General features: G+C 32.5%; 3 protein-coding genes across 9 annotated transcripts; 2 read left to right on the top strand and 1 right to left on the bottom strand.

The window, feature by feature from the left end:
* Positions 1-17,262: 17,262 nt before the first annotated feature.
* On the top strand, positions 17,263-28,552 carry PAO4 (polyamine oxidase 4). 2 transcript variants are annotated; one of them, XM_028239001.2, is made up of 10 exons: positions 17,263-17,847; positions 21,355-21,470; positions 21,841-21,929; positions 23,520-23,633; positions 24,075-24,162; positions 24,251-24,336; positions 25,126-25,228; positions 25,799-25,896; positions 26,903-27,332; positions 27,923-28,552. In XM_028239001.2, exons 1-10 carry the CDS (start codon positions 17,808-17,810, stop codon positions 28,235-28,237), a joined length of 1,479 nt encoding a protein of 492 aa, XP_028094802.2. In that variant the 5' UTR covers positions 17,263-17,807; the 3' UTR covers positions 28,238-28,552. The 2 variants fall into 2 exon arrangements, with proteins under 2 accessions (XP_028094802.2, XP_028094803.2); XM_028239002.2 differs by having other exon boundaries at positions 17,282-17,847; positions 27,954-28,552.
* A 3,716-nt stretch (positions 28,553-32,268) lies between these two features.
* On the top strand, positions 32,269-52,824 carry LOC114294841 (ras-related protein RHN1). 6 transcript variants are annotated; one of them, XR_003640641.2, is made up of 9 exons: positions 32,300-32,550; positions 32,653-32,730; positions 32,877-33,044; positions 33,203-33,251; positions 33,334-33,407; positions 34,033-34,126; positions 40,486-40,591; positions 47,257-47,384; positions 52,625-52,824. XR_003640641.2 is itself a non-coding variant. In XM_028239003.2 (8 exons), exons 1-7 carry the CDS (start codon positions 32,512-32,514, stop codon positions 40,584-40,586), a joined length of 603 nt encoding a protein of 200 aa, XP_028094804.1. In that variant the 5' UTR covers positions 32,269-32,511; the 3' UTR covers positions 40,587-40,591; positions 52,625-52,824. The 6 variants fall into 6 exon arrangements, 4 of the variants coding, with proteins under 4 accessions (XP_028094804.1, XP_028094806.1, XP_082746797.1 ...); XR_014341523.1 differs by having other exon boundaries at positions 40,486-40,595; XM_028239003.2 differs by lacking the exon at positions 47,257-47,384 and having other exon boundaries at positions 32,269-32,550.
* A 10,016-nt stretch (positions 52,825-62,840) lies between these two features.
* LOC114294845 (trans-cinnamate:CoA ligase, peroxisomal) lies at positions 62,841-65,422 on the bottom strand. Its single transcript, XM_028239008.2, has 2 exons — positions 65,121-65,422; positions 62,841-64,584 (listed from the first exon to the last, which is right to left on the bottom strand). The coding sequence occupies exons 1-2, from the start codon at positions 65,316-65,318 to the stop codon at positions 63,028-63,030; spliced, it is 1,755 nt and encodes a 584-aa protein (XP_028094809.1). The 5' UTR covers positions 65,319-65,422; the 3' UTR covers positions 62,841-63,027.
* Between the last annotated feature and the right edge of the window lie 6,667 nt (positions 65,423-72,089).

Below are 72,089 nucleotides of genomic sequence, written 5' to 3'. Positions count from 1 at the left end.
TCAGTGAAGTAAGCAAAGAGTCAGAGTTGGAGCACCCAAAGGGGACCCCCTTGGTTCACATCAAGAGGTTTCTCACAAAATTGGGAACAGGTTCTATAAACATGGCCTAAGAGATAAGGAGTCAGGGCTATGCATTTTTTCAAAACAAGTGCCTTTGCAAGTGGAGCAAACTCAGGCATAATCCTCTAAAATGATGTACAAAAGAGAAATTTGCACAACCAGTACAAAATGAAGGAAAAAAGTTCTCTATCTCCCACGGGACCTACCCTTTTATTTTTGGCCTGTACAAAATCACTGTAAGAGGAGTTTAAGGGTGGAAGGGAGAACTTAATAGGAAGGTCTGGATAGCCGGGAGTGAAAGGAGAGCCAAAGGGCGGAAGCCCTAAAAGATAGCAAATATCAAGAACGGTGGGAACCATCATACCACACCAAAATTGGAAAAAATTGAAAGCCATGTTTCAAAAACAAAGAGCAGCGGGAATCAAGAAAGGGTCTTCAGGAATGATAAACCTAGAAAGACGGAGGGCATCGAGAATACAGAGCTCTTGCAGGTTGTCTTCTCGCGCAGGTACAACTCTGTCATACCATTCTTCCCATTCGGCTCTTAATGTCGGCCAGTAGCGATGAGGTCGGGTCACCTTCCAATTTCCCCAGTCGAGCCCTCCTTCATAGAGAAGAAAATGGTCCTCCAGACGAGGGTATAAAGCTGGAAGTTGAGCAGGAGCCTCTCGAAAGATGGGGCCCAAGATGTATTCTTATTTGTTGCTTTGACGAGGAACGAAGAGGCGGCCGTCTATGGCGCTTGACTCATCAGTTGTTAACTTGGCGATCTCTTCATCAAAACATCTTTTCAAAGCCATGGTTGGGCTTATACGATCACCAGCAAGCATTTTCAAAGAAGAAGAATCCATTGGTAGCAAGCAACAAGGAAGAGGCAAGGAAGAGGGGGTTAACAGAGGAAAAGGGTTTGTGTTTTGAGCGAGCAAGTGATTTCAGAGCACGAAATAAAAAGGGTTTTAAAAAACCTTTGTGTCCAGAAGATATATCGCGTAATTCGTTAAGTACTAAAAGTACAAATACGAAGAGCTTCCTTCAATATTGATACTTTTGGAGGGAAAAACACATCCCAGATGTTGAAGCCAGCTTCGAAGTATAGTATTTGGCTTCGAAACCAGATTTTGGCGCCAAAAGTCAAATAATAAACGGCTTCGAAACTAAGAAGCCAACTTCGAAGTACATTTCATACTTATGGATGTAAGAATGCTCAAGTATTCGTTTACTTCGAAGGGATTAAAGACCTGCTTTAGGTTTCTCAATGAAAGTAATGTCCTTCGAAGCAAAACTTGAGATCCCTTAAGGATGGGAATTGCTGTTCGAAACATCAAAACCAATAATTGGTTTATATATATTTAAGAAAGATTCTCTTTCTAGGCTAAAACAGTACAGTCCTAAAAAGGAGCTTTCATATTTTTGAAAGTATGGACTGTTATTCTAGGGAAAAAAATGGTCAATTTAAAACTGATTGATCATACTGACCATGACCATTTGTTGGTTATGATCGAAATAAACTTTAAGGGGTAGGACTGTCGAATTCGAAACATTGATTCTAAATGAAAATCAGCAAAAATTGTCAACTATTATTCCATAAATTGGAAAAGTTCATGTTGGTTTTTAGTGTTTCATTTTAAACAATTGAGTCCAGATTCGAAGGATAAGATTGTTCAGTTCGAAGCCCTGAATTTGCTTTTAAAGACAAATGGAGACAAGATCAAACAATGCCAAATAAAGAGAAAAGTCTTAGTTGTATTAAAGCAAAAGCAATTACATTGAATGGCCCTCTTTGGGTACAAATTCAAGTTCATAAAAATAAGGAATAGAATAAATAACAAGATCATGAAATTTGGTCCAACTATGATCAATGAATTTATGTTCTTTCTTTATTCTATCCTCTATTTCTTCTAGGATTGGCTGCATAAGTTGATGTGCTCTCACTTCGTAAAAAAGCTCTTCAGCCTTTATTTCGAACGCTGTTTCTCTCAATCCTTGTTCCAACTCGTCAATATCCAGGTCATCCCAGTACACAGAATCTTTATTCTTGAAGTTATCAAATTCTTCAATGAAGTTCTCTGCTTCGTACTGGGCATGAACTCGAAGGGATGAGAGTTGGTCCAAAGATTAAGTGGTGACCACAAAGATCCGATGCTAGTGAAGAAGCAAAGGGAGTTGGTCCAGAAACATGTGGAGCTCTGCTTGGGCGAGGGGGTTGAGGATGTGACCCCGGGTCAGAATGTCACAAGCCCATTGAAGGTTCTTAAGAGGAACCTCGTCCTCAAGAACATTGAAAGGCAAGTGAGAGAAGGCCGTAAGCAGAAGTTGGGCTTGCTTCCGCTCATCCGGAGTAGGGGAAGGTAGAAGCTTGTAAGAAGGAAAGACCTTATCCGCAGAGAGGGCAAGCCTCAGTCTCTTTGTCCAGCAAGGATTTGGTGGAGGGGGAGGTATAGAAGCCTCCACTTCAGGAGGGAGAGCAGGGGCAGAAGGAACAAGGGCATTAATATAATCGAGCCAATCAGAAGAACAAAGCTTCGCCTTCTGGGCTAAAAACGATAGATTGTACCCTTGTACCTCTTCAAGGCGTCGGGCAGCATGCACTGTCTTTGTAGGCATGGAGGATGTGTACCATGTTACAAGCAGATTTTCCTCCAAACTGCATCGACGGTCGATGGGCACATAAGGATAGACCACCGAGCTTCGCGTATAGGAAGGGAATTCTAAAGGGTCAGTAAACTCGACAAAGTGATGGTTGATTCGCTCCCTTAAATCACAGGCCTCAGGTTTTGACCAGCTTGTCCAGTCAGAAGCCCTAGAGAAAGAAAAAGTTGCGGCCTTATCCCATGCAGAGGTTTATGAAGAAGAACTTCCCATATCCATATTTGCAACTTTCTGAATTAAAGGATTGAGAGCAGTTTGTTCGTAGTCCAAGGGTGAGTTAGAAAAAGAATTTCCCATATCCATATTTGTAAGTTTTTGAATCAAAGGATTAAGGGCAATGTGTTCGTAGTCCAAGGGTTGATAATGTGCAAAGGCATCTATGACCTAAATATAGAAAGGTGGGTAAAGGTGGCTAATTAATGCATGGAGGTTCTTTCGAGGAAGAACAACATCATCAGATGACTCTTCGTGTGCTCGATCAATGGAGAAGAAAATTGATTCGGCCATAAAAAATGTATCAATCTATTCGAATACTAAGATGGTGGGAGTGTTCAAAGGATTGAAGGAGAGTTTAATGCAGATGATGAATGACAGTTGCATTTCTAGAAGAATGCATAGCCCATGCACGTTCTAAGACGTGGAGAAAAGGGCTTGATCCACTAATATCACCAAGTATTGGGTATATTAGTGCGGGGGATAATGTTGGCTACATATATTGTACAAGCCAATTACAATTTGATGCGTAGCAGAATAAGGGTAATACAGGAAGGTTAGTCAAGTCTTCGATTCTGATCGTACACGTGGCAGTTAGTATTGGTTATTACGAGATCTGAGTAGCAGTGGATCAACAAAGAGAGGTAAGGTGATGTGGCTTCAACGGTTACTCATATTTAAATTCAAATTTATGAGGGAAGTCTAACTGCAAGTGATGGCATAGTGGGCTAATTACAAGACAACATGATCAGCGATCATAAAGGAGCAGTTCGACGGTTGGAAACGCAGTTCGATGGTCATCCTTGAGAAGTATAAATAGCACAGAAGGCCCCAGAAAAAAGCCCCAGCCTTAGATCCAAAAAACCAGTCTTATTCTACTTATTTTACATTTTCAGTTTTACATTTCCAGTTCTTTACATTCCAGTACTTTAAATTCCTGTACTACACTTCGTTCATAGGAGTAGTTTCAAGTAGTAGATTGGTGCTGTAAACCTTTACGAGGCTGAGTTTTGGATCATTGTAAGTTTTTCATTTTTAATGAAATGCTTCAATTATTCTTCATTTAATTGTTATCTTGTTTAAATCTCCTAAATCAAGCCACCAGTAAAAGTCATCTTCATTAAGGCTGAAAGAATTAAAACATAATCGTCTGATAATTGGTTGGCAATTAATTTTCTGTAAGGACTGATTAATCCTTGCTGGTACGCTCGCAATTATAAAAATAACCTTTGAAAGTCAAAAAGCCAACAATATCATATCATATTTTTTATTTACTAAACCAAATATAAGAATGACTATTTTAAGAATTTCGATCAATCCATTAACAGACATTCTAACCAAGCATTACCTTATATTACTCCACGTGCTGCCCTCAATCTCATTTAGGCCCGATGGTTTGTTATGTAATTAAAGACATTCATAATAGAATCAACATTTAACATTAAAATTTTGAGCAATGTAAAATTCAATAAATATGATCAAATAATTTTTGATCCATTTACTTTCTTCTCTTTTCTATAAGTTATGACTTGTAATTGACAGTAATTATGAAAAATTAATTTCTATAGCGATCCCGGTTGTCCCTTTACTGTTCTGTTGTATTCCAGACTCAGTTCCGTGGAGTTGGTAGTTGTATCTATCTTGTTGTCATCCTTAAATTCCATTTGTTCAGGTTTTAGGATGTATTGGGCAGAGTTGTTACAGGTTGGTTCGGCTTTGGTTTCAATTCTTTGTTGCCTAGTTTTTAGGAGGTCCGCTCGAGCGGGTCTTCTTGCGCTCGAGCGGAGATTGCACGCGTCCAGTATTTTGGTGCTCTACAGAACTTCTGCAGGCATGTTTTTTACGCTCGAGTGGGTTTCTTTGCGCTCGAGCGGTGGCGCTCGAGCGGGTAGTACTTTTTGGTGTAAGTTCTGGGAGGGGGAAATCTACGCTCGAGCAGACTGGTTTTCGTGCTCGAGCGGAAGTACTTTATTCTTGTGTCTTGGTGCTCGAGTGGGCCTTATTGCGCTCGAGTGTACCTAGTTTTTTGTTCTTGACGCTCGAGCGTTGTGTTCTCCGCTCAAGCGGGAATGTCGTATATCAGTTGGCAGCTGGGCATTTTAAAATCACTTTTTACATTCTCTCTCTCTCTTACTTTCTAAAAAGACATTTTGAGAGTTCCGCTCTCTAGAAACTCCCTTCTCTCTAGGGTTTGATCTAGTTAGAGTGTTTCTTTTCCCTTCGGCCATTGTAAGAGTTGGGTTGATCGTCGAGGGCTACGTTTTGATCCGAGAATGTTGAGCTTTGGAGCACGTTGAGTTTCTTCACATTCTTTTCTTGAGCTCCGAATTTGAGGTAGAGATTCCTACTCACTCTTATGGTCTTTGACCTAAATTTTTGGTTGTTTTGATAAAGTGTTGAAGTTGGGTAAATTTTGGGATTTAGGGTTTCAAAATGTTGAAAGAGGATTTGTTATTTTGAGTCTAAAATGTGTATTGTGGGTTCAAAATAATGATATCGTTATTGGTTGTTGATATTTAGACCATTGGGTCAATATTTAGAAATTGGATGGAAAACCCTAATTTTGGAAAAATTGTGACTTTATGGAATTGAGTTGGAAATAATGCAATTGGTTCATTATATGGTTGAATAGTGGAGTTAGATTTATTAATCGCTCACTTTTGAAAATATTGATATTTTATCTGTTGGAGCTTTTATTATCTGTTTAGAAATAATTGCTTGGGCTACCGATGGAGGGTAGTTTTGATTGTTGTAGACAATGCATGATGATTAGGCAAACTAAAACTAATCAATTGGATATGTCATAAAGTATTACGGTTGATAGAATACATTAACGTTATGTATTGATTGATTGTGTATATGACCTTTGTGTATATACGTTGTGTGTGTGGGAGGAGATAGGGGATGTACTCCACGATTTAGGGGAAGATAGGGGATGGACCTCTAAACCGGATGTTGTTTGGGAGGAGATAGGGGATGGACTCCACTGATACAACTCATATGCTTGTCAGATAATGTGTTGATATAGCTCATATGCTTATCTTTGGAAGTGTTGATACAGCTCATATGCTTATCTGTGGAAGTGTTGATATAGCTAAGATGCATATTTGTTGAAATGTGGATACAACTTGTATGCTTATCTGTTGAGATGTTGATACAACTAGTATGTTTATCTATCGTAAAAATGAGAAATGTTTAATATGAGTCACTGTCTCATATAAGTGGTTGGCCAGGTTCTGAGCCGTTGATGTAAATTGTGAAATTGATAAGAAATGGAAATTGAAATGAAACATAAACATAGTGGTCATGAAATGGAAATGGGTTATGAATCGATTTATGGAAATTGAACATTTATCAATTGCTAATGTCTTAATCATTGCTCATACTGTGTTTAGCATATCTCTACTGGGCGTTGGCTCACCCTTTATGGGACATTATTTTCAGGTACAAGTAGTATGCCACCTCCAAGGACATAGCTTGGATGATAATGAGAGTTGAAAACTCTTCTTTTTTTTTATTTATTTTGTTTGTATTACATGTATATCAAGCCAAGGGTTTATTTTGTATAGAGTTAGTACTCATCTTTTGTGTAACCAGGTGTTGACTTGGAAAGCTGTAAGCCCATAGGGCATTTACTTTTGTTGTTAACATGTAATACAGTTGTAAGAACTACTCTGATGAATAGAAATAGTTGGTTTGCTTTTATATCAATGCATGTCTAAAGTGATGAGTTTTATGTATTATTTTGAGGGCATTATAATTTCCTTTGTTATATCTTGTTCAAATTTTTTAATTTTATATTTTGACCCATATTTAATTATTATTTGTTAAATATAGACTGCCAATCACTTAACTTTAAAAAAATTAAAAATTAAAGAGGACTAGCCTATATAATTTGAATATAATTAATAACTAATATTATAAAGAGACGACCGGCCTCTTAGAGGTTCATCCTTAATGTAAAAGGAATAAGGGGTTGATTTTATTGTATATCCAAATGCCCCATGTGTTTTTTTGTTGTCTTCTAGTCTCACGTTTGGTTGTTCTTTTTTTTTTTTTTGAACTGATGTTTGGTTGTTCAATTGGCACCACTGTATATGGGATCAACCATGATTTTCATCCAACTGTGACTACTTTTTTTTTTCGTCCATCTATATATTGGGTGATTATTGGATGTTTTCGGAGTACGGTACATAGTACTTTACGATATTATAATTGATAGAGGATGTAAAGTATTATAATTTTATATTAGATTATTGAGAAACATAAAAAGATATGATAAATAATGATTGGTAAAGAGTATGGATACGTGATATTTTGAGAATACCTAATAATTTTTCATATATTCTATTTTAACTAAACATAGTAAAATTGACCACATAATATATAAAATTCATCTCATATTTCTAATATTACGTATTCTTATATCCAATTTAGATAATCAAACAGAATCTTATACAATTAATGTAGCTAAGAACCACTGGGGGTGGTGGCCTAGTGGAGAAGGCATCATTCTCTACAGGTGTGGCCTAGGTTCGACTCATGGGAAGAGCGAAATATTGGGTAATTCTAGTGGCTCGCTACGGCAACCTTACTTTGTACTCCGATCGACTCTTAGACTCGTCTATAACGTATGGTTGAGCTCCATTAGTGCCTTGGTGGTGGGTCCCTTCCTATAGGTTGGATTAAATCAGGCTAGCAACTGGCTACCCCCGAGGCCTGGGCCTATGAATGCAGTAATGACACCTCAGAATATTCTTTTTTCTTAATCAAAATAAATAAATAAATAAATAGATAATGTAGCTAAGAAAGATGTAGGTTGGGCTACCTATTGTTGGTGTTGGATTTGGCCCAACCTTGAGACCATCGATTCAGAATAGGTTCAAAAAAATTGGGCTGGACTTAGTGCAAATTTTGTTCAGAAAATAAATTCGACTGTTTACCCAAATCCATTTACCCGTCTAATCAACCCAATACAAATGAGAAAAAAAAAAAAAAAACAATCTATCTATATCTTCTATATTTATATCTATCTATATCTTCTTCTTTCTATCTATCTATCTATCTATCTATTCTATTCATCTATGAAAAATGCTTGGGAGCAGTAATTAGTGCTCCCACTAATTAGGTGGCAGTGGGTCCCGCCATTAATGATGTGATGTTTTGGTCTTGGAGTTGTGTTTTTTTTTTTTTTTTTTACTTTTTTAATGCATTAGTGCTATTAGTGGTGGTGTTTTTAGTGGGATGAATCATTGTTGTTCATCTATATCTTCTTCTATAAAGCTATACTTAGCCTTCTTATCATGTCACATAACAATTTTTTCTAGCCTAAAATAAAAAGTTAAAGATTGAGGACGAGAAAGTTTAAACCCAAAACCTTTATTCTTATATCACTTGACCAATATATATATTATTATATTATTTATTTTTATTTTTATTTATTTAAATTATATATTTATCGCGTATGCCACCTGCTAATACTGTTATTACTTGAAAGTTAAATTTGATGTCCAAACCTCCACTTCATGCCACATGGTAGCTTTTTCTAAGTTAAAATAAAAAGTTATAGATAGATGTAAAGAGGGTTTGAACACAAGACATTGAGCTTTATTAAAAATATTCTTCTCACTTGGGCAATATACATATTATTATAATATTAATTTTTTTATTATTTATTTTTATCTTTACTTATTTAAATTGCACACACATTACATCTGGTAATTAATTAAAGGGCAAATTACATTAATGGTTCATATAGTTTGGAACTTGTGTTACTTTGGTCTCTAACTTTTCAATTGTGACACATTTTATCTTAAATTTTGAATTTTATTCCAAATAAAGACAATTGAAGATATCATTGCTTAATTTTAACGGCAAAATCGTCAATTTAATAAAATATAAACTAATTTAACAAAAATAAATGCCAAAAAAATATTTTTGAATTGTTAAAAAATATTTCTACCCACTAAAGATAAAATTATATAAAATTGGTAAATCTCTTAGACATTTATTTTTTTTTTTTTACCAAATTAATTTTTATTATGTGTTTGGATGATAATCATGTAATGGGTGGTTGTTTTTATTTTTATTAAATTAGTTTCTATTTTTTCAAAAGTCAAATATGATGACAATTTTGATATCATTATTAAACCAATCCTTTAAATAAAAAATTCCAACTAAAAATAATTTATATATTAAATATATTGATTGCACATTAAAATCCTAACAACTACCCATTATATGATCATCATCTAAACACATAATAAAAATTAGCTTGATAAAAATAAAAAATAAAATGGCTACAAGATTTATTAATTTTATATAATTTTATCTTTGGTTCGTAGAAATAATTTTTAAAATTATAAAAATATTTTTTTAATATTTATTTTTATCAAATTAGTTCATATTTTATTAAATTTATCCTTAAAATTAAGCAATGATATTGTTAATTGTCCTTGTTTAAAATAAAATTTAAAATTTATGATCAAATGTCTCATAATTAAAAAGTCAATAACTAAAATGATACGAGTCCTAAATTATAGCAACCGCTAATGTAATTCACCCTTAATTAAAATTGACAAGTTTGAAGCTATGAATAATTATTCATTGGATAAACCAATCAAAAAATAAATAAATATTTTTTGAACCAACCTATACACAAACATATCAACCGCCATTATTACTGTTGTTGTCACTATTTGCCGTAAGACCATCTCCAACGGTGAACTAAAGTTGGCATCAGATTTAAATTTTGATGAAAAAGGCTCTTTTTTATGCTCCAACCGTTGCACCAAATTGATATCAAAATGAGAATTCAGCAAAAAAAGCATCAAACTGAGAACAAAATATAGATTTTACCAAATCACTGTTACTGACCGTTGAAAGAGATACACTGGTCAACTAGCCGGTTGCCTGGCCGGTTGACCAACCGGTCGACCGATTTCCTTTAAAAAAAGTAGGTTCAAACCGGTAAAAAAAGGTTCAAACAGATTAAAAAAAAAAAAATTGTCTTACCAGTTGACCCGCCGGTCGACCAACCGGTCACCCACCAGCAAACACAATTGATGAATTGGGTACTGAAGAGTCTTTGATGAATTGATTTTAATTTCTTTAGGAATGCAAGTCGCATGCTACGTGCTGATGGTGAAATCCATGTAAACCACAAAATCACACCTCCGTTTAGCCACTAGAATCTTGAGGAACTCCCAGCACAAAATTCTTTGGCATTAATTGACCTTGTTGATTTTAAAAAGAAGTGATATTTACGCTTATGACACTTCCATCCAAAGACTCTTCAGAAATTATTCACATAGCGTTTAAAGCTGTAAAAATATATATATATATATATATATATATATTTTTATACTTACCGGTCGACCAACCGGTTGACTCACAAGATTTAATACGAGATTTGATGAACCGTTAGAGCATGAAGTATCAAATTAAGGAAATGGTCATTTTTTTACTCAAATTTGATGAAACATTAAGTTCACCGTTGGAGATGCTCTAACCGCACTATCTACTTGCCATCACCATTACACTACTATTACCTCACAATCACCACCACCGCTGACATCATCATCAATTTGAAATGAGCTCTGTTCTGCTCTCATTGAGCATCATCACAAAACACCATCCGCAAATGCAAATTAAAGGGGTATTTTGGAAGGATAATTAAAAGTTTTTTTTTAATTTTTTTAATTTTTTTTTGTAAGAGAGGGAAATGAATCAAAAGTAGGTAAGTTAGGCGTTTACCTAAGATTCTTATTTTTTAAGACTCAAAAATTTATTCGGTCAAAAAATAAATAATAAAAAAAATCTTAGTAAAATAAAAAATATTCTTATCCAAATGGTTCAACAAAAAAAAACCATTTTATTTGAAAGACTTATAAAAAAGAATAGTGATAGAGAACTCTAATAGTAGAATTGATGTGAAAAAGTCCAAAAAAAAAAAATGCAAGCCAAAATATCATATCACATGATGGGCCCACTATTAGGCCTTTTTATAGAGCTCTTTTCTGAAGCTATCAATATTTATTCTATAAAATAATTATTATCTAGAAATAGGAGTGTAAACATGACCCGAGACCCATGGTCGGCTAGAAAGCCCACCAGCAACCCGAGGTGGGCCTGGTTAGGTCCGGGTCTGAGCCTAGCCCAGGACCTTGGGCCTGGGCCTTCCATTTGAAGCCTGGACCGACTCGTTGGTCCGTTGGCCCAGCTCGACCCGACCCACCCATCACTCCTTCTACGAACGATCAAATTTAAAAATAAATAAAAAGGCAAGTCGCAAGTTGCAACCAACAATTAAATAATTTAAATAAAATAAAATAAAATAAAAGTTGATCTTGTTATGCAACAACCGTAAAAAAAAAAATAATAATAATAATTTTAAAAAAAATAGGGTTGGCCATTTCTTTGTAGGGAGGCAGAGTTGATACCTACCTACTGCCATGCAGGGATAGAACTGACTCAAAATCAATTACCACGATCATTTATCAAGTCAGGGGTAAGATTGACTCAAAATTGATTAGCAAGACATTTTTTTGCAGGCTACCAATCTGCCCCCCTTAAGTCTTGCCTTGTCATCATGTCATGCAGCATCATCACTCACATTATGATTCATTGCAATTTGCAATGAATAAAATAAATAAATAAATAATTTACACTTATTTTATTTATGATATAAATTTTTGTAATATTTTAGTTCATTTTGAAATAAAAACTATTCATTCAATAATGATATATAATTAATTTAATATTGTAATATTGACAGTTTCATTTTCATATATATAAAATTATTCATTTCAAAAGAAAAAAATTACATAATTCTATATTTTTTTAGTTATAAGTTCATAATTAAAAAAAATAAGTCATACATAATTAAATTTAAATATCACCATAAAATATAACCAAACAAAATATCTCATTAATCTTAACTAAAATAATATAGTATAATTTTTCTTTTATTTTTTTTATCCCTAATAAATAATCTACATAGATAATATATTTATTGTTCATTTTCCCCTCTCCCAAAAAAAAGGGCCCGCCTAGGCCTGGCCTACAGCCCTATTCTGAGTGGGTCTGGGCTTAAGCCGAGGCCCTATTTTTCGACACATGGCCCGGCTTGTCAAAAAAATAGAAACTCGTAAGGCCCGCTTGGGCCGGCCTAAACCCGACCTCGAATGGATCAGGCTAGACCGAATCATTATTGCATTCCTATATAGAAGTCCAACAAAGTGAAAATCTTCATTGCCTATGGTCCATCTAAAGGCCAATGAAATAAAAAGCAAAAACTCCTTGTCACAAGTTCCTGGTAATCCCTATCTCAAGTATAAGATATGATATGAAAGGAGATTAAATTTTAAACAAAAATTTATAATATAAAAGTTAATAAATATTATATATATACAAAGTCCTTAAGATTTGCTAATAATACACAACTCATTTTTCTGTTTGCCGCCTCACTCTTGGCCAACCTGTATAGAAAAATAATCAACTCATTCTCATGCATGCATTTGAGTCAATGGGTCAATTGGGTGAAGCGTGTAAATGTAAACCAGAGTCGTATCCTCACCACTTGCAATTGATCTTTTGTCTGGGAGCTGATTAAAAAAATAATTTATTAAATAAAAATATAATTATAAAAAAATTAAAATTCGTTTTTAATTAATTATTTATTTTAATGCTTTTCTAGAGCGGTTTAAAATGGATTTGTAGGTGGAAATAAATTTGTCAAGTTACGGTTTGTTTTTTAGCAAAATAAACTTTTCTAACCAATTAATAAATTAATTGTTTAACCACAGCCAAAAAAATTCTTAATCTATCTCAATTTTTTAAAAATTGCTCACAACACAATGAGATTGAAGTAAATAATATAACGGTGCCACTAAAATGTTAGTAGGGTATAATTTTAACAAATTAACTAAATTAATTGAAGAAAATAAAAAATATATATAAAATGTAGGCAATTCGAATCAAGCTTGGAGTTACGTCAATACACCCAAGTTGCTTACTAATAGTAGATTTAGATATATGCAATTGTTTTTATTTTTTTTTCTAAACTTATATAGTAAACTTTTTTCAATTAAGGGACTTACGAATGATAACTCTAAAGATAACAATTTCTCAATCCACTTGAATTGCACCCTAATAGTAGATTTAGATGTATGCAATTGTTTTGATTTTTTTTTTTCCTTCTAAAATTGTAGTAAACTCTATTAAATTAAGGACATTACTATTGACAACTCTAAAGACTGTCAATAAACACCACAAAATATCAAAATATTTGTAATCTTAATACGTATTTAACACATTTTAAAATATTTTTTATTCATTTCAATACATTTTACTTTTCATATATTTTTAATATTAACGACAGCCTTGGAGACCATTTTTAATATTTTTCTTAAATCCCTAAGAAAACATGAAAGGACATTTGACAATGGAAAGTTGAAGGAAAAAGCCAGTGTGTAAATGTGTCATTGAAATTTTGTACCATGAATATCTTTCTCGTTTGGGTGGCATTGCATGAGCCAGCTTAGGTGGACAGAAATCAGACAATTCATCAAATTCATTTTGCTGTCCACATGCATCACCTGCATTTGGAAGGATGAATTGTCCACATGTGGACACTTCACTTGAGAATAATATTATATACATTAATTAATATAACAATTGATCGTGTGATATAATTTAAAAGATTTTTGATATTTATGATTTGTATAATAAGTAGGGTTAATAATAATATCATAACATATTTGGTACAGTAATTAGTATATTAATTGATATATGTAACACCACCGTTTACTTAATTATAACTAGTTAGAGCATCTCTAACGATTCATCAATTTTTTCATTAAATTTGAATAAAAAAATGCAACTTTCTTAGTCTGATACCAGTCGTTCCAACGGTTACTGTAGTTGTCACCAAAAGACACAAGACGTTCGGCAGGACGACCGGCCGATCGACCGGACAAAACTACTGAATTTTTTTTTCCCCTCTATTTCTGTTTCCCAATTTGCTTCTTATTTCTTTTTTCCTCCATTAAATTATTTCCATAGATTACATGTACTTCAGAATGTGCCAACAATGGTGCTGCTTCTTTTGACAGTTCGCACAGAAATTTTTTTTGTGGACAGAAAAAACAATTATCATAGCAACATCAATGTCAATGGAGCAAATCTAATATTTCTTAAGAGATGTAGTTCACAGGTCATGTTTGAGTGATGAATAAGTGGGTCAAACACTGAGAGCATGTTGACATACAAATATAATATTTCTTAAGAGATGTAGTTCACAGGCCAAACAGTAAGAGCATTTTTTATATGTATCGGACGATCGGTTGGCCAACCAGCCAGACGTTCTGCCGGTTGACCGGTGGGATCATCTCCAACATAAACGCACAGTGAAATGGTGAAATTTCACGCAAGTCTTCAATTTAGTAAAACTTTTGTTTAATTTTCAATTTAATATCAATTTGGTAAAACTATTAGAAAGAAAAAAAGTAACTTTTTTTTATCAAATTCAAATTTGATGCTCAATTTGATGCAATGTTGGAGATGATCTTAGTGGCTAGAATTAAACGTATGGATTTGCTCAAGGGCTCCTCATTCCATCCTTGACTTATTTATGGGCTTTCTTATGATTCACACCAAATGTCAAAGTTGTACCATATGTCCACTAGGCTAGCTATGTTCATGCGTCCCTTCCCTCCTTGGTTTTGAATTTAAATTTTGAGAATAAATAATTCAGCCTTTTCGTATATCTTTCAAAAAGTGATTGATCCTTTAATTTTTTTGGAAAATAAGTGAGAGCACTAATTAGTGCTATCATTAATGATATGACAGTGGACTTTACTAAGAATGATTTGATATTTTGACTTTGGTGTTGTATTTTTTTTCTTTTTTTATTGAGTATCATGTCATTAGTGGTCTTTTTAGAGCTCTAAAATTAATGGTCTCTATCATTGTTAAATTTTTTTCTTTTGAATCATTTCGTGCATTGACACGTGACATTCATGTGATTAAGTCATAACTGGCACGTGTTATCTTATAATTAATTGATTTAAATAAAATAACTCTCAAACAAATTAGTAGCTTGACCACCAATACTCCTATCACCATCATATTAAAAGTGTACCTAATAATTTAAGAATGAATTTTGCTAATCAAGTCTTCTGTGAATAATTACATGTTCACCTATTGTAATAGACAATTTTTTTTTTATATTAAAAGATACCATATTTAAAAAAAAAAAAATCGTATGAATTTTTTTTTTTAAATTCAAAAAATAAGATATTTTAAAAAAGATTTTGTAAAAAAAAAAAAGTATCAAAATTGTATTTAATTTTTTATTTTAATAAAAATAAAAAGTTAGCCTCCGTTTGGGAAATGGGTTGACTTTTTTGACTATTTATTCTGGGGCTAAAAAGGCTGGTTTGGGAAGGATTTTTTAATTTTTTGGACTTTTTGGCTTTTTGGTGAGGTGTCTTTATGATAAATTACCAAACTGCCCTTGACACATGATTCTCATGGCAACTCACACTCAAATGGTCCTCCACGTCAGCGCCATGTACAGGACCGAAATTGTTTGAATTTTTTTGTTTTGTTTTTTTTTTTCAGTTTGGATTTGGCGTATTTTCCTTTAATTTTTTTTTATTATTTTGGGTTTGGATTTGGCGTATTTTGCTTAATTTATTTTTTTATTTTTTTATTTTGGATTTGGATTTCGCGTATTTTGCTTAAATTTTTAATATTTTTTTATTTTGGGTTTAGATTTGGCGTAATTTTTTATCTTTTTTATTTTTATTGGTATACAATAACTTTTTTTTTATTTTTCAAAAATGAGTTTTCATGTGTTTTATTTATTTTTAAATTACGTCGCGAATGGTAATTTACGTTTTTATGTTTTTTTTAAAAAATATTTTTTAATGAGGCGTATTTTTCTCGTTATTTTTTTTAATTTGCGTTTTTGTCATTTTTTAATTCGTACACATTAATTTGTTTTTATATTTCAAAAATGGGTTTTTATGTGTTTTATTTATTTGTAAATTACATGGCAAATGGTAATTTCTATTTTTTTTTCTTTTTGGATTAGGCGTATTTTTGTCGTTCTTTTTTTTTTGAATTTACGTTTTTGTAATTTTTTAAATATTTTTGAATGAGGCGTATTTTTTTAAAAATAATTTATGTATTTTTTTAGTTTTTTTTGCAAATGGTTTTTCCATGTGTTTTTTATTTTTATTTTTATTTTTTTTCATTTTCTGTGAAATGATAAAAAGTGAGGTTTTATTTTATTGTCCTGTGTATTTTAAATAATTTAATTTTAATTTTAATTTAATTTTAATTTAATTTTAATTTTAATTTTATTTTAAATGTTTAAATAATTTAAATAATCTAAATAATTTAATAAGCAAAAATTTAAAATAAATATTCAAAATATTTAAATCGTAAAAATTTAAATAATTTAAATATTCAAAAAATTATTTTAACAAAAAAAATTAAATAATTTAAATATTCAAAAAAATTTAATAATTTAAAATGTTAATATTTTAAATTTAAAAACAACTCTACACTCAAATCGTAACCAAACACATAAAATAAAACTCAATTAATAAATTATTTTTAAAACTCATAACCAAACACATAACTCGAAACTCCATACTACTTTCACAACTTTACACTCAAATCATAACCAAATACATAACAAAAAAATTAAAATATTTTAAAAATATTTTTATAAAATAGAGTTTGAATTTATTTTTATAAAATATTTAAACAAAAAACAAAAAAAATGTTTTTAATTTTTTTTTTCAACTTTCTTTGTTTTTTCTGGAAAAAGATGTTTTTCGGAAAAAAGTTTTTTTTTTTTTACTTTGAATATTTATGACGATGAGGCTAAAATAGCCCCTCTTTCATGTAGGGGTAGTTTCGTAAATTTATTTGTGAAATGGTTGTTGCCAAGCTCCTGTCATGCTTTTGTCTCCATGTGGCTGAATTAGTTACTTTTGTCAGTATGTGACTAATTTAGCCTCAAACTATCTTTTCAAACATAGAGTAGTCGATTTTGTTTATGGGCCGTGATTGCCGAGAAGCATGAAGAGGAGGGAAACTCAAAACTGGCACGACTCAAATCAAATTGTCAAATAAAAAGACACTTATATCCCTAAAAAAATATTTATTTAGAATAATATTATATGTACTAATTAATATATTAAGTAATATATCAATTAATAATGTGATATAATTTTAAAAAAATTTAATATTTATAATATGATTAATAATAATATTACAATTAATATTAATATATTAATTAATACATGTTCCACCGATCTATTTATCAGCGTAACGCATTATCATTTTAAAGGAGGCGTCGGGGTGTTATTTTAATCATCGTCGTCCCAACCATATTATTATAAAATTCGCATCGAGACAGTTGAGTTGTCGCAGTGGCGGGTTGATTTGGATCTCTGGTTCTCGGCTTTTTTTAGAGAGAGAAAAAAGGCGAAACAAAGGAGAGAGAAAGAGGAGATAGAGAGAGAGAGAGTATAGGGGGGTTCGATCTATCTATCTATGCAATCGACGCGAAGCTCATTGATTGTTCTCCGGAGTAGATTGATTGTTGTTGTTGAAGATCGCACACCACCGATTCGGCATAAGATCGAAATCGAATCGACTTTCATATTATGAGCTGGTTTGACAAGCTGCGTTGCTCTTCCAATCTCAGCCGCTTCATTGCCGGCCTTCTCATCTTCATTCTTTATCATTCCTTTCAATTAATCTCCAATTTCTTGATTCCTATACATCCCTAATTCTTCATCTTCTTCTTCTTGTTCTTCATCATCAAACCTTTGCTCTGCATTCCTTTTTTTCTTTTTTCCTTTATGGATCTCAAAGACTCAATCTCCAATAACTTTCTCGACGGTTAGTCTGCCTATATATATGGTTATTTGATAGTTTAATTTTAGAATTGCATGTCAATTTGATTGTTTTCTGAGTTGAATGTTTGTATGTGTGTTTTCTTATGCTTGATTAATTAGTCTATGATTTCTTTCTTAAATGCTCTTTTTCATGTGAAAATATTTTACATACTAGTGTATTAATGAGGATGCATTATGTTTATGCGTTGATTAACTTTGGTAGTGGGAAATTAAATAATTTTTTTACTTTTAATTTTAGATATTACAAGAAAAATGTTTATCTTGATAATCTGAAAAGCGGAAAATTTTGATGTCAAGAAATCTGTTGCAAAATCTATATAAAAAGAAGTGGCCAAAGCTTTATATCATTCTATAAATTGATATAACTTAACTTTATGTATACATGTATCATTGTATTGGTGGCTTATTTGTCTATGTTTAATTTTTAAGAAATTACATTATACATTTGCACTGAGAATGGATATGTGGACAATGGGAGCTTCTGATCTCAGGTCAAAACCTCCTATTACAGTTACATTATTATTATTATTTGGTAATGTGGAAAGATGATGAAGAACAATAGTTGCATGGTGTTATGATCCCACATTGCCTAACACTAGGCTTGGATTTGTGAATATAAGCATGGTGGTTAGAATTTTGCGATTCAAGATTTGATTCATATAATTCGATACGAGTGACATTAAAGCAATTCGATTCTACACCCCAGTGCAGTGCCAATCAAAAAAAAATAATAATAAAATAAATTTAAAGCAATTTGATTCCTCTTGTTGAATTTTAAATTTTAAATGAGTGAATTGTATAATTCAATTGTGATTTACTAAGATTCACTAAAATTTAGTTATGTTTGCATAATGCATGAAATGATGTCATTTTCACAAAATAGAAAAGGAGATCAGTTAATTATATTGATATATAAGATTTTATTCGTATATATACATACATATATATATAGTTGAGTTATATTGATATTTATTTCATTTTAAATACTACGTGTGTAATACAAAATTATATATTGTGCTAAATAAAGTGAACCTTATAATTACAATTCATGATTTGACAACTATTAGTTTAAGTATCTTGGTCACCCTCTCCTTACAACTTGGTTTTCAAGGGTGAGTTCTACCCAACGGTTTGTATAATTTGGCTTCAAAGTCAGCCATCGTGTTGAGTATGGGAACGGACCTCGGCTTGGTAGTTTGAAGCCGTGGAGGGGCTGGTGACCCCAAGGTATTGTATAACATGCTAAGTAGATTTCATTTTTCAATTTTCGTAATATTCAAGGTTGTTATCAATCACTACTAATGGTAAAAATCAAAACATTGGAGTTGCAATGGAATTCTTGATCCTTTCATTTAATACCAAGGAAGGACATGAATAGAGAAGGTTGCACAAAAAAAGATAAAAGGTGCTATCACTGTTGTCAACTCGCGAATCATTTTGCTAAAATAGTGAATCGTAAGATTCATTTTATTTAATATAATATATAATTTTATATACCTATATACATATAAAATTTCACTTAGGCTCCATTTGTTTCGACGTAAAATATTTTACACAAAAAATTATTTTTTTTGTAAATTGATTTTACACAAAAAAAATATTATTGTTTTTGTTTTCTGGCGTTTGGTTGACACTTGAAACAAAACTATTTTATTGCCTAAAAGATAAATTTTGATTAAATAAACTGTCATTTATGACTTTTTAGTAAGCTAAGATACTTATTTTAAAATGCTAAGTGTGTTGAAAAAGTAGTGAGTGAGAGTCAACTTTATAAAAATTGACTTACGGAATTTTTAAAGGTAATTCATTTTAGGAAAATGATGCAAAAATATTTTTTTTAAAAAAATATTTTACTTACTTTTTGTTCAACCAAACAATAAAAAATGAGTAAAACATTTTTGAAAAAAACATTTTATGTCAAAACAAATGGAGCCTTAGTGTATTTAAAATTATGTAAATATCAATATAACTAAATTTTATATATGTATATATAAATATAACATCATGAATATCAATATAACTAATTGAACTCTTCTATATATTTGGTTAGTTTAGCGAAAGTGATGTAGTTTCATGCATTATGTAAGTAAAAACAAAAATAGATCTAAATCGCAGTGAATCTCAACGAATCGCAAATTGAATCGCACAATTAACTCAATTTCCAATTCAACAGCACGATTCAAATTGTTTTTGTTGAAAATCGTATAAATCGAATCGTGAATCGTACAATTCTAACGACCATGGGTGTTATAGTATAAAGTAAAAGATGGTATTGTGGTGAAAGGTACAAGGATTTAAATGAAATGAAGTTCTTAGGTGTCGTTATTTTGGGTGAATGAGAGTGTAAAGGTGAAATAAATTAATAGGAAAATTGTTAGTAATTTATCATTGCATACTATGAGGGATGAAGAAGGAAACAAGACACAATGGCCTGTTTGATTACTTGGAGTATTAGTGATGGGATTAACAATCTCATGGGATAATTATGTGTATGATTGTTAATACCTACTCTCCTTTGGTATTAAATATACTACAATTTTGTAGGATTAAGAGTCTTATGCATTATTAAGCTGGATGCCATTTGTGTGATCCAAATGTAGGAATATGAATTTGATAGGATTAAAAGTCCAATCCTACGTCATTATCTTGGAATCAAACAGGCCCAATAGGTGTTATATAAAACATGAAACTTGAACTATGCAGAACATAATAGGTTTTATTTATCAACAAAAAAAAAAAAAAGGTTTCACACAATTAGTAGCGGGTGGGCAGAATTTAAACTTAGAGTACATGGAAGATGAGGTATTATGGGAACTTGGAGGGTAGAAGAATAGTATAATGGAGGTTGGATGGCATGGAAGGCAAAAAGGAGAACTTTCTTTGGAAGTGAAAAAATAGAAAGAAAAAAAAAAATCTAGTTAGCAATAGCATTAGTGTAGAAATATAAAGGAAAAAATTAGAAAAAAAAAATTATGAACATTAATGTGAAGGAAAAAAAGGGTAACTCTTGATGTTTTTTTTTTGTTTCATCATTTTACTCGTGCCATAATGCTGTGAAGATATCAAGCTCAACTTGCAGAATATCATACTGCATTTTCAGTGGTGATAAATGTTTTTCTTAGTGACAAAATGAAACATGGTGACACATGTCTTGGATAAGTTGTACAAGGGCACCACCTGATATTTTTGTTTTGATATGATTATTATGTGGATGTTGGGAAGTCCAGTAGAGACTCATTTTAGAAATTGTTGTCTCTCATTGGCAAAAGGCATTGACTATGATATTAATTCATTGATTCATATTGATGGCTATAGCTCTAGCCTAAGGATTCATCACTTAACATCCTGAACTCTTTTATGTGTGATTTACTCAATGTATGTGTTTTGGTCTCTATGTTGGGACTAGTTGTTTTGTGTTTGTTCTTATAATGTATTTACTTCTACAAGGATGTCAATTGCCCTTCCTGATTAGTATTTGTTTGATGACTAGGCACATTTGCCTCGCACATTGAGAGGAAACAAAGTTCACCTCCTTCAGTCATTGTGATTGGTGGTGGCATTTCGGGGATTTCTGCTGCACATATACTCCACAATGCTTCTTTTAAGGTGGTTATATTATTAACATTAGATGTATATGTCCAATTCCGAGTAATGAGCCACTACTTGTGTCGCAAAATAATCGTCCACATTTCTTTTTGGATGACGCAAAATTATTATTCATGGCCAAAAGTCAATATATCATTAAATGCCCTGCTAAGCCTCTGTTAAAATACAATAATTGCAATTTTCCTATCTTTTATACAGTCAACAATAAAGGGTGAATAAGCAAGCAAAGTGCAATGTAAAATAATGCACTATTGCCACTTCCTAAAACTATGCACATTTTCAAAGTGGACTTCTTGTTTTTGGGACAGAGCAAGTAAGCAAGTAAATTTATCTGCTAATGATTAGGACTTACTGCTATGATTTTTTTCAGGTAATCTTGTTGGAGTCACGGGATAGAATTGGTGGACGTATTCACACTAATTACTCATTTGGTTGCCCTGTGGATATGGGAGCCTCATGGTAATTTCATACTTGATATTTCTCTAGATTGCTGTCGAAATGAACATGATTTTCTATGCACTGAATGTTTTAATGTCATTTAGTGCCCTGTTTCGTTTGCTTCCCGATTTACTCTTCGTTTATTTTTCAAAAGCAAAATTGGTTGATTTGGATGTCTCAACTCTCTTTTCTTTGTGTTTTGAAGTGAAATATTTGTTAGACCGACTGAACTTCTATGATTTGGTTTCTTAAGATTTTTATACCTAAAATTCTAAGAGCAACTCCTAAGGTTTTTTATAAAAGGTCATACCCAGCTTCCGTCCCATTTGATGGGACTTAAGGCTTGGTTTGGTTTGGTTTCATACCCAGCTTCCGCTTACAGTACTAAGGCCTCTGTAAGAGGTAGTAGTATTTTATGAGCATTTCATAAAAATTAATTGGCCTTTCAACTCAGTTTGTTAAATTTTCTTCAATTAACGGTTTTGAAGCTCCCTTGTTTTGCTTTTTCTGATTTTTTTTGCATGTTTTCTTTTATTTTTATATTTCTCAATTAACCTTATTTCTATACCAATCAACCTGTTCATTTGATAAGATCTTGCCCAAGGTTTTAAAAAGCGGCCGCAACCGTTACGTAACGGCCGCTTTTGCAGTGTGATTAAGATTCACAGGTGTGTCGGTCGTAGCGGCTGCCGTAGCGGTCGTAACGGTACTGTAACAGCCTGTTACGCACCGTTACGTAACGGTTCCAAACTGTTTCTTTCGAAAAAACACAAAAAAAAAAGCTGAAAATAGGAGAAGAGGGATAGAGAGAAAAGCGAAGATAAAGAGAGAAAATAGAGGAGCAAGAGATAGAGAGAGAGAGGAGGGAAGATGAAGAATATGGTATTGATTTGTTGAAGTTGTAAGACCTATGCTATTCTATTCAGATGCTATCACTAAACCATTTTGTTTGTGTGTGTCTATCTATATATTGTTTGAAAATAATAATAATAATAATAAGCGTGGTCATTATTTATTTGGCTTGGTTAAAATATGTATATATATATATATATATATTTAAGCTCTTATTTATTCTCTTACTTTTGTCATTGTTTATCTTATATATATAGTTAGTGATTGATTTTTTGTATAATATAAAGTCATTAATTATTAAAATAAAATGTAAAAAACTCAATTTATAGTGATTTAAAAATATGAAATATATTGGATCATATTTAAAAATTTATAAAAATTGATCAATATTTATTTTTAATCCAATAAATATGATCATGGAAAAAAAATATGTGTATCGGTAAGTTTTTTTCAAATTGTGTGAAAAATAAAAAAATTCACGGTTCCGGTTACCGCAACCGTTACACTACGGCCTTTACACCCCGCAACCGCAACCGCGTCACCGCCACCGTTACGGCGACCGCAACCGCTTTTCAGAATCTTGATCTTGCCTAAAAATCATTCGTTCCTTAACTCTATAAATTGTATTTTAATGATATCTTTTTCTTACATGTTGATTTATGCATGGAGGGATGATTTTAAGCATGTTCAGCAAGTAACAATTACCTTTGTTTATACATTGATTGTTTACTTATCAATCTTCAATTGAACATTATTCAGGTTACATGGTGTTTGCAATGAGAATCCTTTGGCTCCGCTGATACGTGGTTTGGGGCTTACATTATATCGTACTAGTGGTGACAACTCTGTTTTGTATGATCATGACTTGGAAAGGTAATTACAGGTCCAATTTATATTTCGAATGTATTTGAGCTTAGATTGGCAGTAGGTTAGGCACTTTTTCTCAGAAAGGTAAAAGTCATGTTTTTAGTTTAACCATGAGGTCCCCCCTTCTTTTGCTCACTTGTCATTTGTATAGTCTATCCCTTGTTTGTATAAAGCATGCTGATGATAGCAGCTTCATATCTAGGTTAATTTCTTCTGTATAACTTTATAATTGAGGTGGTTTATAAATTTCAAAATAAAGAATTGGCCTGGACATTGTATCCTTTGGAATTTTGACTATCAGCCATATGTGAGGTGGCTGTGCTATTCAACAATGTATGTCAGTTCTCTTATGGATCACCACAGTTCCCATGTTTCCTTGTATAATACACTTCCTCATGTATTTAACTAGAACTGTGATCTTAAGGATCTGGATTTGGTTTTTTTCAGTTATGCACTTTTTGATATGGATGGCCGCCAAGTTCCTCAACAGATGGTAATTGAAGTTGGAGAGGCATTCAAGAGAATTTTAAAGGAGGTAAGCTTTTTTACTGTTGAAAAATCTGGGCAATTTCTGTTCTATGGCCACTTGGCAAATGACTGACTGGGTATATTGATATCTATAGACAGAGAAAGTGAGGGATGAACATAGTGATGACATGTCCGTTCTTCAAGCAATTTCAATTGTGTTGGACAGGCATCCAGAATTAAGGTATAAGAAACATAGTTGTCAAATCAGGATTCATATCGTGAATCGAAATAGCCTCTTACCGAATCGCAAATCGAATCGAATCGTGAATCGTAAAGATTCAGTTACTTTTTTTAAATTATTTAAAAGCATATATCTATATATTTAGATGTTAAATATATCTTATGAATATGAAATATTTAGATTTAAATCAATAAAAATGTTATTTTGAATGATAATCATATAGTTTAATAGGTAAGAAGTTAACAAAGGTTCCTATGTAAGATCACCATCATATCTTTTTTTCTTTTTTAGACTACCATTCTTAATAAAGATAATAACCAAATAAACAAATTATCTATTTCCCAAGTAACAATAATTAACAACAATATTAATCACTAAAAACTCCATGATCACTAAAATAACAATAAATCATGTATATATGTCGGTTATTTTAGTATTAAACGCTATTAGAAGTTGTATTACGTCATTTTCAATAAAAAGATGGAGAAAAAAGAGTTGAAAATATGTCGGACACAATAATTTCAAAAATTATATGAATCGTAAAAAGTGAATCGATTATGAATCGTGCGATTCACTAGATTCACTTCCAAAATAAATTCACCCATAGATATGTATCAATTTTGCAAAAATTACAAATTGAATCGTGAATCGAATCTTGAATCGTGAATCGAATCATGAATCATAAGATTCTGATAACGGAGATAAGAAATAAGACTTTAGGGTGTACACACATTTGTATTTAGTGCTGCAGTATTTATTAATCATCGACACAACTTTCATGTTTCATAGACAAGAAGGACTTGCCCATGAAGTTTTACAATGGTACATATGTAGAATGGAAGCTTGGTTTGCTGTAGATGCAGATATGATATCTCTGAAAAGCTGGGATCAGGCAAGTTAAACTTTTGATCTTTCAAAGTTTGGTCGTCTTTAATTTTGCTGCTCATCTGTTTGAAAAGAAATCAATCAATCAATCAATGATCTGGTGGTTCAAGTTGTTTATATAGCTTCCATAGGCTTTCATGTTTGATGGGGTGACAATATCTTTTATTTAAAATTTAAATTGCTGCTACTTAGAGAACCCAAGTGTGAACTATATAATTTCATTTATGAAATTTGTATACTGGATGAAATTTGACAGACAAGTTTCCTTACAAAATTTTATTTCTGGAAGATTTACATTAACCACATTTTAGTGGATATAAATCTGTCTCTTTTTTCCATATTCAGACATCCATACGTACTTGCACACATGCAATTGATTCATACAAATTACAATATAATTTTAATGTGTTGGAATTGGAGGGAAGGATTTATGAATGCATACAAACAAGTCAATTTGTTGGGATTTTCTGGGGTACACTGGGTTTTGATTAGATAGAAGTTAAATATTTGTGTTGTCATCTTGTTATATCATCACATGGACTGCTTACATGTTAGTGGATTTCTTGTTGATGTACAGGAGAATGTTCTTTCTGGTGGTCATGGACTAATGGTGCAAGGTTATCTCCCTGTAATTAAGGCTCTCACAAAAGATATTGACATACGTTTGAATCACCGGTATGCTTGCGCAATTTTTGAATGACAGACTGCATTCACATTTCATTGTTTGCACATGCTAAAAAGTAAATACTAAGAGAGAACATAGAATGTGCGAGATATTGTGAGCAATCAATATGTATGGCCTTATGTGATAGAAAATTTCTGAGCTAAATAACAGGAGATTAAAATAAAATGGAATTAGTTTACTAAAGAATAACAAAAAAGGTACATAGAACCGTAGGCAGAGGTTATTTTCTTTTGCTTGAAAGTTCCTTCAACATGTCTTACCTTCTTAATCCTTTCTGAAGGGGTTAGTCAACTCCAACATGTAGCTGCTGTTGTTTTACAAAAAGCTTACCCATAAATATGGAGCATACATTAGTCAGAGCTTGTCATTTCCCTTCCAAATCATAGCTAGATTAATTGAAGTATTTGTGCAAAAAAAAAAGTACTAATTTAAGATAAAATCTTCTTGAAGTGAGCATATGCTTAGAAGGATTTGAATTTATTTAATTTATTTGAGCATATAGCCATTGGTAGAGCAGAATGGTGGAATAGAATTCATGTAGCTGAACTGAATTGATTGGGACACAAGGCTTTATTTGGTTATTCTTGAATTGAACAAAGTTATTAGTTACTACAACATTATGTGGATAAGGGAATTAAATATTTCACGGATTTTTATTGCTTTGGTTATAAGTAAAATGTAATTGCTTTGGTTATTTTTACAGCTAGATTAATTGAAGTATTTGTGCAAAAAAAAAGTACTAATTTAAGATAAGTCTTCTTGAAGTGAGCATATGCTTATAAGGATATGAATTTATTTAATTTATTTGAGCATATAGCCATTGGCAGAGCAGAATGGTGGAATAGGATTCATGTAGCTGAATTGAATTGATTGGGACACAAGGCTTGATTTGGTTATTCTTTAATTGAACAAAGTTATTGGTTACTACAACATTATGTGGATAAGGGAATTAAATATTTCATGGATTTTTATTGCTTTGGTTATTTTTATTGTCAGGGTCATAAAAATATCCAATGGGCGTAGTAAGGTGATGGTCACGGTTGAGGATGGGAGGCAGTTTATTGCAGATGCTGCCATTATAACTGTACCCCTTGGAGTCCTCAAACGCAATCTAATTGATTTTGAGCCTAAGCTGCCTGATTGGAAGGTTTCTGCAATTTCAGATCTTGGTGTTGGCAATGAAAACAAGATTGCTTTGCACTTCAATAACGTGTTTTGGCCAAATCTGGAATTGTTAGGCGTTGTCGCACCCACTTCTTATTCCTGTGGCTATTTCCTCAATCTCCACAAAGCAACAGGCCATCCTGTCTTAGTTTATATGGCTGCTGGAAGATTTGCTTATGACCTTGAGAAGCTATCTGATGAGTCTGTTTTGAATTTTGTGATGTTGCAGCTAAGGAAAATGTTCCCCCATGCATCCGAGCCTGTAAGTTCACTTGGTTTCCACATTTCTGCTACTTGCAGTCATTCTAGTCAACAATTGTTAATCTAACTGTTGATTGATTTGGATATCCAAGTTGCATTAACCCATTATTATCATTAGGGTAAATTACACTGTAACCCCCTGAAGTACATGCAGTTTCCCACTTTGGTCCATAAAGAAAATATTCTCACTTTGGTTCCTAAATTATTTTTCATTTTCCACTTTTGTCCAATTATCAAAGAATTGGTTTTTTTCACTTTAGTCACTAAAAAAATTAAAAAATTCCACTTTGGTCCATAAACCCAAACTTAACTTAATCTCAAAACCATTGTAGTTGATGATATGACGCATTGTGATTGTTTTCTTCATTTGAGTGATAATTTTTTTGTGGGTTGTGGATCAAAGTGCGAAAGTCTTTTTCTTTCAAAGTCGGAAATGACCATACTTTATTTCTGTCATAGAAGTATGTATAACTGCTGTCAGAATTTGGACCAAAAGTGGGAAGAGTTTGATTATTCAGGGACCAAATTGATGTAACCATGATTGTATAAGTTGAAGTTCCTCACTAGCACTTGGTTTGTCCCTGCATGCAGGTTCAATATCTTGTATCACGTTGGGGAACAGATCCAAACTCATTTGGATGTTATTCATATGATGTGGTAGGAAAGCCCGAAGATGTGTATGATAGGCTACGAGCACCATTAGGAAATCTATTCTTTGCAGGTGAAGCGGTTAGCATGGAGCACCAGGGTTCAGTACACGGAGCCTACTCAGCCGGAGTTATGGCCGCAGGGAATTGTCGAAGGCATCTCATGGAGAGGCTTGGCAGCTTGGGAATGATCCAGCTCATCTCTGCAAGGGATGAAGTTCTTGAAGCCACAGTCCCTCTTCAGATCTCAAGGATTTGAAATCTCTGTCCACTTGCTATATAATTGAGAACAATTATTGCAAGTATTTTGCTGATCTTATTCAAATTTCTTATTTTTATTCCCCAAATGATTTAGTACTATTGTTTTCTAATAAATGATTTATTTTCCAAAAAAAGACAATTGTTTATAGTTTTGTAGTCCTTGGAAAAGCCTTGATTGAGTAGTATTTATTTGAAGAGAAGAGTTTTTCTTTGTTCCATGGTTCACTTCAACAGAGTGACTTTGTTAATTTATACAGTTGCTGTGTAATCCAAGACAGTTCATTCTATTTGATCAACTGTATCATTCATACAAGCTAATAGTAGTGTTGTTTAAGCATGAAATATGGATTGTGACAGTAGTGCCATCCTTGGAAAATGTGGTGGACATTGTATTTTAATGCAAGTGCTTCTTGATGATATCTCAAGCATCTCTAACCCATTTGTTAATCTGGAGATAATAAAATTCTATTTGCTGGCTTCTCTAATTTTTAATTTTAATTTTAATTTTTTAAGTTATACGATAATTTGACATCTTTTGAACTAAGAACTCCTATGTCAAACTTATAATTTTATTTCTACATTTTATTATATTAAAGTAGATTGAAACTTTTGAAACGATTTTGTATTCCAATGGAACCCATGACTATAAGATATTTAAAAAATTAAGTGAAGTTTATATTTATTTTTTAGATAGGCCAAATTTAACATTCCATTCTTTCATGCCAATTACTACATAGATTTAGACAAATTGGGTAAAAGAGGTTTTTTTTTTTTTTTTTTGGATAAAAAAATAAAACAAAAAATAAAGGCATATACCATTTGAATTCGACATAGGAAGAAAAGGGAGAGGTGTTGGGCCTTAAGCCCACTCCGATGAATGCCAATTTGAAATTGGTCATCGGTTCTTGATATTAATAAGGTTTAATTTCACTTTTATTCTTTGAAATATTTTTATTTTTTCTACGGCATTCTTAAAGACAAGCTTAGTCCTAAAATGTATAATTTATATTAATATAGTTCAATTGGAAATGACTATACAAATCAAATATTCTTTGAAAACTAATTTAATGAAAAATAATTTGCATAATTAAAATCTATATAATAAAGTATGATGGTTTTTGAATTTGTCCTACTAAAACAATTGGACGGCTTAGATCTATTCAAATTATAAAACAACGGGTGAGATATATTTTTCAAAAAATATCTTACATGTACATTTTCTATTTTTTTGCTTCTCTCTTACTTTTTCCTTTTCTCACCCATCCTTCCATGATCCTGTGATCCCACATTCCTCTCCCTTTTCTTTTTTATTTTTTTGTTTTCTCCCATTTTTATTTTTCTCTCTATTTGTTATTTTCTTTGTTCACTTATTTTTATTCACATTATATGGAAAAGTCTACGATGCATGAATTAGGAGCCAAATTTTACTGTGTATAGTGGAGATTAAATTAATGAATTTTATAGTCCACAAATTAAATGAATTTGAACAATTAATTATTATTTTTAAATATATTGATACCTGATAGATATCATAAATTTAGACCTTATAAGAATTTTCAACATATTTTAATATTAATTATTATTTTTAAATATATTGAATACATAAATTTGGACCTTATAAGAATCTTCAACATCTATCATGTATATAATAAAGTAGTATGGTTTTTGAATTTGTCCTATACACATTTGCCCTACTAGGACATTTGGACGATTTAGATTTATTCAAATTATAAAACAACGGCTGAAATATATTTTTCAAAAAATATACTACATGTACATTTTCTATTTTTCCGCTTTTCTCTCTTACTTTTTCCTTTCTCACCCATGATCCCATGATCCCACCTTCCTCTCTCTTTTCTTTTTATTTTTTTTGTTTTCTCCCATTTTATTTTTCTCTCTATTTGTTTATTTTTTTTACTCTCTCCTTTTTGTTCACTTTTTTTTATTCATATTATATGGAAAAGTCTATGATGTCCGAATTAGGAGCCAGATTTTACTGTGTATAGTGGAGATTAAATTAATGAATTTTATAGTCCACGAATTAAATGAATTTGAACAATTAATTATTATTTTTAAATATATTGAATACCTGATAGACTTCATAAATTTAGATCTTATAAGAATCTTCAACATATTTTAATAAAGTAGGACGGTTTTTGAATCTTCAACATATTTTGTCCTACTAAGACATTTGGACGGCTCAGATTTGTTCAAATTATAAAACAATAGTTGAGATATATTTCTTCAAAAAATATCCTATAAATACATTTTCTAGTTTCCCGCTTCTCTCTCTCTTACTTTTTCCTTTTTTTACCCATCCTTCCATGATCCCATGATCCCACCTTGCACTCTCTTTTATTTTTATTTTTATTTTTTTATTTTCTTCCATTTTTATTTTTCTCTCTATTTGTTTATTTGTTTATTTTCTTATTTTTGTTCAATATATTTTACACATATTTCCATACAATATATGTATGCCCGTAATATACTAGCACATTATGGGCATACATACAATTTCCATATAATTATATAAGCAAAAGAAATATTGTATGTATGTTTATGGAAATTGTATGTATTCGAGGCACATCTATCTATCTAGCTCTATATTATATAAGCAAAAGCGAGTTTTCGTGAAGAGTTTTGTGAGAACTACAAAATTTTATAATAAATTTTTGATTTTATCAAATTAAAAAAATAAATTTAAATAGTATTAATATTATAATTATATTCTAATCTTAACATTATTTACACTGTACCTTCAAGCACGGACATATGCTAATTGTTCTTATTCTGGTGAACAAATTACACTCAATAATCAATTTAAGGAGGGTTTGTTTATATGATTTAAATTGTTTAAATTATAAATTGTTTAAATTGTTTAAATTATAATTGAATATTTGGTCGGTGAGAGAAGAGGAGAGAGTAGTTTGAGATGTTTTAAATAAATGTATTTTTTTGACTTTTTATAAAAAAAAATATGTAGAAAAGTAGAGAAAATAGGTAGAAAAGTAAAGAAGAGATGTTGACAGATATTGATTGATATGACTCAAATAAGTGTATGTGTATAAAAAAAATATTTTTTTATTGCATGCCAAACACCTAGTAAAATTGAGCAGCCTTTGGCTACTAGGACTTGTGGAATAGTTTATCTAAAATATTATGGTTAATTAATTAGTTATTAATATTTGATCAATATAATTTTTTTATATAAATAAAATATTCAACAAAATTTTCATATTAAATAATTGAGCAATGCTGGGAACCCAGTGGGGGTGACGCCCAATGACCCCCAGTACCACGTGTCGGCCTGCCATTGGCTAAAAAAAAAAAAAAACTATTTTTTGGGCTAATCACAGGAGATCCCAACACCTCACTGGGGTCTCAAGCTTTATTCTAAATAATTTAAATTATTGATATAAATTTTATAGTGAATGACCTAACGGCATGTTAATTTAGATTGAGGTCTCGTATAGAAATAGAATATATTAATAATTTTTTATTTTTTTATAAAAAATTATTTAAAAAATAATCAATATGTTTGGTTTGAGTTTTTTGGATTAAATTTTTTGAAAATTGAGTTTTTTGATTTTCGTATTTTTTTATTTTTAGTGAATATTTTAAAATTTTAAACATTTTTTTTACTTTTTTAGATATACCTTATTTAGATGCATCTAAAAAGTAAAAAAAATGTGAAAAAATATTTTAAAAAATTAAGAAATACATAATAATACAAAAAATATATTGAATTATTGTATTTTTTTTTGTATTTATGGTGTTTAGTGAATTTTTAAAAGATTTTTTTTACAATTTTTTTACTTTTTAAGTGTATTTATGTTAGATGTGTCTAAAAAGTAAAAAATTTGTATAAAATATTAAAAAAATTTAGTAAAAACAAAAAAAATACGAGAAATAAGAAAATAAAATTTTTTTAAAATTATTTTTTTAAAAAATAGAACCGTGAATATAATTTCTTAATTTTTTTAACTAAAATTAAAAGTTAAAAGCTGTGGCTTTTTTTTTTTTTTTTTTGTTACTACCAAACAAACAGGACGAACCGGCCGTAAGCGAAAAGCAACCCCGACGACGATACAAATGTTACAACAAACAAACATCGACTCTTTTGTCTTCTTCTTCGTTTAATAATAATAGTTCCTACCTAGCTCGAACCCTCTCCCCTCCGCTCTCACCCTCTCTCTCTCTCTCTCTCTCTCTCTCTACAAAACTCTCAAAAAAAAAAAAAAAAACACTCATTCCATCGATCTCTGTGATTCAATGGCGTCAATGGGACACAACAATCTCAATGCAAAACTCGTGAGTTCTCTCTCTCTTGATATTATTATATATGTATATAAATCTCAGAACTTTCATCGTTTTAATCTGTATTTGAATTCCGATGACGTTTCATTTTCTCAGGTTTTGCTCGGCGACATGGGTGCTGGGAAATCCAGCCTCGTCTTGCGCTTCGTCAAGGGCCAATTCCTCGAATTCCAGGTACTGATTTCCCATTTTTCTCTTCAATTGTGCCTTTTTAGGGTTTTTGCCAAATTTCCCCCCTTTTTTTTTTTTTTTTTTTTGGAAGTTTTCAATTTTTGGGTGTTAATTGATGGTGATGGTGATGGTGATGTTGATGGTGATAGGAATCGACGATCGGAGCAGCGTTCTTCTCTCAAACGCTGGCGGTGAACGACGCGACAGTGAAGTTCGAGATCTGGGACACCGCCGGCCAAGAGAGGTACCACAGCTTGGCCCCAATGTACTACAGAGGTGCTGCTGCTGCTATCATTGTCTACGATATCACTAGCACGGTTCGACCATCTTCCTCTTTTGGACTCTTCTTCGCTCCTGTCCTCAATTTTGATTAACTTATTTCAATTACAAGTATTCGAGGTTGTCAAGTTTTTCATGTTATGCTGTTGTTATTAGCTAGTTGGTTTGATTTCTTATTTTTTATTGAATTCATTAGGATTCATTTTCGCGGGCTAAGAAGTGGGTTCAAGAACTTCAGAAGCAAGGTGATTTAGGAAGATTTGTGATGGGTTTGGCCTTTGTCTGTCAAATGTTTCAGCCATTGACCACTTCATGTGGCTGTTATAGGTAATCCCAACATGGTGGTGGCACTTGCTGGGAATAAAGCTGATTTGGAAGATAAGAGGAAAGTGACGGCAGAAGTATGTTCTACCTCCCTCCCTCTCTCTCTCTCTCTCTCACACACACACACACACACAAGTAAGTGGATGCATAGTTCAAGACAAGGATGGACTTAGGGGGTGGTAAGTAGGGACAATTGCCACTCCTATGATTTCAAAAAATCTTTTTTACTATACTAGTATTAGTTGTTAATTACCTCCAAACTATATAGCCTCACCATCTTTACGTTGTAAAAGATTTTTAGTAGTCGGTCACCCAAGTTTGTTAATTAATTCAATATGTTCTTAACTATGGTTCGGAGTTTTATTTGGAGAGCCTTGAATACAATGTCATATTGGGTGCCCAATATATAGTAAGGGAGCCATGAGATGATATTTAGTAGTCCAGACCAAACCAAAATTCAAGAATAGAGAATTAAAAAAAATCTCAATTTCCCTTTTAATTATCTTTGTTTTTAGTACTTTTGTTACTCAAACTGTTCTTGTGTGTTCACTTGTTATGCTTCCATATTGTGAGACTAGCTTTTACTTTCCACTAATAGCATCTGTATACATTAGCGGTCACAGATTCATTTTATCTTCTCTTAAAGACGTGTTATTTGCTAGAGCTGCTAATATAATCTGTTTCTAATAAATATCTTTGCAGGAGGCACAATTGTATGCTGAGGAGAATGGTCTTTTTTTCAAGGAGACCTCTGCCAAAACCGCTGCTAATGTCAATGATATATTCTATGAAATAGGTATGTTTCTAAGTCTCTTTGCTGTTAAATGGGGAGAGTAGAATTTGTTTGGTTATGGCCCATAGAACTTTCGGAATTTGATTATGAGTTGCATGGTTCTCCTGTGTTTTTCAATTCTTCCCTTGGTATTTGCTGGAAATTTGTGTTAATGTATATAATATGATAGTGGTGTTGATGAAGGATAGTGGCATGTATAGAATATGATAGTGGTGTTGGTGGTAGATAGTGGCATGTATATAATATGATAGTGGTGTTGGTGAAGGATAGTGGCATGTATAGAATATGATAGTGGTGTTGGTGGTAGATAGTGGCATGTATATAATATGATAGTGGTAGATAGTGGTAATATATAATATGTAAGTGGCATATAATGGGTTATAATGATGTTTGTAATATCTCCTATATAAGGAGTGTCATTTGGTCTTGTAAGATAAGAAGTTTTGAATATACCAGAAATATATTCCTTCTTCCTCATATTTTCGGAGTTCTTCTTCCTCATATTTTCTAAGTTGGTATCAGAGCAACAAAAAACACAGCAGCCCTAAAACCGTCATAGCCATGTCAGAAGTCACGTCCGAAACCACTTCAACCCCTGCCGCTGCCATTCCGGTGAAAACGTCCAACTCTCACTCTGTCCAAATCACCACCATCCGCCTAAATGGTGATAATTTTCTCCGCTGGTCACAATCTGTCCGGATGTATATCCGTGGGCAAGGAAAGATCGGTTACATCACTGGTGACAAGAAGGCTCCTGCTGTTAATGATCCGCTGTTCGACAGTTGGGACGCTGAAAACTCCATGGTTATGACATGGTTGGTCAATTCCATGGAGGAGGATATAAGCTCTAATTACATGTGCTATACTACTGCACAAGAATTGTGGGATAATGTTAGTCAGATGTATTCTGACCTAGGAAATCAATCTCAAGTTTTCGAATTAACTTTGAAGTTGTGAGAGATTCGTCAAGGAGATGATTCCGTCACCAAATATTTCAATTTGTTGAAAAGGTTGTGGCAGGATCTTGACATCTTCAACACATACGAATGGAAATCGGTTGACGACTGCAACCACCACAAGAAAACTGTGGAAGACAGCCGTATTTACAAGTTTCTTGCCGGCCTCAACATTGAGTTCGATGAAGTGCGAGGAAGAATTATTGGCAGACCTCCTCTCCCATCCATTGGCGAAGTATTTGCCGAAGTCAGAAGGGAAGAGAGCCGAAGGAGCGTCATGCTTAAGAAAAAAGGTACTGGTGAATCAATTGAAATTTCTGCTTTAATTAGCGATGCTGCGGCCAACAAGGCTGCAAATTACCAGCGCAGGTTTGATGATAAGCCGCGGGTCTGGTGTGATTTTTGCAACAAACCTCGCCATACACGCGAAACGTGTTGGAAGATCCATGGCAAACCTGTCAACTGGAAAAGCAGCAAACAAGGAGAGAAAAATCGTGGCTTTCCTACCGCTAATGAAGCCGATTCAGGTCCCTTCAACAAAGAGCAGATTGATCAACTCTTAAAGCTGATAAAATCCAACTTCTCATCCGGTACTCCTAGTGTTTTGTTGGCACAAACAGGTAGAAATTCTAAAGCCTTCTCTTGCCTAAACTTCTCTCCGTGGATCATAGATTCCGGTGCCTCCGATCACATGACTAGTTTTTCCCATTTATTTAGTACCTATTTCCCTTGTTCTAGTCATGACAAAATCAGAATAGACGATGGTAGTTTTTCACCTATTGCAGGAAAAGGATTTATTAAACTAACTGAGAAAATTAATCTCAATGCTGTTCTTCACATCCTCAACTTAGCCTGTAACCTTTTGTCTGTCAGTAAACTATCTAAGGATTCTAATTGTCGTGTTACATTTTTTGAATCCCATTGTGAATTTCAGGACCAGAACTCGGGGATGATGATTGGGCGTGCTAGGATGCTTGAAGGTCTTTACTACTTTGATGAAGTACCTGTTAGTAATAAAAAAGCTCAGAGCTTTAATAGTACTAGTTCAATCTCTGTTCAAGAAAAAATAATGCTATGGCACTATAGGCTAGGGCATCCTAGTTTTCTTTATCTGAAACATTTATTTCCAGAATTATTTAAAGGGATTGATTGTTCTTCTTTTCATTGTGAAAGTTGCATTTTTGCAAAATTTCATCGCTCTACTTATTTGCCAAAACCTTACCAAGCTTCCAAACCTTTTTATTTGATTCATAGTGATGTTTGGGGCCCTTCTAAAATCACTACTCTTTCTGGTAAAAAATGGTTTGTTACATTTATTGATGACCATACCCGCTTATGTTGGATTTATTTGATGAATAAAAAATCTGACGTGAAAAATTTATTCACAAATTTTTACAATATGATTGAAAACCAATTTCAAACCAAAATTGGTATTTTACATTCTGATAATGGAACAGAATATTTCAATGAGCAGTTGGGTGAGTTTTTGGAAAAAAATGAGATTTTTCATCAATCTACATGTCGGGATACCCCTCAACAAAATGGCATTGCAGAACGAAAAAATAAACATCTACTTGAAGTAGCACGTGCTATAATGTTTTACATGCATGTTCCTAAATATTTATGGGGTGAAGCAATTTTAACAGCCTCTTATTTGATAAACAGGATGCCTACAAAGGTGTTAACATACAAAACACCTTTTGATTGTCTCAAAACTTTTTTTCCTGACACGAGGTTGTTTTCTGATTTACCCGCCAAAGTTTTTGGATGTACTGCCTATGTTCATGTTCCCAGTCAATTTCGTTCAAAACTTGACCCCCGTGCTATAAAATGTGTTTTTTTGGGTTATTCCTCAAACAAAAAGGGGTATAAGTGTTTCGATCCTCAAACCAAGAAATTTCATGTGAGTATGGATGTGTCATTTGTGGAAACAAAATCCTATTTCCCCAACACTTCTCTTCAGGGGGAGACAAGTGGAGTAGAAGACCGTTTTTGGGATATTTCTATCCCGCTCCCCAATGTCATTTATCCTACACAAAAACCACATCTGTCTGATAATGATCACTTAGGAGAACCAAGTTCTATGGTGCCTAGTCAAGAAGATTCTTGTTTAGGGGGAGAAGTACTACAAAATGATTTAAATCCTGAGCTTCAGGTTTATACTAGGAAGCGATTTCATCTGAGGAATAATGACCCGAATGTCCATCCTAATGACCCGAATGTCCACCCGAGTTCTGGCATCGAAATTTTAGGTAATTCTATTCCTTCTATTTCCGACCTTGATGTTCCTATAGCAATTAGGAAAGGTGTCCGAAATTGCATTAAATATCCTATTGCAAATTACCTCTCCTGTCAAAGACTGTCTAAAAACCATAGAGCTTTCACATCTAGGATTTCACACTTGTTTGTTCCAAGGAATATACAGGAAGCATTGGATGATCCGAATTGGAAATTAGCAGTCATGGAGGAGATGAATGCTTTAAGGAGAAGTGGTACTTGGGAGATAGTTGATCTACCCAAAGACAAGAAAACAGTTGGGTGTAAATGGGTCTTTACGATAAAATGTAACGCAGATGGAAGCGTTGAGAGATACAAGGCGAGACTGGTGGCTAAAGGCTTCACTCAAACTTATGGGATCGACTATCAGGAGACGTTTGCTCCTGTTGCTAAAATAAATTCCATCAGAGTACTGTTATCTCTTGCAGTAAATTCAGATTGGCCTCTACATCAACTTGACATTAAAAATGCATTTCTCAATGGTGATCTTGAAGAGGAGGTGTTCATGAGCCTACCGCCGGGATTTGAGCAGAGACTTGGAAGCGACAGAGTATGCAGATTGAACAAGTCATTATACGGACTCAAACAATCACCAAGAGCGTGGTTTGAACGCTTTGGGAAGGCAGTTATCAGTTGTGGCTTCTCGCAGAGTCAAGCAGATCACACAATATTTTATAAACATTCAAAAAACAGTAAAATTACAATTTTGATTGTTTATGTTGATGACATCATTTTAACTGGTAATGATGAAGCAGAGTTAGCAGCCCTCAAAGAGAAACTCGCAAAAGAATTTCACATTAAGGATCTGGGAGCCCTCAAGTATTTCCTCGGAATGGAATTTGCAAGATCCAAGGAAGGTATATTCGTTAATCAGAGAAAATATGTTCTTGATCTTCTTGGAGAAACAGGTATGCTTGGTTGTAAGATGGTGGAGACTTCGATCGAGCCTAACTTGAAGTTACAAGCTGCTAAGGCTGAAGAAGTCAAAGAGAGGGAACAATATCAGCGACTTGTAGGGAAATTGATTTACTTGTCTCATACGCGGCCTGATATTGCCTTTGCAGTTAGCATGGTAAGTCAGTTCATGCACTCACCAGGGGCAGAGCACTTTGAGGCCGTTTATAAGATCTTAAGATATTTGAAAGGAACTCCAGGGAGAGGCTTACTGCTCAAGAAACATGGGCATCTTCAAGTTGAAGTATACACAGATGCAGACTGGGCAGGAAGTGTTACAGACAGGAGATCAACATCCGGATACTGCTCCTTTGTAGGTGGGAACTTAGTTACATGGCGGAGTAAAAAACAGAATGTGGTAGCTAGAAGTAGTGCAGAAGCAGAGTTCAGAGCTGTTGCCCATGGAATCTGTGAAGTAATGTGGATTAAAAGAATTCTTGAAGAATTAAAGCTTTCTCATCCGACACCTATGAAGGTCTATTGTGACAACAAAGCAGCTATATCTATAGCTCATAATCCAGTTCTACATGATCGCACAAAACATATAGAAGTGGATAAACATTTCATCAAGGAGAAAATCAATGCTGGCATAATCTGTATGACCTACCTTTCAACAGGTGAACAATTAGCTGATGTGCTAACGAAGGGACTACACAAGAAACAATTTGATAAGCTGACTAGCAAGCTGGCTATGGAAGATATCTTCAAACCAGCTTGAGGGGGAGTGCTGGAAATTTGTGTTAATGTATATAATATGATAGTGGTGTTGGTGAAGGATAGTGGCATGTATAGAATATGATAGTGGTGTTGGTGGTAGATAGTGGCATGCATATAATATGATAGTGGTGTTGGTGAAGGATAGTGGCATGTATAGAATATGATAGTGGTGTTGGTGGTAGATAGTGACATGTATATAATATGATAGTGGTAGATAGTGGTAATATATAATATGTAAGTGGCATATAATGGGTTATAATGATGTTTGTAATATCTCCTATATAAGGAGTGTCATTTGGTCTTGTAAGATAAGAAGTTTTGAATATACCAGAAATATATTCCTTCTTCCTCATATTTTCGGAGTTCTTCTTCCTCATATTTTCTAAGTGTATTATAAATATTTGATCCTACATGAGGTGGTTTGATTTTTCTAGTTTCAAGTTAGGTTGTCCTTATTTGTACAATCTTGCTCTGTTTTTGTTGTCATAATGATCCCAAAATGGGCTTCTCCTTTCATCGTAAGGGAGAGATCCCATGTATGTCCCTTGTTAAAGCACAAGACAGCAGAAGAATCAGCTTGCGGATATATCCGGTTTTTAGTGTACACAATTAGTGTACATGGCTTGAATTAATCAGGAAGGCTCCTCCTTCATGTCACTGAACAGTATTTAGTTTCCGACAACACTATGCTTCAGCTGGAATTGGATTTTCCTGTTGGAGAAAGTACCTTTTCATCTATTGTTGTCTTTTGTAAAGAAGCTAGAGCACTGAAGTAGAGGCAAAAATTCATCATTAATGATGCTTCAAGGATTGAATCAAATCTTCGTCAGTTCCCCATTTAGGATTTGCACCCCCTCTTCTCTTTCTCTTGGTAAGGGTAACATCTTTTCTTTATTTGAAATGACTTTTTATGTAAAAGGAAAATTTGTATTTCGTTTAAGTGCTTTGCTTGTACTTAGGACCATAAGCCAGTGGAGCCACAACTTGTAGGTCGTTCAAGCATGGCTTGAAAAGTTGATGAGCTTCAAAATGCATTCAAACTCAGCTTATTTACCTTTTGAGCCAATCTCAAATGAGTTTTAATGGAGCCGATTAAGAGCTGATCTTGAAACATTTTGTTTTTAAGGATAGCATCTAACCTTGCTTTACCTAATTGTTTTTTGGTCAGTATACAATTATTTAAGAAGAGTTGCTGTATACAAAAGGATCTATACCATCTATACATCCAGATGCCTAAAAATTGGTTCAAATTTTTGTTGCCTTTGACAGATGGATAAAAAATTGCCTATTATATTTTAACCCTGTTATTAGTATATGATAGATTAGTTTCCAGTCTATGATTCTTATATTGCCTTTAGCATTGTTGTTGATATGGTTTCTCTTAGTTTTTGACATTCTAATTTTTGTTGTCAAAATTTGACTGCTAATGACCTTCTACATGGCTTTTTTTGTAAATAGCTAAGAGGTTGCCTAGAGCTCAGCCTGCTCAGAATCCTGCGGGGATGGTTCTTGTGGACAGACCAACAGAAGGATCCCGATCTGCATCATGCTGTGCCTAATATTTGTCTGTAATCTTCCTCTACCTATCTTTTTCCTCGTTTTCCTTTTTTCATTATTATTATTTTTGATTATCCATCATGCCATAGTTGTCTGATTTTAAAATTAAAGCAACTTTTATTGATACATATCAACAAATATCATTTTCACCGGTAGAATCATATGATATACAAATTTTACACTATATCCCGAAGTACACTCCTAATGAGTATATATATTCTAGAAAAATAAATAAATGAACAAATAAAGAAGTGTTGTTGCGGAACATTTGCCTGCAAGTTTGGGTGCCTGTTCTTTTCTGATTTGGTGCATAATCTCTTAATTTCTTTCTTCATTCAAGAAGTTACTGTTATCTATGCCTGTCTACATAAAGTGCATGGCTTTACGGGTAAATCATCCTGAATCTGAAAGAAGCAATATCATGTGCAAATATCTTGTTTTTTTTTTGTTTTTTGTGTGGTGGTGGGAGGAGGGGAGGAGGTTGCAGTTGAGCATTTCAAGTTGGCAGTCAAGCATGGGTAGTGTAAGATAAGATGCTAAACAGTGTGCTGTACATGACTATAAAGATAGTAGTAGTATGATTAAGCTCATCTCCTCTTGTTTACTTGTGTAAGGGTTGACCAGATAGTCTTAGGTACATTTGAGAATCAAAACACATTGAGACACACAGAGGGGATGACTGGGAGAGAAACATAATAGTCCAACCAAGGGAGAGAGATGCAAGGGAGATCTAGATCTCAAGACCTCACACTAGAGTATGTAATGTGTTTGTGATGTAAGGGGTTGGAACCCTCTATATATAGAAGATGAGCATGTAGTTTAACTGAATATTTGAGAAGGATTCAGTTAGGCCGTTAGGTTTGTCCCTTGGCAGGAAGCAAAGCTTAGTGGCAAGGTCTCTTTTTCTTAGTTGGATTGGCGTAAGGCTGCTTGACTTATGGTCAGGCCTCCATCTCTAGCCTCTGAGCCTAGTGTTCTCTTGAAGTGCTTGTTGTGTGTTTCAAAATATCTATGTCCGACCTCTGGTCCTAGGTTCAAGCGTTGCACTGTGCAACCACTGCATTATTGTAAGACCCATGATATAACTGCCGTAATGATGAGCACACAAGTTCCCTGATTAGACCACCGTGACAATGAGGTTATAAAATGGCCCATACTCTAGATTGTTATTGGGCTGCTTATTGATGAAATCTGGAATTTAATTGTAATTATACGACTTTGCTGTCTTTTACTTCTTTAACCTGTTTGCCAAGGCTGATTTTGGAAAATAAATTTATTTAGAATGCGCAAGTAATCCCAAATTGATTTTCTAGTTTAAAAACTGAAAACAAGTCTTTAATCAAGCAAATTTAATTGAGATTGAGTCAAGGTAGTAGACGGAATATAAATATGCAACCAATCACAAAGAGAGACTGTAATATACGTGGAAAACAAGGATGCTACAAAAACACTAATAAATAAGATCAAATTCAATTCCACAAGATCCAGCCACAGACCCTACCCAAAACACCAAGAGCAGTTTTGTTGCCCATCCTAAAACTCGTACATGCCGATCTTTCCATGTACTTTCCAATCTTCAGTAGCAATGTCAATCCAACACGAACAAGATCTTCAGGCACCAAGTAATGATCATGCACATGCCCTAAATCTATATGAATCCGAAGTTAACCCAAGGAAGCAATCATCACTCTCACTCACAATACATTTAATCTTCACTAGCAACGTCAATCCAACACGAACAAGATCTTTAGGCACCAAGTAATGATCATGCACATGCCCTAAATCTATATGAATCCAAAGTTAACCCAAGGAAGGAATCATCACCCTCACTCACAATATACTTAAATGTAATCATCAATAACTCAACAAGACTTCAAGAATCATGTAAGGTTTCAAGAAGGTATATCATATATGGACTGTATTAAGGGGTGGTTTGGAATGATCTAAATAAGTGCACTTTTTGACTTTTTATGAAATATGAGTTGAGTATGGGTTGGATTTGAAGTGATGTGGTAGAGAGGTGATATGACTTAAATAAGATGATGTGACTTAAATAGGATAGTGACTTTTTGGCTTTTTTAGGGGATGACAAACAAGGCCTAAATCTCTCTCGAAGTTTCTGTTCCAATGATATAGAAGACAAGGCATTTATATATACCAAACCAGACCAAACTAAACGAAACTAAGTCTTGTGTTCCACTGAAGTGGGGACAATGTTAGGATTTTTTGTTTTTTGGTGGGGGGGTGGTTGGTATCGTGCACTGAAACTTAGACAAATAATGTGAATTATATCTTCACATGATACAAAAAATAAACGTGTCCGAAATGGTTAATGTGGAACTTGCATATCATGAAGTTAACATGAATAATTCATTTAATGAGAGGATTAATTACACATCTTAATGTTATTTTCATAATGGGGTGACCTGACACATTTAAATATCTTATGTACTCCCATCCAGTTGAAGAAAAAATATATAAAATAAGATTTTGGTTTAATATAATCTTTTTGTTTTCTATTTGAGATAATATGATCTTTTCATTTACTATTTTAAAGTCAGTCTTGTAAATAAAAATAAATAAATAATAGGGTTTAGTTTTTTGAAATTCGAGAAATAGAATTGAGTTGAAATTAAATATTTTTATGAATACTTTCATCTAGTAAAGAGTAGTTTCATAAAATTTAGCTTGTAGGTAATGTTTCTATATTTTCAATTCAGGGTGGTTATTTTTTGGACATGACAAGTTTACACCACATGAACTCAAAATGACACAACACAAAAAATACATGAGTAAGATTAATGTTGACATTACCCTGACTCAAATATGACCAAAAGTTGCATATGTTTGGATGTTTTATTTTGATTTTGCTTGGAGCATTTATAAAATATTCATGTGATTATGTTACACGGAGGAAAAATGACCATCTATAAATTACAACGATAAAATTTAAAATTGTTGCAAGCCTTTTTTATTTGGATAAGATGTGGATATAGTCGTAGGGATAAAACATGCAAGTAGTTTGATTGGCAAAGTTTAAAAAAGTTATTGGAGGGGTGTTAATCAATTTAAACAAACTTAAACTCTTTGGTCATATACACCATACACATACAAGTTTCTGAAAGGGTGTGGAGGGACCATGGCCCCTCTAGGCCACAATGTGGCTCTGTCACTAGCCTACATCTCTGTTATCAGAATCTTACAATTCACGATTCGTGATTCGATTCACGATTCAATTCACAATTTTTGCAAAATCGATATGCATCTATGGGTGAATCTCTCTTTTATCAGAATCTTATGATTCGCGATTCGATTTGCGATTTGATTCAAATTTTTTAAGAAATCGATACGAATCTATGGGTGAATCTATTTTGGAAGTAAATCTCTAGTGAATCGCACGATTCACGATCGATTCACGATTCAATTCACTTTGTATGATTCATGTAATTTTTTAAATTATTATGTCCGGCATATTTTTGACTATTTTTTTCTCCATATTTTTAGTGAAAATGACATAATACAACTTTTAATAGCGTTAATACCAAAATAACCAACATAATTTGTTGTTATTTTAGTGATCATAAAGTTTTTAATAGAATCCAATCAGATTCAGTCAGACCCAACATATTTTTAACCTTTCTTCTCATTTTTTTTTTCTTTTAAAAAATCATAATATATCTTCTAAAGATGTTTAAGATTAAAGTTACATTATGAATTATCTATTGCTATTTTATTAAATTGAATGTAATTGAATATTACATATGTGAGATCAGTTATACCTTTGAAAATGTTTTAGGCTTTAAAATAAAATATTCTAAATAATTCTTTCTTATTATTTGCTCATTGTTACTTAGAAAAGTACGTATGCTTATTGTCCAAATATCAATATCGTTGTTAATTATTGTTATTTTGAAAATTGATAATTTGTCTATTTGGTTATCATCTTTATTAAGAATGGTTGATAAGAAATATCTAAAAAGAAAAAAAGTAAGATAGTGATCTTACATAGGAATCTTTGTTAACTTCTTACCTATTAAACGATGTGATTATCACTCAAAATAACATTTTCATTGATTTAAGTCTAAATATTTCATATTCATAAGATATATTTAACATCTAAATGTGTAAATATATATTTTTATGTAATTTTAAAAAAGTGACCGAATTTTTACGATTCACGATTTGATTCGCGATTCGGTATAAGGTCATTTCGATTCAGGATACGAATCTCGATTTGACAACTATGGCCTACATGAATGAATCTTTTTTCTTTATTCCGCTCTATTAAGGACTTTTCGCAAAGTTAAATTAAATAAATTCATATATATTTTTTACTGCTGCATCACATGTCATTTTAGGACATTTTCATTTATGTTGATTATATTACTCTTGTTTGTCATTGAATCTATGAGCCTTTGTAAACTATCTTAACATGTTCTATCCCAACTTATTTTTAGTTGATGCTGTTAGAATAGGAATTTGTTAGAATAGGAAATATTAGAATAGGAAATAATAATTATATTCTTATTATCTTATTTATTCCTTTTTGGTTACTCAGAATTATGCCTGTTCCTCAGAATTATCAATATAAAAGAGAATTGAGTCTAACTCATTCCCTAACTCTTTCTCTTCTCTAAACCTACATGGTATCAGAGCCTCAATAGGAGGAACCTAACACCATTCAAACAACAACGTAGCACTACCCATGCCACCCGAAGGCAGCCCTTGGCCATTCGGCCTTCACCCAACTAAGCCGAAGGACAGTTGGCTCTCTCCAGGGCAACCGAAGCAGCCTCTGCCCTCCTCTAGGCCTGTCGGCAGCCCTAGCTCATCCATATAGGTTTGGCGGCACTCTTGGAGTCCTTATAGACCTCGTCTAGTTCACCTCTGCTTCTGTCGGCATTTCTGGAGGCTTCGTTGCACTTGTCTGGTCTACTCCTGGTTCAGTCGCACTCGTTTGGTCCCTTCCTGCTTCCGTCGCACTCGTCTGATCAACCCTTGCCTCAGTCGCACTTGTCTGGTCGTCTTGGTTCACTGGTATGTTGACTGGGGTCTAATACATGGCCTGACCTTGTCGTCTTCCCTATTTCTTTCTTAATACATAAAAATAAAAATAAAAATTATATATAAAAAAATAAAAAATAAAAAATAAAAAAATAAAACAAAACAAAAATGTAAAATAAAAATGCAGTAACCAAAAAAAAAAGAAAAAGAGAGTATCTTTTATGAGTTCTTAATCCTTTATGCTTGCATCGTGGTAGTTGGGTCTTTTCTTCCATTGTTATCTTCCGAGTTTGTGATTGGCATTGTGTTTGAGAGTTAAAAAGTAGAGTATCCATGGCAGATTCCCTTAGTGAATCCACTACTTCTCCAACCACTTAAGAGCGAGAGTTCCATTATACCTTCTACTATGATTGATAACCTCAACCTTAGCCTTAAGATCACCACCTATCTATTCAATGGTCAGAATTATCTCGCCTGGTCGCAAAGTCTGACTATTTTTTTTGAAGAGTAGAGGGAAGATGGGTTATGTTGATGGAAGAATACAGGCACCCAATACCATAGATTCGAGTTATGACCAGTGGGAGATCACCAACTCCCTAATCATAGGTTGGTTGATACATTTTCTCCCAAGCTTTCGAGTTACGTCGCTCCATTGAAAGGTTGGTACAAGATGAGATAACTATTCTTCAGTATTTTACCTTTCCTAACAATGGGTAGAAGCGACTTGATCACCTTTAGGATTACAAACTTGTTTGTCCCATTGATTCTGTTGGTTATCGGAAGTTTGAGGCACAAGAGCGGGTCTTCAAGTTCTTGGAAGGCCTAAATGTGGGGTATGATCCTGTTTGCAGCAGAGTACTTGGCATGGATGTGCTTTCTTCTCTTCAAGAAGCCTTTGCTTTGGTGTAGAATGAGGAAAGTCGCCCCTCTACGATGCTTCCTGCTGCTACTACTGATCACTCAGCCTTGGTTTCTGCACCCTCTCGCGATACTCGTGGTTCTCATCCTTCCTCTGAGAAGGATAATCTTTTCTGTGACTATTGCCGTAGACCACGACACACACGAGAGACTTGTTGGAAGCTACATGGGACCCCCTCTGGTGGCCGAGAAGACCGTCCTGGTACTCGAGAGGATAGGTCTGGTCAGTCTAGAGGCCGCGGCGCCAATGCTCGGGCACATCTTTCAGATACTGTTGAGCCACCATTTTCATCTCCAGTTGTTTCTCTTGCTGCTGATGTCTCGGGGTTATTTGTCCCAGATTTTGAGATTACTCTTCGCCATTTGCTAGACTGTCGAGCCTTTACTTTTGCTACAGGTGCACGTTCTTCTTCCTTTGTCAATTCAGGTAACTTGGTTGCTTCCCCATGTGTATTACTATCTCATACACCTGTATCATGGATTATTGATTCTAGTGCTTCCGATTATATGTTTGGCTCCTCTAATTTATTCTCCGAGTATAACCCCTCCTCAAGTCAGGAAAAAGTGCGTATTGCGGATGGTACTATGGCGTCTATGTCAGGAAAGGTTTAATTAATGCCACACTCTTCCATTCCTTTGTCTTCTGTACTCCATGTTCCCAATTTTAGTGTTAATCTTTTATCTTTGAGCCGTATTACTCGTGATTTAAATTGTAGTGTGACGTTTTTTCCTGATCATTGTTGTTTTCAGGACCTTATCATGAGGAAGAGGATTGGCAGCGGTAGAGAGGAACATAGTCTCTACATTCTGGATCAGACAAACAAGCTGACTCATTCATCTATCCAGTCACCATCCACCAAGGACAACATTTGGCTGTGGTAGGGCCATTTGGGTCTATTTGATGAAAGATAAAACTGAGGTTTTTTCTGTGTTTCAAGACTTCCATAAAATGGTTTGTACTCAATTTGGGGCGGTTGTCAAAATTATACATTGACTCTGGTCTTGCCACTTACTTCGCCACACATGGCATTATTCACCAAACTTCATGCACTAATACCCCTCAACAAAATGGTGTTACCGAACGCAAAAATCGCTATCTCTTTGATGTTGCCCGTTGTCTATCCTTTGAGATGCAGGTTCCTCGATCCTATTGGGGAGAAGCGGTTCTCATTGCTGCTTATTTGATTAATCGTCTTCCTACCCAAGTCCTTCTAAAACAAACACCTCTTCAAGTTTTGTTCGGGTCTCCCTCTTTCGGGTTCTCCATTTCTCCTAAGACCTTTGGCTGTGTTTGCTTTGTCCATAATCATTCTCCCACTCGTGGTAAATTAGATCATAGGTCACTTAATTTTGCCACCCAAAAGGGTTATAAGTGTTATCACCCTCTCACTCGCAAATGGTTTGTTTCTATGGATGTCACGTTCTTTGAGTCTTAGCCTTATTTTCCGACTTCCCCGGTATCCCAGTCATCTCTTCAGGGGGAGCCTTGGTGTGAAGAGATTCCTATGCTGTCTATTTCTCTTCCGCTAAGGGTTGAATAGATAGAGGATAATGAGCCAGCAGTTGTTGAAGACAAGGAAGCAGGCAAAGTTTATATAAGTGACAAGGACAGATAGTAAGTCACTTGGATGCAAGAGCCTACTCTCCTTCCATTACTGCCAACTTCTTCTCTAGATGAGTGTCCAGAGTCAACCTCATCTCCTAGGAGTTCAGGTAATTCTAATTCTAGTACTCCTATTCCTGATGTTTCAGATCTTGATGTTCCCATTGCTAATAGGAAGGGAGTTAGGTTATGTACTTAGCATCCTATTACTAATCATGTCTCTTATTCTAATCTGTCTTCCTTATATAAAGTCTTTCTGTTTAAAGTGTCTTCTGTGAGTCTACTTACCACTTTTCAGGATGCTCTCTCTATTCCTGAATGGAAACATGCCATGATGGAAGAGATGAGAGCTCTCAGCAAGAATAGCACTAGGGAGTTAGTGGAGTTACCCAAAGGAAAACATCCAGTTGGGTGTAAGTGGGTGTACACGGTAAAACACAAAGCTAATGGTTCCATAGAACGGTACAAAGCAAGATTGGTTGCTAAGGACTTCACTCAGACTTATAGGGTAGATTACCAGGAGACAATTGCACCGGTTGCTAAAATGAACTCTGTGAGAATCTTAGGCTCCGTTTGGTAAGACTTTCTAACTATGATTTGAGAATATGAGTTGTATTTTGAGTTTGTGTATTTTGAAATTATGATTTTAGTATAGAAAATTTGTTTGGTTATGATTTTTTAATAGAGTGTTGAATTGAGTTTTGAAATTGAGTGTAAAATTGAGTTTTGAAAGTTTGATTTGACATGTGAAGTAAGAAAATTTGTTTGGTTATCAGTTTTGAAAAGAGTTTTCAAAACTTAATTCAAATTGTTATAACTCATAACAAAACACACTACTTTCACACTATTGAAAATTCTGATCAACACTAATAACCAAACTCTTTTTAAAATTCAATTAAAAAAATTTATTATTAACAGAAAATAACATTAATCAATTTTTTAATTGAAAATGCTACAAAGGAAATAAATTTTTTTTTTCAAAATAAATATTCAAAAAATTTAAATCATAAATATTTAAATAATTTAAATAATCTAAAAAATTTAATAAGTAAAAAATTGAAATAAATATTCAAAAAAATTAAATTGTAAAAATTTAAATAATTTAAATATTCAAAAAATTTAAATGATTTTAAATTTTAATATTTTAAATTTAAAAACAACTCTACACTCAAATCGTAAGTAAACACATAAAACAAAACACAATTAAGAAATTATTTTTAAAACTCATAACCAAGCACATAACTCGAAACTACATACTACTTTCACAACTCTATACTTAAATTGTAACCAAATACATAACAAAAAAATTAAAATATTTAAAAATATTTTTGAGAGGCTTACCAAACGGAGCCTTACTCTCTCTTGCTGCAATTTTTGGACACTTCATCAGTTTGATGTGAAGAATGCTTTCCTTCATGGAAACCTCGCAGAAGAGGTCTATATGGATATTCCTCATGGCTTTGTGGATGCTAAGTCTAAAGGTAAAGTATGCTGGCTCCGAAAGTCGCTTCACGGACTAAAGCAGTCCCCTAGGGCTTGGTTTGAAAGGTTTGCTCAAGCTATGTTTAAATATGGGTTCAAGCAAAGTCAAGCTGATCACACATTGTTTGTGAAACGCTCCTCACATGGTTAGACCACAGCTCTCATTGCTTATGTTAATGATATTGTTAGGTGATGACGTTGAGGAGACCTTTCGATTGAAGGAATATTTAGTCAAGGAGTTTGAAATCAAAGACTTGGGGAGTTTGAAGTATTTCTTGGGTATTGAAATAGTTTGGAGCAAGGATGGCATCTTTATATGTTAGAGAGAGTATGTGCTTGACTTGCTAAAGGAAATTGGACTGCTTGGAGGTAGACCATGTGATACACCTCTAGAACCAGGCTAGAAGCTTAGTGAGGATCAAAAGGGAGAGCCAGTGGACAAGGGGAGATACCAGAGACTAGTGGGCAAGCTCATATACTTATCCCACTCACGTCTAGACATTGCCATTGTTGTGAGCGTGGTAAGCCCGTTTATGCATGCTCCTAAAACTTCACAGGCAGTTATGAGAATCCTGCGATACCTGAAGTTTTCTCTTGGAAAGGGTCTCTACTTCTCAAAACATGGTCATCTCAGTGTAAACATGGCCATCTCAGTGTGGAAGCATTTACTGATGCATATTGGATAGGATCAGTCACTGATAAACGATCAACTTCTGGATACTGCACATTTGTTGGTGGCAACCTAGTCACACGGTGAAGTAAGAAACATAATGTGGTTGCTCGATCTAGTGCTGAGATAGAATTGAGGGCTATGGCTCAGTGGGTATGTGAGTTACTATGGATTAAATTATTGTTGGGAGACTTGGGAATTCATCAGACTGACTCTATGCGACTATACTGTGACAATAAGGCCGTAATCAACATAGCTCATAATCCAGTTCAGCATGATAGAACTAAGTATGTGGAGATTGATAGACACTTCATCAAGGAAAAACTCACTAGTGGCACCATATGTATTCCATTTGTGAAGACTGGGGATCAACTAGCTGATGTTCTCACCAAGGGACTAGGGATCAAATCCTTTCATGGCATTCTCAACAAACTGGGTATGAGAGATATTTTCGCACCAGTTTGAGGGGGAGTGTAGAATAGGAATTTGTTAGAATAGGCAATAATAATTGTATTCTTATTATCTTATTTATTCCTTTTTGGTTACTCAGAATTATGCCTGTAATTCCTTAGAATTATCAATATAAAAGGGAATTGAGTCTAACTCATTCCCTAACTCTTTCTCTTCTTTAAACCTACAGAGGCTACTCAATTTTATGAATATATTCATTTCTAATCTAATCTCAGCTACACTCGTTTTATGAACGTGTTGTTCCTTAATTGCCTAACATTTTGTCCCATAAAGCATCACTTGCCTAATAATTGTTCTATAAACTTTTCTTTTAATTTTGTTGATATTCGTCAATCACATAATATGCTGGACGCACTCTTCCACTTGACCCAACCTATTTTGATTTCATGGATCATATAGGCCTTGTTTGGTTTGTATTTCTCAAAAAAATTTGGGAAAAATTCTCTACAAATAAGTTTTCAAAAGTAATCAAACCAAATAAATTTTCCCAAATTTTTTTTTCAAAACTTGTTTGGTTTACAAATTTTCCAAACAAATCTCTCTCTTATACATATCAAATCAATCACTTTTTCCAAAACTCTCTCTCAAAATAATTTTTTAAAACATCTTTTGAAAAAAAATCAAACCAAATAAATTTTCGTACTTTTTATCTCAAAACATGTTTTTCAAATACAAATCAAACAAGGCCATAATCTCCATCTCACGATCCGTATTTCTTGGTTTTCAATCTTTGTTATTTGTTATAGGAATAAAAATTCTAAGGACAAGAGGAAACCAGAATCAAATCCCGGACTCATTGGAAGCACACATTCTAATGAAGAGATGTTTTTCGGTGGAATGGAAAGCTCTTTGGATTAGAACATTATAATACCTAGTGTAATGTGTGCTTGAATGGTCAATGTGTGTGTTTGAATGAACTGCTCTCAGAAAATTTTCGACGTTCAACACAACATTCCACTCTCATACAAACAAGCACATTCCAACCAGTATGTGCTTGAACAATGAAAGCTTGCGTTCGAACGAGCTGTGTACTTTTCATTAGTCTCGAACTAAGTCTGGAGAACTAAAGTCAAGCTGATTAGTTAATTTAACCTAAAGTTCAAATTTAAATTATTTATTGTTAAGAACCCAACAAAACACAAACCCCCCAACTAGGCTAGCCTAAATTATTTACCTTTTCAGCAAGTTTCTAGAATTCTGCTTTGCTTGAATATTCAAATTTGAATTTCAACTATGGAACTTGTTAATAGGACTTAAACTAATATAGATACAAAGTTAATCTATAGGTGCACTAGCCTGAAATGACCATACATTGCTGTAATCTTGCAACTCTAGGAACTTATATGTCTGGTACGGAATCATGTAATTGATGATTTTCAGCAATTTGGGTTAGGGCTGCCTCTACGGAGTCCATCCTCACATGATGGGTCCACCAATTACATCCTAGGGTTGTGATAAAATGTCTTATGTGCCTGTTCATAAGACAACAATATAGTCCGTACTTATCACATCTCTTACTATGTGGCTGTATTATATCACGGAGGGTCTTTAAATATCATGGTCTCCATCCAGGATTGCCAGAAGCCTTTGTGCAATCAAATTCAATTTTTGTAATTTTTATTTTGAACACATGATTTTTCAATGTCGAGTGATTGTTTAATGCTGTGTTTGGATCTTGGTTTTGTATAGAGATTTGATGGGGTGGGGGAAGAAAGTGAATTTTTTGTTCAATTTCATTCGCTTTTCTCTTCGCTTGTCTTTAAGTACTTGAATCTTAAAAGCCAATTGATAATGTTGTGAGCGCTTATCACCTTCTTATGATGAGATTTGTTTATTTATTTATTTTTTTTCTGGGTTTTAATGTGATGGATATTGCATTTTTTTCTGGGCAGGAAGAATTTGCTATTTACAGTGGAAGTGCAAAAAATCCCCATGGTGAATACCACTGTTGAAACCTTGTAAATGTTTAGTTGTGTGTGATTGAATTGTGGGGATTAATATAGAGAAGAAATTGTAATAATTCCATTCTCATCCATGTATTATTACATGTATTTTCAACTCTACTTCAAGAAATGTCTCCACATTTGTTCTCTCTCTCTCTCTCAACACACATTGGTTATCGCTCTCTCTCCCAACCACCACGCCCTCAACCTACTCTTTCACCCTCGCGAAAAAAAATTCAATACGTTAAACAGATGGGTAGAAAATGAATTTTATTCAGTAATTGATACACTTGATAATGTTAATTTGCTTTTATAATAATAAATTCAAAATAGTTCACCAAAATGTATCATTACTAGTTCTTATATCTCTTGGTTAGTACCAAAATGTATCATTACTAGTCTCATGTCTCTTGGTGAGTACGACATTGATAATCATGATTTTGAATAAAAAAGGAAAAGACAAAGAAGTCAAAAGCCAAGAATTTGTAAGGGGTCCAACCTCAATTGATTTCAATTTTTTGATGATCTTTGCTCAAAATCTTCTTGATATCTTCAAATAAAAATCTTCTATGATTTTTTATTTGCAACATCATCCAAGTGGAACATGGGGGGGGGCGCTCTTTAAGACCCCCTCAACCCATCAACCCATGTTGCTTTGAATTAGTTATCATTTGCTAGTTGTTTTTTGAATTTATGTTTTAGTTCTTTGACACAATGAGAGAGAGTTAAAATTTTGAAACTCTAAAGAGAAATCTAATGACGTGGTAAGAGAGAAAAAAAAAAGCAAAAATATAGGTAAACACAATACATCACATGTGAGTCACACTCTCTGCCATATCATTAGAACTCTCTTTAAAGTTTTAAAATTAGAACTCAATTTTTATTACAAAATTTTGAACTCTATTATAGTCTTTTAGACGTGTTTACACAATAGAAATGTAGAGAGAATTCCAAAAAGGAATAATAAAAAAAAACCCTTAGACTTCAAAAAGAAATAATAATAAAAATTAATTATAAATATTGGTTAAGCGATGAAATAGGGCATTAGGCAAATAAATATCTTAAAAATGTAAAGGAACATAAATTTAGAATTCTAAGGGTCTATGATTATTATTAATTCATGAGACTCACATTCTAGTGTTTTATTGCAATTTTTATTATCTAGGTTAGATTTTGATGGACATTTGATCAAACAAAATTGATAAAATATTAATCTTACAAATAATGACGCAAAAATAAATATGTAATTGAGATTATATGTTTTAATAGCCATTGCAAAACAAAAGTGGATAAGAGGGGATTATGTATCCCTCTCCCCCCTTATCCAGTTGGATAACCAATCTTATATTAATTTCATGAATTATTTACTATTAATTATTTTAATTAAACATAACCTAGGATTATAAAAGTATGGGAGGATTGGAAATATTAGAAAAGTATGAAATCAAAATCTGAAGTCAATACAAGAATTTGAAAATGAATCAACATAGTGTGGAATCGTATTCAAAGAAAGAAATCTCCTTGGAAGAGAGTAAAGATGAAATAGCAATTAAAATTTTCCAAATGCAAATGAATCAAACAAAAGAATATAACATTCTGTTTAATTCTAATTTAACTTCTGTAAAATCACAATTATAGTAGTTAATATACACATTAGATGTCATAATTGTGATGTAGATTACCATGAATTGAGATCAAAAATGGAAATTAGTAATGTTACACCATTATTACCCGATCATGAAAAGATGTTAAAAATCAACTCCAAAAAAATAATCAGTTAAACTTAAAAATATGAATAAGTCTGAGAATACAAATGTTTGTGCCGAAACCGTCCAAATTAAAAAATTATGAACAACATGATGCAGATGAAAAAATAAAATTTATGTTATTTTTAAGAAGAAATTGAAAGAGTAGGATTTCGATGAATGAAATCAACATTATGGGAAGTAAAATTTTGCTTAAATAAAAAGGATTAACTATATAATTTATTTATTTATTTATTTATTTATATTTGTCAATCCAAGATCCAACTAGGATTCCAAGATTAGATTAGTAACAACTTTTTTCCAACTTTGGAATAGGACAAGACCTATGAAAGATGGATAGTGGTATTGCCCAGGATGCACCTGTTGAAATTGGGGCCCTTTGATTTTTGTTTTCCCATTCTGCAATCAATTTTCCTTTAGAAAATTTAATATCTTTTCCCAATTGGCCCACAAATTCTGGTTCACAAAAATCCACCAATATGTTGCAAAGATTAGACCTCAAAAATAACACAAAAGAAATTAATCATTAAAATTTGTCAAGAATTTTATCTAATAATGTATGATTTACATTTAATTATTATATAGTAAGATTTATACTTAAAATAAATTTTAGCCACGCATTATTGTTTATAAACATTTTTTAATAAATCATTAAACATCAAGTCTTGTACTCACATATATAATAGTATAGATAAATAAATTTTCTGAATTTGTGGCATTATTACAAAAACAAAATGCTGTCTACTGTTTACTTTGATGAGAATCACTTGCCACCACAAAATCAACTAACATAAAGGTGGGATAGAGACATTGTGAAAATTCCATGTAGCATTCTATACAATTATCGAAGTTCCATTTTGTTTTTTTACTCCTCACGGGCTTGATTTTAGAGTAATTGTAGAGAGCAGTATTGTGTACCAGCAATTTCTTCTTACTATGATGCTCGTTACGAGATTCGAACCCATTATAACTTAGTTATGATACTATTGTCGGACCCAATTTCACCGTCTCTCCTAAAACTAACCGGTGTTAGAGAGGATTTTACTTATGTCTTTTACAATATTAGATATCATGTCTACAAACATGTTTTTAGAAACGTACAATAATTAACAAAAGTTATTTTTCTCTATTTTCTTTTTATGAATCTATACATTTCAATAATCGCCACTTTTACTTCTCTATAAGGGAGACATTTGTATCATTTTTATTGTTGAGAGAGATCAAAATGTACAAATTTATAGATGAAGGTGGATAAGGTAATATACATTAATTATTAAGGAAGTCTTGATATAATTAACTCATTTATTTATTTACTTGTCATGTTAAGCTACGTAAATAATGTCTCGTTCTTCTTTTATTTAAATAGATGGAGTTGGTTGTTTTAAACGAACCATCTCACATTTTAATCAATCGAAGAGGAGGATGTGGTTCATTCACATGTTTGATCAAAACAAAATTTCAATTATTTTTCAATAATTTGAATCATACTAATAAATAACATTTCTTTATGAAAAATGTGTACCTTGCATACAGTGAAAAGACTTCTTTGTAGTAAATTGTATACGTATACATTGTTATGAGGAACAATCTTTTCAATTTTAAATGAGGGGAATTACAAAGTGTAAGTTTTTAAAGTCTTTCATATATATTTTTTAATATAAATTTATAATTATTTTGTAAAAATATCACTGAATTATTATTATTATTATTATTATTATTATTATTATTTATTTATTTTTCCTATAGATTATGAAGTCATTGGGCTTGTTTGGTTTTCTCAGAAAAAAATTTCAGAAATTTTTTTGGAAAAAAATGAAAACTAATTTGATAAAAATAAATATCAAAAACAATTTTTTTTAAAAAAAAATTATTTCTGGCCTCCCAAAAAATAAAATTATATAAAAATGATATGTGTTATTTATTAATTTATTATTTTTTTTACCAAATTAATTTTTAATTTTTTTAAAAAAATTTCTGAAAATCAAACTAAACATTGATTTTATAAAAGCAATCTCACCTAATTTTTGCAATAGAGTGTTCTGTAAGACAAATAATTTCTACAGCACTATAATGACTATTTGAGATATTGGGGCATTTTATAATGGGGGTAAGCTCATGCTCATGCTCTGTTTTAAGGGGGGGGGGGGGGGGGGGGGTCTTATATATTTCATGAATTGAAGTGATAATTTATCTGGGCCAATATTATCATCATCAAGACTGGCCCTGAGTTAAGCAAGCTCTAACATGAAGTCCTTCATATGTTTATAAAAAATAATAATAATAATAAAGTTTGCTTCCATATGTAATTACCAATATTTATTTGCACAAGTAAGACTGTAACAATTAATACTGAATAAAAATTGAACAAATTTTAGCAAAGTATCACTTAAAACATTATTTTACTCACATTTTTAGTAGTAAAATTACTAATCAAACTTACATAATCTAAGATTGAACCCTTTTTTATTTGAGGCTTAATAGATAAACAAAATTTCATTTATTTATTTTTGAAGGGGCCTTATTTTTGGGGAAGACTTAAATTTTAGCTAAAACCTCCATGCTGAGGGCCACCCGATCATTGTCTTGGCTTGGAGTGAACTGACGAGATTAGCCAGTTGAGTAAGAGTCACTACATCTCACTGGCTGATCAGAAATTCGGCTATTCCCATCCACATAGAACCATTTTTAGGTTCGTTGTAGATTTGTTTTGTTTTATATAATTTTAAAGATATTTGTAATTTGTTTCATACAATATTACAACAATGGATGTTTGAAAAAATTGTCTGGTTGGGGGGTGAGTGGGCAATGAATGGTTCCCTCCACGTAACCCTCCCATAGTTTGGTCACAGTCTACATTCACTAAAATGGGTGTTTGAGAAGTTGGTCATATAAGCTGGTGTGAGATGTCTCTTTTAGCATCTGGGTTGGTCATATCCTCTTTTCATTTTATTTATTATTATTTTTTACTTTTGAATAGATAATTGGTGCATTCAGCTCTTTTCATGAACCACCTATACCTGTCACGTCTTGTTTTGTTTTTGTTTTTGTTTTTGTTTTAGGTTGGAAGATTTGAAAAACGAAAAGGAAAAGAAAAAGGCAGGTAAAATGTGAATAAAATATACTCATATTTTACTTAATTTTACACACTTTTTCCTCTTTTTTTTTTTTCCAAATCATTTTTCAAATCTCTCAAATAAACATAGGCTCAAAATGTATATAGATGATATTAAAAGGAACTCACACCCGAGCCCAGGTGTGAGTCTTTTTGATTCCTTTGCCGGATAGTGCGATACACATGTCGTGTTTCTGGTGATTTACGTAGTTATAAGTAATCATTCTTATAGAATGATAGACATAAAGCAGAGGCGGGAAAGTTGCTATAGGATTCAAATATTTTATTAAAACTTTTCACTTCTTTTATGACTTCTCATGTGACATGCTGGCTTTCATTATTTTTAAATATGATGAATTTCATTCGTTTGTTGTATGAATACATATGAGTTCAAAAGGTGGAGTATATATGTTGATAAATAACATTTAAAAAGAAAAAAACTACTTCTTCTTTCATTTAGTAAGATGGATGAGTTATGAGTTAGGTAACCAATTGCGTAAGCTCAGTTGGTCACCATCGTATACTTCTATGTAGCAGATCAAAATACATAGCTCAAATCTTTTAGTCTCATAGAACATGCAGAAGCTAAGCTGATGACCACTTGGTATTTATCTATTGGATAACTTATAAATGGAAACGAGATATTTAAGGAAAGTACATTATAGGGCGGACCATTTGTTATTTTCTCAAAATCCTAAACTTTCATTGTCTTCTCTACCTCAAGTTTTTTCTGACTTAAATAGAGAGGCCTTGTAAGAAAGGCCGCTTAGTGTTTTCAAAGAATTTTTTGCAGGAGATGACGAGGAAGAAGGTCCAAGCCACCTTCATATAGCCTAGCCCTTATCATCGAGTTTAGACTATAAGTCACATCTATTTATTGATATAATCAACAATCAGTACTCAATTTAAATAAAATTTTTTTATTTATTTATTTATAAATTTTATTGAATTCAGCTAGCCAAGCCTAACTCAACTTTTTTGAGATAAACTTTGAGCTTGGAGTTAAACAAACCAATTCAGCCGAGAGGTCCAACTTGAACAAATTCTTGCTAAATTTAAACAGATCCCTAACCTAATTGGATGCGCTTGAATTGAAACCCTAAATGCAACCTGAGAGCATCTGCGATTGATTGGCTGTTTGATGTTTTTAGCCCCAGTTTGATAAATATTTTGGGCTAAATAATCACATATGAACAAAAAAAAATCAAAAAAGTTAAAAAGCCAACAAAAAAGTTTGTCTTTCCAAAGCCAAAAAGTTAAAAAAGCCAAATAAGAAAATCAAGCAAACAAAAAAATCTCGGACTAAAAAAGTTTAAAAGTCAAAGTCATGCCAAATGAACCCAGTTAAATTGACTTGACTATTTTGTAAAACTCTACTTAAAGAGTTTCATTAGAGATTACTTCTGAAAAAAATGATGAAAAAGAGCTAGTTAAAAATTTTGTGTCAAGTTTAGCTTGAAGTTTAACAAAATCATTTTTTCCACATTAATAAATCAAATCATGATCCCAAAACACTTCAAAGTCATTAAGGTGTAGCTCAATAGTCTTGTAGCCATACCTTAAGGTGTGGTGAGTGAGAGGTCAGGATTCGAACTAATGGAGTATCGACGAACTCTTCAGTTATAATTTTAATTATACTAATATATCAACGCTATATTTGACCCAAAAAGACAAAAAGATCCCAAAATACTTCTTGTGAATAGATTCAATAGCCAAAAATTGATATGAAAATTGATGGTGTCACAGCGAGGGTTTGGCTTCTTTCAAGTTGGCTATCTCAACTTAAGAGAGCCTTTAAGCTTGGTAGTCTCATTTTGGGACAATTTCGGTGATTCAAACCGTTCATTTTTTAGGACTTGTTAAGTAGAATATTCATGTAAAAAATCAGGAAGATCGGATATCGATAGCTATATGCTTTAATCAAATTTGTATTACAAAAAATGGATGGCTATTCTTGAAGTTATATTTGTTGTCTGTTATTTTAAAATAAATATGATTCACACGTATAACTACCAATGTCTAATCATTTTGATTTTTTGCATGAATATTCTATTTAACCAATTTTAAAATGTGAACAGTTCAAATCACTGAAATCAATCTACAAATAGACCTACTAAATTCAAACGCTCTCTCAAATTAAAACGCTTTTAATGTTTGGTTGCCACGTTTCAAATTATGTGCTAGTGGTGGCGGTGATACTAGGGTGTCATCGATAAGATTTCAATCTAAAACTTCTATCCAAAAATAGTTTTCACAATGCAAAAGGGAAAATTGTTTTTGCCTAAATAAACTTAATATTTTCATTAATCACAATTTTTTTTTTTTTTGTATTGACGTTTTATTTTTTTAGTATACCAAGTTCTAAAAATTATTCGTCCTCCAGACAAACTGACCATTACCAATCTTTAACAGTTGATATGCGTTGCTGTCTTTGAACAGAAATAGCCTCACAGTTGAGATGCGTTGCTGTCTCTAGCCTAAGAAATAAAGTAAGGGAAATTTGTACATAAGTTTTAATTTATAAATTTATATTTCATTAAGTTTTAATTGAGATTTTTTAAATTTTCAAGTCCCATTAAATTTTTAATAGTTACTATTATCCTTTAAAAAATTATTGTTCATTATTTATGATTATCTATGATGAATATGATGATTTGACATTTATTTTGATTTTTAAAACTTTAAAATATCAACTTTCAAATTGAAAAAAACAAAAAAAAATTTATGAAAAAAAAAATTAATGTGTTTTTTTGAAAAAATTGAAAAAATTAAATTATTTTTTGTGCAAAACTGAAAATTGTGTCTATAAAGGAACATGATGTTGGAACATTAATGCGAAAAACTGGAAAAAAAAAAAAAGCTGTAAAAATGAAAAAACTGATAATATTCTCAATTTTAAAATTAGAAAAAATTGATAATCGATTTTATTGGATAGTTGAATCAAACCAATAAATAGGACAAAAACGTTTAATCTCATGCTATGTTTTTTTTCATCAGTTCGTAAAACAATTATATGAAATATTACTATGTAAAATTGATAATGTTCTTAGTTTTAAAAATTGAAAAAAATTGATAATATTCTCAATTTTACTAAATAGAACTTATTGATTCAAAAACTCTTAAATATGACCTGAACTACCATAATCTTTGTAAATATGATTTTTAAGTAATTAACTCTAAATTAAATAAACTATTAATAAATCCAAGCGATTTTTTCTTAAATTCGAGCAGTGTTTTTGTAGGCTTTTACTCCCATTTAATTGGAGAATCGAGTTGATTATAGAAACATGAGTTTAATTTGTTGATTATTAGTAAATATGGAAAAATATGTATTTAGAATTGACTTTTATAGTGTGGTTTTTGTTGATTTTTTTTTTTTGTTGTTTTTAATAAATTTTTAATTTTTTTATTTATAAATCTTATACTTTTTAGTTCTATTATATTCAATTAGATGGATCAGAAAGTAAGTAAAAAAAAAGGGGGTAAATTACATTGATATCTTCTAAGATTTGGTCTAATTATATTTCACCCGTTGACATTTTGAAAATTACATTCTCACTCTTGTGATTAATAGTCTCATTTTACAAACCTCCGCTTATATAAAAAGACAACAACTCTTAATAAAAAAATAGAAGAAATCACATTAAAAAAAAAAGTAACGCAAAGGAAAGGGAAAAAAAAAGAAACGAAAAAAAAAAAGAGGAAGTAAAACAAAGAAAGGAAAGAGAGAGTGTATGAGTTTAATATCTTCATTCCGTCTAAATAATTACAATGACAGGGGAGTTAGTGTAATATCTCAAACGTTAGAAGATGATATGTATTAAATCTAAACCTTAAAGAGTGTAAGTGTAATTTACAAAAAAAAAAAAAAAAAAAAAAAAGGAAGAAAAGTCCACTAAAATTTTTTAAGAAAATAAAAACTTTTTTGGATTTTTGTTTGTCTTTCGTGAACTTATTTAAATATTATTTAGTGTTTTTAAAAAAGACTTTTTAGATCCATCTACATTATATTATAAGGACCTAAAAAATAAAAATTCTAATTAAGTGATCACTATTTTATATCACATCTTATATGAATACTTATAATTGTTTCATTTATTTACAAATAATTATTACTCAGTTGATAACAATTAGTATTATGTGAGTTAAATTTTTGACCTTTTTACTTTTTGACTATTTAAATTTAGGATTAAAAAGTCTTGTTTTGGATGAATTTTTTGATTTTTTAACTTTTGTGAAAGAAAAAAATGAAATAATTATAATTTAGATGTGATATTTTATTTTATATATTTTTTGGTCTATCTTATCTTTTTGTAGCTATTTAGCCCAAACCCTTTATGCCAACAAAGCCTTATTCACATTTCTCTCGTTTCTTTTTCTATCAGCTTCTATATTTCTTTTTGTGTGTATCTTAATATAATTTTATTTCTATATTTTATGATAGCTTATGACTATTTTTTAAACCATGATGATCATCATACATAAAATTAAATTAATAACAATAAAGATAATAATTAATTAATTTGAGCTTATATTTAAATATCTTATCATCAAATAAAAATTAAATTAAATTGAATTGTAATTTTTATTAATATTTCAATTCAATAATGACTCTTACGAGTCAAACTCTTGTAAATTACTGAACATTTTTCGATGAATTTAAAACTATGTTTTGTTTCGTATATTCTTTAATATAACAATATTTAACTTTTATAGTACCTATTTTCGGCATCGAAATGTGGGATATAAGCTAGGGGTACAACTCGAGTGGGTTCGGTCAGGTTGGGAGGTTGTTCAAGCTCAGCCCAAGTTGTGCTGAGGCTTACACAGGCCCGAATTGTAACCCGAGGTTGCCTATCCAAGTCCGACACCGAGTTAAACCCAAATTGCCTGAATTGTAAATGAATTTTAGTTTTTTTTTTTTTCAACTACATTATTAAATTATTAAAATTTGACTCTATTTATATTTTTTTTATATAGAAAATTATTAATACCACCAAAACAAATAATTTATATAATGTAAGAGAGATGCTGCTACAGTAATCCTTACAATTTGTGAGTGAAAATAATAAAAAAAAAAAATAAGATTTTATGTTATTCGTATATATATATGTATATATGTATTTTATTATTCGTAAGAGAGATTTTATCTTATTCTTTTTTTATTATTCTAATTTTTTTGCGTTGTGTTGTGTTTGCTTGAAAAATAATTTTTTTGCGATGTGTTATTATTCTAATTTTTCAAGCAAACACAACGCAAAAAAACCATACCTGTAAACCACAGAGGAAAGCAAAAGTGCTTGAATTAATGTTATTGATTATAATCGTTCTCTTCTTGACAACCCAAAAAAACAAATAGAAAGGATTGATAATCCTTCACTTAACACATATATAATAAGTTATGTACATAATAACTTATTATAAAGATCATCATATCCTCAATATTACAATAATTAATAATAAGTATATAAACTTCAAAGCCGAGACATAGCCAGAATTTGTTCATGAGGTTGATCTCTGTACGGGCCACCCGGTTGTTCTCTCTTAACATGGCCCGATTTCTTGGTGGGTTGATCTGTTACGACAAATGACTTTGCCAATTCCCTCAATTCGAATTTTTGAATTTTTCCAGTCCCAGTCTTGGGTAGCTGATTCATGATCATGACTTTCTTGGGCATCATGAATCCGGCGAGGTTTTTCCGGCAATGCGCCAAGACATCGGCCTCGGTGGAGGAGGAGTCCTTTTGAAGGGTGACAAAGGCGCAGGGGCTCTCCCCCCACTTGGGATGCGGCATTGCCACCACTGCAGCCTCGAGCACGCAGGGATGGCGGTAAAGCACGGATTCCAATTCTACGCTGCTGATGTTTTCGCCTCCTGAGATGATGACGTCCTTGGAACGGTCCTTGATTTCGAGGTAGCCGTCCGGGTGGATAACCCCGACGTCGCCGGTGACGAACCATCCCTTGTGGAAGGCCTTGGAGGTTGCGATTTGGTCCTTGAAGTAGCCTTTCATGATTCCACTCCCCCGGAGGACGATTTCGCCCATGGTTTTGCCGTCGCGTGGCATGCTCTGCATCGTCTTCAGGTCTTTGACGTCCACATCTTCAAGAGTCAGGACGCTAACCCCCTGTCGCGCTTTCAGTTTTGACTGAGCCTGCCGCGGCAGGCTATTCCACTTGGCCTGCCACTCGCACACCAGGGCAGGCCCTGTGGCCTCTGTCAGACCATACGCATGGACAACGTGGAACCCCAGGGCCTCCATTTTCTCCAGTAGTGCAGCCGGCGGCGGTGCCCCTCCCGTCAGGATCTGGACTGGGGTGCTGATTTTGCGGCGCTCCTGTGGCTTGGCCTCCAGGAGGATGTTGAACACTATTGGCGCGCAACACATGTGGGTCACGTTGTGGACTGCTATGTTGTTATACATCTCGTGGGCCGTCGTGTTGCGTATGCACACGTTGGTCCCACCTCTTGCGGCTACTCCCCACGTGAACGTCCAACCGTTGCAGTGGAACATGGGGAGCGACCATAGATAAACGGGCTCACTCCCCATTTCCCATCCCAGAATCAGGCTAAGAGTGCTTAGGTAAGCACCTCTGTGGCTGTAAACAACTCCCTTGGGGGCCGAGGTTGTCCCGGACGTGTAGTTCAGGGCTATCGGGTCCCATTCATCCTCGATCTCGTCTGGAACGAACCTCGGATTCCCGTTCTGGACTAGCTGTTCATATTCAAGCTCACCTAGACGGACACCGGTGGGTGAGTCAACGTCGTCGATGACAATGACCAGTGGCATGGATAATTCGGCTGCAACCGCACAAGTCTGCAAGTCGGCCATCAGTAGCCGGAGGGCGTCACGGGCCAAGGGGACATACTCGTAGTCCACGAAGAAGACCTTGGCTTCGGAGTGCTTGAGAATGGTGGCTATGTTTTTAGCATCTAGCCTGGTGTTGATGGTGTTGAGCACTGCACCAGCCATGGGCACTGCAAAATGCATCTCATACATTGCTGGAGTGTTTGGAGCCAGCACTGACACCTGTATGGTACAAACCAACCATATCACTAACTTGCCCACTAGAGAGGAAGGATCCTCTACAATTTTTTTTTTTTTAAATTTTCTAGAGTGGTGCATTGTGTGGTTGAGATTTAATGACAAATCACATCAATTTTTTAACATTAAATCTCAACCACATAATACATCACTTTAGAAAATTTTAGGAAAAAAACACTCTAGAGGATCCTCATAGCCCACTAGAACCCCCCAAAAAAAAAACAAAAAAACAAAACGTGATTTACCAACAAAAGGGGTATTTTTAAAATTATGTGGTACAATAATATAATATTTTGATTTGAAATAAAAACAGGGTACATCATCTCATATATATCACGATGAGTGTTTGAAAATGAGAAATGGTATAGCTTATCATTTTTTATTTCTTATTTTTATCATCATTATGTATCATAGATTACAAAAATCTTCGTCGTGAATTTTTTTTATTCGAAAATAATTGTTAAAAAAGAACAACAAATACAAATAATTTGAAGCAAACGGGATATGGAAATAAGACATACAACATTGTTCTTGAAAATGTTGAGGGAGCGGAGAGAGGAGGCAATGCGAAGGCAACGGTCATAGGTTTGGCGCCACGTGAACCGGGTTCCGGCGTATATTATGGAGGTCCGGTTGGCATAAACCGCCGAGGCTCTCCTCAAGAAAGTGAGAGGAGTGAGTGGCACATAATTTGCTTCACATTTTGGTAGTCTCTCCATTGTAGTTTGATCTTTTTTTTTGGCTGGGTTGCTCTAAGAGTTTGCTAATATTTGTTAGAGAGAGAGAGAGAGATGGGTGGAGGAGTGTATGATTGACGTGAAGGACATGGAGAGAGGAGATATATATAGAGAGAGAGGAAGCTTGGTGGTGCTTATAGCCCGTAGGGTGATGGCCATGGGAATGGGGCCAATGCCACGTTATATTTAAATATATTTTAAACTATAAAAATTACACCAAGGATCTTCTAGAGTGTTTTTTTTCTAAAGTTTCCTAAAGTGATGTATTGTGTGGTTGAGATTGAGCAAGGATCCTCTAGAGTGATTTTTTCCTAAAGTTTCCTAGAGTGTTACATTGTGTGGTTGAGATTTACTGACAAGTCACATCAATTTTTCTGATGTGACTTGTCAGTAAATCTCAACCACACAATGTAGTACTCTAGGAAACTTTAGGAAAATTTCACTCTAGAGGATCCTTGGTGGTTGAGATTTAATGCTGAAAAATTGATGTGACTTGTCATTAAATCTCAACCACACAATGCACCACTCTAGGAAACTTTAGGGAAAAAAAACTCTAATCATATGTATAAATATATAATTTTTTTAAGAAAAATAATATATAAGTTTATTTTTTTAAATTCAGTAATATGTTAAAAAAATAATTGGTTAATAATTAAAAATATTTAATTATCAACCAATCATGTTCTTAACATATCATTTTAATTATCAACCAATTATTTTTTTAACATATCATTAAATTTAGAAAGTAAGTCTAAGGGTTCGTTTGGAAATTATGTTGACTTTTTAGCTTTTTTAGCTATTTTAACCTAGAGTTAAAAAGTCTCGTTTGTGAAGGACTTTTGAATTTTTTATAAGAGAAAAAATGTAATGATTATGGGTTAGATGTGATATTTTGTCTTAATAAGCAAAAATCTATTTTATTTTTTGTGACTAAAATAACTAAAAAAAACCCTAAATTTGACTTCTCAAACGAAACTTAATTTTTGAATCTAAATAGCAATTCCCTTTTCTTAAAGAGTAATAATATATAGATAGAAAATGTATATAAAATGTGGTGTTTATTAACAAAAGACCATTGTTATATCATTATTGTAGATAATGTCAGTGCAAAAATTATCAAAAAATAGCATTTTGTATTTCAAAGCCAGATCCTATCAACAGTTTTTCTTTTTCTTTTTTCAAAACCTTATATATTTATATATATTATGTATTTTATTTTATATTTAATTTTTGTGTCCATAATCCAACTGCATTATTTTAGTGGGAAGGAGAGGAAAAGTTGGGTGGAAGTTAGTAGGGAAGTTGCATTGATATTTACACACCTATGGCTTTAATTTTGGAGTTTGAATAAGGCTTTTTGACTGGAAAATTAAAGTCCGAAACAAGTGTGTGGGTTTTCACACTATGGGCTGCTTTGACTTCACCCACTAACATTTTATAATCTCCACCTCTACTTTTGTTTTTGTGAAACCATTGCAAAACAAAATTTGGGTAGTTATACTAATATTCAGAGTATCTCCGCCTATTCTTTTTTGAATTTATTTCGAACAAACATTGGGTGGTTATATGCGTATGCATTAAGGTCATCTTTGATTAGGTAAATTAGAGTATGAGATTGAGATTATTAATTCGTGAGTTCAATTATCTTATATTTGTTTTAACATTTTGGTTTAGGATTATTAATCTAATGGATAATTAATCCAACAAATTTGTAGGATTATTAGTAATGGGGTAAGGGTGAGATTATTAATCTAATGAATAATTTATCCTATTAATCCAATTGGATAGTGAATACTACACTAATTTGATAGAATTATTAATACCTCACTATTAGTGTTGTGAATCAAACATGACCTAAGAGTGTATTTGTTTTGAAAAATTATTCTATAAGATTGGACTATTAGTTCATCTAGATTAATAGTTTATTGTTTGGTTCAATTTTTTAGCTTCGGATTAACAGTCCCTTCGGACTATTAGTCCCTCATAAGAGGGGATTATTATATTCTAGGGAGAGGGGTGTGATTATTTCTATGGAATTGGTATCCCATGAGACTAATGTGTGAAACGTCTATTTTACCATCATGCTATTACTTAATAAACAATTAGAAAATGGTAAAATAGTCTTTTGAACATTTATAAATTATTTTTTTAGTGTTGTTAATTTAAAATTATATATTAAATTAAAAAATATAAATAATAAATTTAATTTAATTAAAAATAATAAATTAAAAATTATGGCTTTATAATTTTTTTAGTGTTGTTAAAAAATTAAATTTATATATTAAATATAATTATTTTTTTAGTGTTGTTAATTTAAAATTATGTATTAAATAAAAATAAAAATTATAAATTTAATTAAATTAAAAATAATAAATTAAAAATTATGGCCTTATAAATTAATTTTTTTTAGTGTTGTTAAAAATTTAAATTTATATATTAAATGAAATTATTTTTTAAGTGTTGTTAATTTAAAATTATATATTAAATAAAAAATTTTAATTATAAATTTAATTTAATTGAAAATAATAAATTAAAAATTATGGCCTTATAAATTACTAAAATTTTTTAGTGATGTTAAATTATAAATTGTAAATTATAGATTACAAATTTAAAATTATATATTACAAGGGTAAAATAGTCGTTCGAATATTTATCATTATTCAGTCCATCCAACCAAACATTAGATTCATTAAAAATAGTCCAATCCAACATAGGACACAAATCTAGTCCAACTAAATAGATTGGAGACAATGTATCTCAGAACTAATAGTCCAATAGATTACAATTCTCTCTCATCCAATCCATCCAAACAAGCACTCTCTGACTATTCTATAACCTTTCATTCAAAACGAATCAAAAACTAACCAGGCAAGCTTGCCCTTGGTTTTGAAATATTCATGAAAATATTTTTTGAGAAAAAAAAATAGAAATAACTTCTTTTTTTTTTTTTTTGATTAATTGTTCAATTTATAAGAAAATTTACGTACAAAAATTATTTAAATCTTCCCTGTATTACTAGTACATTTCACGGAAAGGATTCAAGAAAAGTTTCTTTAAAAGAAATTGTTATAATAAAAGACCCACATTTTTTTGGGGGAGGCAAAGAAAAACAATTTGAATTTTCTTTTCCTTTCCCTTTCCCATGAATTTAACCCAACTTATTTGTCCCGGATAAAATACAAACTTACATATAGACAGCTTTTGAAGTCTAACATTGTATTATGATACAAGGTTTTTTTTTTTTTTTTTTCCCAATACCAGTCTCACAATTATGATGTTTCAAACTTTTCACCACATTATACAACAATAGGGATGACAAAAAATCTGATTGCATTTGTTTCAAACTGATTTTAATATAAATAGTTTAAGAGAGCATTAATTAAGTAGGGTAAAGTATAGTGGTAGATATGTCAAAACTATTAAATTTATAGTAAAACCTGAAATTGCGTCACTAAAATAATAATGAAGTTTAAACGGAAGAATTCGGTCATGAAATCCGAAAAATCCAATCCATTTTCAAGTACATTAGAGATAGGATGACAGAGATTTTAAAACATAGAATTCCTAACCATGCACAAGATCCACAATTCTTAAAATTTTTGTCTTGATGTCCCAATACATTCCCAAATTCTTATATTTTAAAATTCTCATCACAGCATGTAACTAGAGTACATTAGAGATAGGAAAATAAGATTTTTGGGACGAGTTTAAAAGTAATTTTTTGGCTTTTAATTTTTTTTAAGTCACATCATCTTTCTATTTTTTTTACATATTTTTTCAAAAAAATAAAAAACGCTAAAAATTAACTTTTAATCTACTTCCTAAAACAACCCAACTTCAAACCCACCACAAAAAAGAACAAGAAAACAGAAAATGCACTGTAATTATATTATCTAACTTTTCCATTTTAAAAGCTAACTTTTCCATTCTAAAAGATACCGCCTTTTTTTTTGGTTTGCTATTATTACGTTTCTTTTGGGGGCAAATTAGAAGTGATGTAATCTGGCTATAGTCTGGCTGATATGAGCAAAGGTCTGATCCTAGCTCATCTGTCGGCTTGACTACACATTCATTTGATTGTGCCTTTGTTGGACTATGCCCAATTCACCCACTACAGTTTTTTTTTTTTTTTAAATAAAATAAAATAATTATCAGAGTGTTTTGGTCAAGAAAAAATGGAATAACAAGGTGAGTCTGAGAATGATATCTTTTCCAAGACATTGCCAATAGTTCAACAGTTTCATTGAAATGCATATAACAAGTAACAAGTAAAAGTCTTGTGGAATGGTTGAGGAAATTGAGCAGACCTATTGGGTGTAATTTCCTAGCACTTTGCCAGAAGGCCACACCTTCATTTTTCTTTTCTAGTAAGTTTGCTTCTTGAACAATTTAAGAATAATCAAAGTCTCTTTGTACTATTTTTCTCTTCTACAATGAATAAATGAGACATAAAAAGACAAATGATTTATAGATGGAAATTTCATGTAAATTTTTTAATTATAATTGATGGTGTATATAGAAAGTTAAAGAATAAAAATAAAAATATGAGAAATGTTAAAGAATAACCAAGTCTATCTCACCTATTATGTTTCTTTTCGGTGTTTTTGCAAGGAAAAAATGAGACCTCTGTTTGGCAAGTTGGTTCTTGGGCTTTTTTGGCTATTTTAGCCACAAAAGACAAAATAGGCTATTTTAGCCATAACAAACAAAACATCACATCCAATCCATAATCATTACATTCTTCTCTTACAAAAAAACTCAAAAAAGCTAAAAAGCCAAAAAGCCCTTCCCAAACCAAGCTTTTAAGCCCAAGCTAAAATAGCCAAAAAAGCCAAAAAGCCAAAAAGCCAACCCACTTCCCAAACGGAGGCTAAAGAAATGGAAATGATTTACGAATAGAAATTTGATGAAGGAAATTCTATTATATTTGATGGTGTCTTGGAACTTATCTAGGTTGTTCAAGTCTTATCACCGGTGTGGTGGAGGCCTCTTTGACAAAGAAGTAAACTTGGAAAAAAGGTTAAAAAATTATGGAAAAAATGAGAAATGAGAAAACAAATTAGAAGAACGACCACGTACTACTTTTCTTTTCCATTTTTCTACAAAGGAAAAGAAACGGGATATTAAAAAAAGAAAGGATTTATGAATAGAAATTTTATGTAAGAAGTTTTATTATATTTGATGGTGTCTTGGAACCAAAGTTTTAAAAAGCGGCCGCAATCATTAGGTAATATCGTTACGTAATAATTGTGGTGGTTACCGCTATCTGTTACGGCTGCTATAGGGTATAACGGAAATTCACATGTGTAACAGTCGTTTCGGTGTTACGTAACGGCCGCAGCGGTACCGTAATGGCCGTAACGGTCTGTTAGACACCGTTACACCCTTTTACAATATTCTGAATAGCTTCTTTTTCTCAAAAAAAAAAAAACCTTACAAAAAAAGAACAAATACTCAAGTGATCCAAGCCCAAAGAAAAAATCTTATATGATTTTTTTTCTTTATAATTTTTTTAATTTATGGCACAATTTTTATTTTATAATTCTTTAATAATTGTAAATATTTTTTATTCAGTTAGTTCAAGTATTGGTAAAAAATAATTTGTAGACATTTAAAATCAATTATTCTTAAAATCATTGACTATTGAAATAAAATGTAAAAAACTTCTTTTATAGTGATTTGAAAATATAAAATATATTGGAACATATTTTAAAATTAACAAAAATTGATTAAAATTTATTTTAAACTCCAATAAATGTGATTTTGAAATATATATATATATATATATATGTGTGTGTGCGTGCGTGTATCGGTAAATTTTCTTCAAATTGTGTAAAAAATAAAAAATAAAAATTACGATTCCAGTTCCTGCAACTATTACGCTATGACCTTTACACCTTGCAATCACTATCGGATCACCGTGATTATGGTGATCACAACGACTTTTTAAAACCTTATTTGAGACTGACTTGAGTTGGTTTGACTCGGAATAGTCTAAAATGAAGAAAGAAATGTGAATCTCACGTAGTACTGGTATAGTGTCAGCCAAATACTCTCTAATGGTGAAGTTAAAGAAGTAAATTTGGAGAAAATGCTAGAGAATTAGGGGAAAATGAAAAAAATTAGAGAAATGTTAAAAGAACAACCAAGTCTCACATACAACTTTTCTTTTCTGTGTTTCTACAAGGAAAAAAAAAAAAAAATGAGACATCAGAGAAAGAGAAATGATGTACCAACAAAAATTTTATATAAAAAATTCTAGGGTAATTATACTGATCTCTAATAAGGTTTGAAAAAAATACAATACGTCTCATAATTTTAACAAATTACAATGGATTGTCTTAAGATTTTAATTCGCATAACACTTATTTTTTTTCATTAGTAATTTGTTAATTATACGAATATAAAAATGATGTGATCCCTTTTAAATTGATATGTATATTTTAGGTTTTTTATTTTTGTGTTTTCACAAATCTAACTTGACCTCGGGGTCAAGTATCATACAAAGCATATCTATATGTCCGAAGTATATCCTTCATGGCTAACCTAATGTCAACCCATCAATAATATTGTGATGATTATATATTTAAAATAATAAATTGTTTTAATAATATACAAATCTATTACCAGAGATATTCGTATGAGAGAATTAGTTATAGGTAGAGATTTCAACGGCTATAAAGGAATCGATAAACTAGGTTATAAAATGATGCATGGTGGGTATGATTTTAGTGATAGAAATGAGGCTACAGA

The sequence above is a fragment of the Camellia sinensis genome, chromosome 1 (genome assembly GCF_055761805.1).
Source record: "Camellia sinensis isolate YWXY chromosome 1, ASM5576180v1, whole genome shotgun sequence".
NCBI classification, from domain to species: Eukaryota; Viridiplantae; Streptophyta; class Magnoliopsida; order Ericales; family Theaceae; genus Camellia; species Camellia sinensis.
Note: the sequence above shows the minus strand (reverse complement) of the source record. Positions and strands in the feature narration are given on the sequence as shown.

What these genes read in the sequence shown, in the direction of transcription:
- PAO4 (XM_028239001.2), top strand. Translation starts at nt 17,808, where the DNA reads ATGGATCTCAAAGACTCAATCTCCAATAACTTTCTCGACG. An exon ending in GACAGGCATCCAGAATTAAG is followed by an intron (nt 24,337 to 25,125) that starts GTATAAGAAACA and finishes CATGTTTCATAG; the next exon opens with ACAAGAAGGACTTGCCCATG. An exon ending in GACATACGTTTGAATCACCG is followed by an intron (nt 25,897 to 26,902) that starts GTATGCTTGCGC and finishes TTTTATTGTCAG; the next exon opens with GGTCATAAAAATATCCAATG.
- LOC114294841 (XM_082890658.1), top strand. Translation starts at nt 46,522, where the DNA reads ATGCTTCCTGCTGCTACTACTGATCACTCAGCCTTGGTTTCTGCACCC. An exon ending in TGGCGTCTATGTCAGGAAAG is followed by an intron (nt 47,113 to 47,256) that starts GTTTAATTAATG and finishes TGTTGTTTTCAG; the next exon opens with GACCTTATCATGAGGAAGAG. An exon ending in AAGGACAACATTTGGCTGTG is followed by an intron (nt 47,385 to 52,624) that starts GTAGGGCCATTT and finishes TTTTCTGGGCAG; the next exon opens with GAAGAATTTGCTATTTACAG.
- LOC114294845 (XM_028239008.2), bottom strand. Translation starts at nt 65,318, where the DNA reads ATGGAGAGACTACCAAAATGTGAAGCAAATTATGTGCCACTCACTCCT. An exon ending in ACATTTTCAAGAACAATGTT is followed by an intron (nt 64,585 to 65,120) that starts GTATGTCTTATT and finishes TGTACCATACAG; the next exon opens with GTGTCAGTGCTGGCTCCAAA.